The 71083-nt window shown below is 41.4% G+C and overlaps 2 protein-coding genes across 3 annotated transcripts in view; one reads left to right on the forward strand and one right to left on the reverse strand.

Moving 5' to 3' along the window:
* The first annotated feature begins 13750 nt into the window (after nucleotides 1–13750).
* On the forward strand, nucleotides 13751–30005 carry A/N-INVF (Plant neutral invertase family protein). Its single transcript, XM_010258161.3, has 5 exons — nucleotides 13751–13955; nucleotides 14456–14914; nucleotides 15000–15431; nucleotides 26263–26821; nucleotides 29518–30005. Exons 2-5 carry the CDS (start codon nucleotides 14528–14530, stop codon nucleotides 29811–29813), a joined length of 1674 nt encoding a protein of 557 aa, XP_010256463.1. The 5' UTR covers nucleotides 13751–13955; nucleotides 14456–14527; the 3' UTR covers nucleotides 29814–30005.
* A 28558-nt stretch (nucleotides 30006–58563) lies between these two features.
* The window catches only part of MOS2 (D111/G-patch domain-containing protein), a 13598-nt gene continuing 1078 nt past the window's right edge, over nucleotides 58564–71083 (reverse strand). The window contains exons 1-3 of one of the 2 annotated variants that reach the window (XM_088887659.1): nucleotides 70218–71083; nucleotides 66588–66778; nucleotides 58564–58869 (exon numbers count right to left, since the gene is read on the reverse strand). The exon at nucleotides 70218–71083 is cut by the window's right edge and continues 1078 nt beyond it. In XM_088887659.1, coding sequence (XP_088743785.1) covers nucleotides 70287–71083 — 797 coding nt within the window. In that variant the 3' untranslated portion in view covers nucleotides 58564–58869; nucleotides 66588–66778; nucleotides 70218–70286. The remainder of the gene's footprint in view (nucleotides 58870–66587; nucleotides 66779–70217) is intronic. The other variant, XM_010258163.3, reaches the window with a different exon arrangement.

A 71083-nucleotide genomic window follows, 5' to 3' on the forward strand; every position in this document is an offset into this window, starting at 1 on the left:
AACTAAATGTAAGATGTTTAGTAAGTGGATATGCATATATATAGACTTGGACCTTCCTTAGAACACATATTGGGAAAATTCCCCAAAGCTATAGGATTTGCAGTGCATGAATCAGCTGCTTTGCCATTCTGGTTCAACCATCAAAGAAAGGTTGAAGGACTTCGACAGAACTCCACTGAAGAACCCAGGTAAGCTACTCATCCTCTTCAATATAATCAGCTATTTGTATTTGTATACATTTTGAATTTTGAATTGGTAGCAGAAAAGAGAACACTTTCATACTAATGAATGAATAAGAGTAATCAATTTTATTTATTAGCTTCCAGAACCCAGATAGATTAACAGGAAAGGAATTGAAACTCCCTTGAATCCAAGGCTCAAATACATGGCCATTGAAATGAGGTAGAACTCTTTTGTGGCTTCATGGGTAACAGATGATCTGCTACAGGAGAGTCTGCTGGTTGAAGAGGTTGAGTTTTGTTTGAATTTTTCAAGGAAACTAGGTCTAACCATTGAAGCATTCTTTGTTCATCAGGGTATTGCACAATCTAGCTAGGTTTCCAATTAGACTTTCTAGGGTTACTCCAAGCACTAGAAGAGAGAAACTTTAGATCAGGATAAGGAAGCTTCTCTTCTTTCCATACTAACTTGGATTCTTTTACTTTTCCAAGGTCTAAAGAGAATGCATGAATTGACAAAGAACTTTCTTCATCTTTATATCAATGGATGTAGATTCAGAAATAGATAAGCATGCCTCATGCTATGAGCTTCAAAACCCATGAAAGCCTAATGGCTGACCCATAAAGGGAAAGGAAAAAAGAAAGCATCAAAGTTCAATATAGACAACAAATCAGGAATCTTTTGCAAAGGAAATAAGGATAAGATCAAAGCAAAAAGAAATAAATATCAAATCCACTTTTTCTTTCTATCCAAACAATGGAAAGAAATTTGACTCTTGTTACCACAAATTTGGGGCGTTATTTGGCTGCAAATTGACGGTCTTGACATTAGAAGAGGATGATGTGAAAAGACACGTTAAAAATCTCCTTTTAGGCTTCTAAACTGGATACTACATGTGAAATGTTTTAATATAAAAACTAAAGGAAGCTTTCTCTCTCCAAAATTCAATTTGGTTTTCATGCCAAATGGAATTTTTTTAATAACTTGCTTTCATGTGTAATATCTCTTCCCTAATAAGGCCAAAGATGCATGTCTACTCTGATAATGTTGTTGATACTACAACTGTTTCCTATTTTGACAGGAGTGTTTAGAACATTTTTCCCTCCTTTCTTCACTTTTGTTAACAAGCTTCAAAACTATTTTATCTCCCTTTTTCATCATCTTGTATTGTTATAGCTTGTCGTTTCACCTTGGGCCTGTAGTCTGGGACCCCTATCTGTTGCCACTTGTCAAGTTTTCGTATTTACACACTAAACCTACTTTATGATCACAAATTAATGATTGGCTGTGCTTTTGAAGTTGAATTTTGGACTATGCAAAACAAAATGAACAAACAAATGTTTTGAACCTTTGTTAAAAGTTGCTTCACCAACAATCTATAGACCAAACACTTTCAAGCACAAAAGCATAAAGTTTAAATGTTCATTTGTGAGGGCTTTCTCACGGTGGCTTTTGGCTTTTGGTTTTGTGAGATGAGAAGTGTTTTTAAATCGCCGTTGTCAAATGGTCAGACCGTTTGGCCCAGAAATTATTTAGACAATCGGTTTTATTTTAGGTCAAACTCAGTCCTTAGCCAAAAATTATTGAATTAATCAATGACCTGTTGACCCGTTTAATGACTTTTGATCTTTTTTTATTTTAATTATTTTGTTTTGTCAGAATGAATCACCTCTTTAAACTTCTTTAGTTTAACGAAATCTTAACGTTCACCATTGACTTGAAAATAAGTGGTCAGAACAATTCCAATTCCCGGTACGTTTTTAAAACAGTGATAATGTTTGGTGAAAAACCAACCAAGCCCAATTTTACTATTATTAAGAAATAGATTCCCCTTAAAGCAACTCTACCAAAACTTCAACCCTTCTAAAATAAGATTTCGTATCCGCAACCCACAAGAAAGCTACCCTTACCTACCATCGAGATACTACAGCCGGTGACAACATACAGATACGAGAGATGTTCTCATTGTACGGTTGTTATAGGTAGGTATGGCTAGCAAATCAAGATTATCCTTCTTCACTGTGAAAAAGGGTATATCCAATTTTGGGAAAAAGGGAAAGTGGTTCCGTAACCAATTCTAGTTTTTTATAAGTTGTGAGTCCTTTTTAAATGCTTTTGTCTGAGTTCTCTAAGATAGAGATAAAGCGTAATAGACAAATTTATCCATTCCAGTAATGACTTTATATTATATAACTTATCTAGAAATAAAAAACAAGGGTGATCGAGAAAAAATTCACTTACCCAGACGATAACTTCCTATAAAACAAACAAGGCTTAAATTTATCAGACACTTAAAAACATGGTTTTTAAAATCGATCCGGTGACCAAACTGGTTAGGGGTTCGGTTACCAAACGTTCAGTCCATTCTAATAGAAAAATTAAAAAATATAAAAAAATAAATAAATAACAGTTAAAACCGTTTGAATGGTTACCATCCAGTTCAACGGTTTATTGACTAAAATCAACAGTTTTGGGAGGAAATCCGGTTTTGGGAGAAAACGGTCTGACCGGTTCTCAATTTTTCTGATCCAGTCTGATTTTGAAAACCATGCTTAAAAGTCACTTAGGATCTACTACCCATACGTTGTTCCTACATCCTTATCCCCACCACTGCCATGTATTGGGAACATCTCCCTTACAATACACAGCTGTGATATCTTGTGGTAAAGATTTGAGCCCCTTCAAATAGGGGTGTTCATGAAAAACCGAAAAATGGAAAAAAAAAACCAAACTGAACCACAAAATGTGGTTAGTCGAACCGATTGGTTCGGTTTTGGTTTGGAATTTTTGAAAAACAAAATGATCAATTTGGTTTTTGGTTAATTTACAAAAAAATTCGACAATTAACTGAACTGACCGGTATATATATTTATATGTATATTTTATATATATATTTTTAATATATGTTACATATTTTCTATATATTATATATAAATATATACTTATATTATATTTATAATAATCTATTTATAAATATATTATATATATTACATATTTTTAAAATATTTATAATATATTATATAATATTATAAATATTATACATATATTTATATGTATTTATATAATATTATATACTTATATTATATATATATAAAGTATAATATATGTATAAATATATTATACATATATTTATATAATATATTATAAATATAAAAAATCAAACTAGTCAAAAACCAAAATCGACAGACCGATTAACTAGTAGTACCGATTCGATTTCAATTTAGAGAAATGAAAAAACTAATACCATTAATTCATTTATAAAAATTGTCTATAATTCGATTAACCAAACGGTGAATACCCTACCTTCAAAGGAGGCACGGAGCCGAGTTTTTTCAGCTCAGCCCATGCACGAAAACGCCAAAACGGCCCCTAATACGCGCGGCCAAGAAACTTCATGGAGTCAAAGTGAACATAATCGACCGATATCTTGATCTCAATTGGTGCGTTCTCCACCCGCATGTCGGCCACGTGTGGGATTGCTAGTCAACAAACTATTCTGCTCATCAAGTCTGAAGTGTGAACGTCCCCGTGCGTTCTCGACTCATGAGAACTCACGTGTCGTGGGGTCAGTGCAGAAAAAAAAGCAGGTGCCTGGCTGTTCTGTACGCGTGCGGTCGTACGGTCCGTTAAAGCCGTTCGTCCTGCACCACTGCACGTGCAACTCGTGATATATACAGTACCCTCACTCAGTCTGACCCTCTCTCGGTCTCTCTCTCTCTCTCGCTCTATCGTCTATCTCTGCGGCCCTACCTTGTCTGATTCTCTCTCTCAATCGAGTTTCGAGATGGTTCGGATTCGGATTTCAGAGTATCTTGAGACGTAAGTCATACCAATTCCCCCACGTGACCTGTCACTTTGCATTTCTCGAGGCGATTTGCGTAAACTCTTAGGGGCTTCCCTTAAGGACCAACCTATTACTTTTGGTACCACCGACCAGAATTTCATGATTTTGGTTGGGAAAAATAAAGACCACCTCACCACCTATTAATTACCTACCTTCTTTAATCAAATCAAATCATAATTCAGTTCGGTTAAAATACAAAACCCTCTCTTCAAGTTTCTGACAATCATAAAAAGTTCTCCAATAGTTTTATATTAATAAATATTTCCCTTAAACTTTTAAGAAACTCGATAAAAACCTTCAGATAAAAAACGTTAGATTAAGGCATCAGTTTTTTCTAATACCAGTTCTACCCTTATATATTATTTTACATACAAAATTATTGAAATAATTCTGTTTTAATTCGACAAAAAAGATTGGAATATGACTATTAAAGGAGATTTTCGTCAAGTTAAAACATGGTTATTTCAGTAATTTTGTATGTAAAATAATTTATAAAAGGGTAGAATTGGTATTTGAAAAAAAAACTGGTGCACTAACGTAACATTTTGGGTCTGGAAAGATGATTGTTGGAAATTTGACGGGTGTTTTTTGCATTTTACCCTTTCTTTTTATTCTCATGTGGAATGTGGGGCATGTTCCACAATTTTCATGGGTTTTCATTGATTTTTCTAAATGTTTTTTTTTATTTTTTAAATATATTACAAATTAGAAAATTAAACATAAGGCCATTTAAGGGCCCATTTGGGTTGATTGAGTCCAAGGTGATACATTCCAATATGTAGAAGGGATGTATAGATACTTTGTATTTTGTATGATACCCTTAATACAGGGCATATCATATCTTTTGGGTTTTCAATGTACCTATTTAAAGGTAATATTAAGAAACTGTTTTTAAATGACTAAAAATATAAAAATAAAAAATACCTATTTAAAGGTATTTTGTATACGTATTTTCAATTTTATTCTTATTTTAATAAATTATTTTTTTTATTTTTATAATGTATTCATATTTTCAATGTTATTTTGAATTTAATAAATTATATTTTATAAAATAGTATAAATTGAACTTAAAATTATCAAATAGTCTGTTTTAGAGGTAATATAGTAAAAACCAAAGAATTTCAGATGAAAATTTGATCCAATACAAACAGCCTTCTTTATTTAGAGCTTCTAAAAAATTAAAAAGCATCTATGTCTCTTTTCAAATTTCAAACATTTTTAATATCTATATATACCATTTGGCATCAAATGACACATATCGGTTATTGAGGTTATCGATACACAATATATAAACAACTAAGGACAACTGTCCCTTTAAACAATTTAACACATCAGAGTATTGATGGTTCTAATTAACTGCTTAAGCGTATACATACTTTAAAGGACATTTAACACACCAAAGACAAACACACACAGGGAGTAACATTGGAGACATTCGTGATTCAAGGTATGAGGTCGAATTAGCTTAATTTGGGGGCTGTTTTATGGGCTGTGGGACCAAATTTTCTCTACCCCGGTTAGAAATGGAAATAAGAGATTGAGTGGTGGTTGATGGTTTTTAAAATCGAGGCGAACAGTCTGACCATGTGATCTGAATAGATGGTCAAAAAATGTTGTCCGGGTTAATGGTTCAACAGTTCAACTGCTCGGGTCAACGATTCATTGACCAAATTAATGGTTTTTTGATCAGAAGCAGTTTTGGTGTGAAATGGAATCAATCAGGTTCGGTTTTAAAAATCATGATTGTGGATGATATGCATCATGGTTTTGAAAATCGGGTTGGACTGGACAATCAGACCAGTTCACCCAGGAACCGTCTAGGCAACCGGTTCCGTTTCACCCTAAAATCGTTCCTAGGTCAAAAACCATTGACTTGGTCTATGACCCATTGACCTACGTAGTCAAACCATTGGCCCATCAACCCAGACAACAGTTTAATTTAGCTGTTTTTTATTTTAATTATTTTTTATTTTTTATTTTTTTTTAAATCAAAACGGGCCATTCATTCAAATTGAATGGTCAGACCGTTTGACCTAGGAACTAGTGGCCAAAATGGCTTCTTGGCTGGTCCATTTTTTAAAACCTTCATATGCACTTTATGACAGACGTGGAACAAAATGATTGGTCCCGCCACAACACAGCTATCAAGTTTAGCTAATCCATTCTGCTCTTTGATGGTTCAAAGAACCAATTAAGCATCTAAAAACACTTTTTTTTTTGTTTTTCATTTTCTAGTTCAAAGAACCAATATATTAGGAGGGTTTCTGATAATTAAACCCCGGGACTTTTTATATAGTTAGGGAGTGTTTGACAATGTGGGGGTGTGTTTATAACAAGAATGTTTTTGCTTTCATTTATTTTTTCAGAATTGCCATATCAGCAAAACAATAACAACATGTTCTTGAATTCTATTTTGTTTTGAAAAAGAAAACAAGTTGATTTTGTTTCAAAAGCAATACATGTTTCTACAACAAAAAAAAAAACATTGGTTTTTAAAACATAAATAAATTTTCTAGTATAGAAATTATATGATTTATGGAACATGGTATCAAATAATCAAATGAAATATGTTTTCAAACCTAAATTCAAGAACGTGTTTTTGGTTTCAATTGTAAAAACAAAAAACACATACCAAAAACATGTTTCTTATATAATTGTTTTAAGAAACTATCTATTTTCAAACTAGATAGTTTTGAATTGTTTTTGGAGAACCAGTACCAAGTAAAACAATTCATGTCGTAAAATGCCCCCTTGGTTTTGTTGTTGAACACTCCTTACTTCAACAAAATTGTATTGTTTTTGCTAATGTGATAGTTGTTTCTATTTTTAAAACCGAAACCTGCAACTATTTTATAGAACACCTTGCTGAGTATTTTTTTTTTCAATGACACTAAACTGTATTCTTTTTTGGTATTTGAAAACCAATAAATTTTAATACAATATGATATATTTATAATTTATCCTATATATCACCTATATATGTATTTATATGGGTTGGATTATAATACGGGAAAGATATGATATCGAAAAATCTAATATCAACTAGTATCATAAAAGGGGTGACGAATCAGGTGGTATTCAATGTCTTAAACAGCACAGTGCAATCAAACTTTTCGAAGAATTTTTAATAGGTGTTTGGAAGTGTGGGCATTTTTAGAGATTGATTTTTAAAAAAAAATGCTCAGACTTCCAAGACCCATTTTTTATAAAGAAAAAAGAAACACTTAGTAAAATGATTTTCATCACCATTTTTCATGTATATACTGACAAATAAGCACCACATAGGATATCGGTTCACCTTACCAAACATCCCCTTTATTCGTTGTATTTAATGCGCATGTTACCAGTTGTGTTTTATCAAAGAAAAGATTCTAAGAGAATCTTTCCCTCTTTCTCTTTTGACGGCAAATAAAAAGCCACGTCACAGTGGCATCATTGATTAATTAGCAGTTTTTTCACCGTTGGATGCCCCATTTTCCTCAATTCCCATGACCCACCTTACATTAGTACAAAGTATCATAAAACCATCCAACAATTTGGAAGCATTGCTTGACAGGCCATTTTCTTCTGAGACATCATTGACAAAATACATCCTGTTACAAAGTGTTGTCACAGAGTTTGTCCCAAATAAGCCAAATTTGTAGGTTGGGGTGTCGGATGGACCACTGTAAAGTGAACCCCCAATTGAATGGATAGAGAAAGATATATAGCCAGATTTGGTGGTACAACCATTTCTATGCTATTATATAACTGCAACTTATGATGAAAGTAGTGAAGTACTGGTAGGATATCTAGGTTACTGAAATTTAGGGTTAAGAACTGGGATTGATCAAGAAACTAGGGTTTTGGGCCCTTTTGGTTGGCTTTAATTTAAAAAAAAAAAAATCAATTCATGTCTGCTTCAACCCCGTGATTCCTAAAACTTGCTGATTTGTCTTATTACATTTTTAGGGCGTGTTTGGATACAGGTGTTTGTGGACTCTCAGCTGGTTGCCCATGTTGCATTTTCTTGATTATCAATCAATGGTTAAAGTAACTATACTCTTGATATGCAAAATTAATAATATATTGAGAGTTTATCGATCATTAAGGCTATGTTTGGTTTGAAGGAAAAGATAGGGAAATGAAGGAAATGTAGGGAAACCTTTATAAACCTTGTATAGGTTTCTCTATATTTTCCTTCCTTTCTCTACTTTTTCCTTCAAACCAAAGACAGCCTAATAATTTTTAATTTCTTTTATTTCTCTTTTTTTAACATTTAAATTAAAACATTTAAAATCACCTTATTCTCGAATATGAGTGACCCTGAAACCAATATGCAGTTACATTTTGAATACTTGCTATAAATAAAAAATGGATACCTTACCCATTGATTTTTCAAATTCCAACGCTACTGGTGTGCTTTTCTGGTGGGGATGATACATATATATATTGATTTTGAAAAAAAGAAAAATTTAAAAATAAATAAATAAGGTGTATTGATTAAAGTACTAATACATTTATACTAATACACAATGGTGTATCAATACCTTTAAATATGATTTTGATTTGTTTTTGTATCATATTTAGCTTGTGTTGTTTGTTTTTGGGAAGTCAGATATGTAGTAAAATGAAGTAATCCCCACTTTATATGAAAGAAAATGGAGGGAGGAGAAGGGTTATTAGTGTGGGTTGGGAGTGAGGAATCAAGATAATGTGGTTCTCACTTGATATGGGAGAGAATTGAGGTAGGAGAGGCTGATGTAAAATTTGCACTAGTTTTTGGGTGTAAAATTTGCACTCCTAATAAGTACAAATTTTGTATCAGATAAAAGTGCAAGTCATAGTTAGAAACAAACGGATGCCAAAACTTAACCAGATACAAAATTTGTGTCCAATTCAGATTTGCACTACAAATAAACAAAGCCTAAGTTCTAACTTACTCTTCAACTAAGTATGAGGGGTTCGACTATGATATGGAAAAGATATGATATCTGAAAAACGTTTGACCAATCAATTGGAATAAACATGGTACCCAATCAGGTCTTACTTATCAAAATTCATGGGTGGGTTTTGATTGGTCAAACTCTTTCCATGCCAAGTCTTTCCCGTATCATAGATTTTCCGTTTTTTGAGACTTTAAACTTTCAAATTCTCAAAATTACAATTATTTCTTAATATAGTAAATCAACATTTACAACTATGCAAGGGAAAACCTACCTCCAACTACAATTGCGATCTTCTATACAATAATCACTTGTTAAGTAAAGAAAAAGGGAAAAAGTGAGAAATACTACTAGGGAGGGGGCATTATTGTTATTTCTTTTCTTGATATGCAATCTCATGAAGACTAGGTTAGGGGGCATTAAGAAGTGAGCACAGAGCAGGGTGCACATGAAGTCAAACTGACCTTACCATAGAGAATTTGCAGTTATGCAGATTCACCTCTGTATTTGGAGGGATGACAAGTGATCTACAAAAGATAGTTAATTAGGATTGAAATTTGGGTAGGCTTAGGTTAAGTATTTGTTAAAATTTGGGCAATGCTATGTCACATACCCAACTTGCACTCCTAGCTACTAGTAATTTGAAGCGTGCTATTTTTGAAACCAAAGGCTACGTTTGATTGCAGTGTAATTTTATTTGTACTAGCACAAATATTGCATGGAAGTGTAAATGAAAAAAAATGTAAATTCTTGTTTAATTTTGTTTTAGGTTGTACTTTATTCTGCCTTGTGTCTTAATTTACTTCATTTGCACTACAATTAAATAAAATAAGCTAAATTTTGAAACAAAAGTAAGTCAGAATTTCGTATCATGCAAATTTATTTGCATTGCTACCAAACACAGCCAAAAAATAATAAATTTATTTCTTATAACCTTTGACCCTTTTGGTTATTAATATTATAATAGTTGTCACATTGAGACTTTTTGTTGGCTAAAAGTTAGTTGAGACTAGGGAAGTTATATAAAACCTCCCCCGACAATGTGTACAAGTAGGAGTGCAATTTGGGCAGGCTCCAATAGGAAATTTTGTTAAAATTTGAATGGGTTCAGTCCGAATGCCCGAGGTTCTACAATCTAATATCTTTGCAAAGTAACATATCTGACCTACAAATAATTATTAAATGACAAAAATGACCTTGACCCACTTGACATGGTATAATGAAATCAAAGTCGTTGATCCATTTTTTGATGATCAGTTTATTCAAAGTTATACATTATAATGCATAAAAGAAAGCAATGAATCACATTGATTTATCTGTCCATTGATATCAAAATTTAAACATTGAATGAACCATGCCTTCTTGGCATATACTTATTGCAAAGATTTACATTGGTCAGAACCAACCATTTAGGGCACCAAGACCTAGCATTGATCTGCTGCCCTCATGCCCATAAATTTGTTAGATCAAATAGGTAGCCCCCCCCCCCCCCCCATCTAGAGTTTGGTGGTGTCTAGTCATCTCCCAATCAGCCATTGCTCATGGATAGATATTTTGAGTATATTAAAAAATACATGCATGAAAGGTACATAATAGATGATGGAAAGAGTAATAAATTCTCATTTTCTTTTTCTCCATTTGACCAACTAACTGTTACTAGTATTAAAGATTTTTATGAGAAGTTTCTGACATTACCATTAAATTGAAGGAAGATTTTAGATAACTTTCTTGGTTAACTTATCCAGATTATATTATTTCTTAATACCCTTGATAGTGAAATAGATACAAGGAGAGATCTGAAGAATAAGAAATGTGAACTAGTACAGATCCAACCTTGCTGGATGGCTAGGGTTCCTTTCTGATCTATTTCAGTCCTTATCAATAGACATTACCCACTAATAAGAAAAAAGTAAACGATTAAAACAAATAGCCGGTTCTCCTCTGAAACTATAATCAGACCAGATGGTTGATCTGGAAAACTTGATCATCATCATCATTAAGCCTTTTTTCCAAACATATGGGGTGGGTTATATGAATCTCCTTTCACCATTCTGTTTTGTTTATTACCATGTCCTGATATCTATTGTCAAATTATATGAGCACTTAAATCAGGAGTGCTCAATTTGGCTGTCAATCAATGAGAGCCCGTTTGGGAAGGGCCATAGGCTTTTTGTATATTGATTGAGTGGCTTTCGAGAAGCTACCAAAACTGGCTTCACCAGAAAGTCAATTTTCTAGTGAAACTACAATATTTTTTTTTTGGTTTTTTGAAGTTTTCACCAAATGCAATTTCATGGGTGGATTCGAGCCGAGCCAAGCCGAATATTTGGCTATTCGAGTTGAGTTTGCTGAAATTGTTAGGCTTGAGCTCGAGCTCGAGCTCGAGCTCGATTCGATTCAAAGCTCGCAAATTCGAGTTCAACTGCAAAACAAGTTTTTTTTTCTAAAAAATATAAAGTATATATATAAAAATATATTTTTTTTATTTTACATACAAAAAATTAAAAGTTATAAAAACCATTTATTATTATACATATAAAAATATTTTTATTTTATATACAAAAAAAATAAGAATTATAAAAATTATTTACCATTATACATAAAAAATAAAATATTATTATATAATAAAAATTATTATTATATATATATTTATATATGTATATGTATGTATGTATGTATGTATGTAATAAAAAATTATTTATTTATTATATTAGCCTTGTGAGCCTCATGAGCCAAACTTCATTAGGCTCAAAGCTCGATTTAAACCGAACCAAGCCGAAATCAGATAACTCCTAAAAAATTCGGCTCATGGCCACCCTATTCATGGACCTCATGGCTTTCTGTCTGGGTTTATTTTACAACCTGAAAGCCATTATAAGAAAACGCTCCCAAACAAGTATTAAATTGAAGGGCTGTTCACTTCAAGCTCTTTGAAAGGCTTATCTGAAGTGTTCCAAAGCAGTTAAACCAGCTCAGCCCTCCAAACGGGTTTTGGAGTTTTTTTTTCCCTTTTCTCTTTTATTCTCATTTCTCAAGAACTGCAAATTTAGGCCTTTGGGACTTCTCACCAAACATTATTTATATCATTATATGCTGTTGAGGTGGGACCCATTATAAGCGTAGAGCCTAATATACCTTACTTGTCCCAATCAAATAGTTGAAATTTAATAGCTTTAGACTAGGGACAACCTCAGCTACCCATACAAACTCCTTCACGGCTCTTATCGTAATCAACGCAAAATTGAAGGGCTGACGGCAATTTGCATATGAGATTATTTTCACGACTCTTATCGTACGTAATCAACGGTCAAAAATAAAGGGCTGTCGTGGCAAATTGCGCGCAGATGAGATTATACTCTTATTATGGATGCTATTGCTAACAACTCTCCATGCGTCAATTTTGTACAAAAAGTAGCTTAATTGACGGGTCCAATCCCACGTCTTGCATTCTTTTAGGGCAATATAGAGTTATATGGTTTTGGGTTTTGAAAATGACATGAAAAGATAGAATGGTCCGATCATGTTGTCTCCCTGCTTTGGGATCTTAGTTGGATCATCATCGGGTTAAGCAGTAAACCCGAATCGATCCGATTTATCGGCTTCATTCGGGTTTCAAATCAGTTTTATGTTAAAAATGGCTGATGTCAAGCCAGATCTGTTAATATAGTAGAATTGAATAGTTCACTTTTGCCAGGACAGTGCCGTAATGCAGTGCTAAACCAAACAATCGAGGCCTTCGGTTGGGCCACATCTATTAAATCAAAGGCCTTGATTTTATTGTTTCAGCACAGCCCTAAGACAGTACTAGTTGAAGGCTAATATGATTTATGGTTTTGGTTTTGTAAACCAAACCAAATCATAAAATATAAATTGTAAATCCAAATTATATATATATATATATATAATAAGCTTTTATTTTATAATGCTAATATGAAAATGCATGTACATGAAAAAGTTAAAAAAGTATTTAAAAGGGTAAAGGTGTTATTTAGGCTTTCTAATTGAGTTAAGAATTAAGATCATAGTGTATTAAAAATCCTATCGAACTCTAATAAAAAAGTTTGTTCTGGTTCAGTTTTGTAGTCTAGTAATTTTTTTTGAGAAGATCTTCTGGTAGCTCTAACAATCAAAAGATGCATTGATCTTTTGTATGAAGATCTGAATAGCCCGAAGTTATTTCGGCAGATACATGTCTTTTTCTATATCTTTTCATGTTTTTCTGCATAAAAATAAAATTTGAAAGACACGAAAAACTTCATTTAGAGCATTTTGAAATTCCGATTTTTAGTGACTAAATTTTTCATAAACCAAACGAAACGGAAATAGATCGAAAATTCAATCTGCCCAACTTGTAAAATGATCAAATTCTCCGTAACTATACTGTCCATGGGTTGAATCAGCTTTGGGTTCAGGTCAGAAAAAATATCAAACCGACGCGTTGACAATCCCTACTGGGTCCTACTATTGAGATCATCCTCAGGTTTTGACCGTCAAATTGGATTCTACACAAACAATTAATTCAGTACTTCCTATTGGATAGATACAATAAGAGCTGTTAACAACAACCATGCTTAATTAATCAAATAATGGAATTAAGAAGAGGATAAATTTATTACATTTTTTAAATGGATAAAGTAATTAATCTTAATTAAGAAACTATTAAACACTCTAATCTTGTTTAACAGCCAGCGAAAAGCATTAAGTAATTAACTATCATGTCGTTCCTGTATTTACTTGGGCAACCAGTAATTCCCTCGTGCTTAACCGGCTTTTCCCGGTGACCTTTCTGACAAGGCTCCATAGGGTAATAGAGGAGCTCCCGGCGGAGATGCTTCTCCCCTTCTATATATGTCAGTGCCCGCAACCATGCTCCTTTTTTCTCTTCCTTTTCTTCTTTCTCTCATTGTCTCTCTCCTTCATCTATTCTCCGGCGAGTCCTCGCCGGAGTCCGACCGTTAAATTTTCCGGAGAGGTGACTCGTTTTCCCGCCATTTGAGCTCTCCAAGGTCGGCTCCTTCGTCCAGATCTCTCAACGTTCTCCTTTCCTTTTTGTCCTTCATTTTCGCTGAAGATCTGATTTTCTCGACAAATACTTCGTTGATTTGGTCGGAATGTTTGCCAAAATGCGGAAATTTCAGATTTTTTGCTTCTTTTTGGATTTTGTTTATTCATTGTCAATTGTCATTGAGGTGTAGGGTGTTATTCATTAATCCTTTCGGTGGATCTTGATCTGGAATTCATTAATTTTGTTTTGTTAGCTTGCCCTCTTCCATGTCTGTTTGGATTAGCCTTATTTAATCTGCATTTATTATCTCCTGGTTAGATAATGCGGTCTATCTTGTCAAATTCCGAGTCTCTCTCTGTCTGAAAATGTCTTCTTGAGAAAATCGAAACCTTTTTCTGTTTTGGCAATGGTGTTGATAAATTAGACAGTTATATATTCTGATTTTGATCTCTTGCTATTTTCGTTTGTTCTATTGACATTTGGGTTGTTTCAACTTTTAAGCAATTCGGTTTCTTTAGTTGGAGATCGTTCTGCGGATTATAAGTCTCTGTTGCATCGGAAGAGGAGAGACGAATGGATGGAGCTCGAGATACGGGTCTCAAGAATGTAGCTTCCACCTCCTCGCTTGCGGGGATGGACGACTTTGATTTATCAAAGCTTCTTGATAAACCGAGGCTGAACATCGAGCGACAAAGGTCCTTCGATGAGAGGTCTCTCAGCGAGTTATCGATTGGTTTCGCTGCCCGAGCAAGCGTGGAGAACTTAGAGGCCATGAACTCGCCGGGGGGAAGGTCCTACCTAGATACGCCGGCATCCTCTTCTCGCAATTCATTTGATCCTCATCCAATGGTTGCCGAAGCCTGGGATGCTCTGAGACGGTCGTTAGTGTACTTCCGGGGTCATCCTGTTGGGACTGTTGCCGCTCTCGACCATACGGAGGAAGCTTTGAACTATGATCAGGTTCCTGTGTAATCATTGTGCATTAAGGCAGCTTCTGTTTGAAGAAATTTGAATGTGATTTCATTGTCTTTAATCTCATGTGCAGGTTTTTGTGAGAGATTTTGTGCCCAGTGCTATGGCTTTTCTAATGAATGGCGAGCCTGAAATAGTCAAAAATTTTCTTTTGAAGACTCTCCATCTTCAAGGGTGGGAAAAGAGAATAGACAGATTCAAGCTAGGGGAAGGAGCAATGCCGGCTAGTTTTAAAGTGCTTCATGACCCTGCTCGGAAAACTGATACTTTAATAGCAGATTTTGGTGAGAGTGCAATTGGAAGAGTTGCCCCTGTTGACTCTGGGTTCTGGTGGATTATTTTGCTCCGTGCCTATACGAAGTCTACTGGTGATTTGTCTCTGGCAGAAACGCCCGAGTGTCAAAAGGGGATGAGACTTATACTGGCCCTGTGTCTGTCAGAAGGTTTTGACACGTTTCCTACACTGCTCTGTGCGGATGGCTGTTCAATGATTGATCGAAGAATGGTAAGATTGTTCTTGTATTCTGGCCTTGTTTTCTATTAGAATGACCTGCCATAAGCGGAGATTGGGCTTTCCTAATTATTTCATCTGATTGTTTTGCTTATCTTTTCTTCTGTCTCTTCCCTGTCCAAAATACAGGACAGTACATCTAGAAGATGCTTTCTTGATTGCTATTCTCCTAGACAATATGAAAACTTTCAAATCAATGCTTATTTCTAATTTTCATTGTGCATGGTAGAAGGCATGCTTTCTTGTTAGTTCACTGTTATACACCTAAATAAGGAAAGACTTTCTTTTATACAACTAAGTATGGACAGAGAAGAAATTAAAAAGTTCTGACATCACAAGGCATGCCTATTTGTGTCGCCATCCCACGAGATGCTAAAAGTGAGTAAGGATGTTGGAGTTGAAAATATGAAGTGGATTCATATGCTGGATCCTTTTAATTTAAATAAACAATAATATTTGGTAAAGAAATAGGTGTTTGCAAGAACACCTTAATCAAAGTACAAGATTCGATAAACCCTTGGGCCAATATTAGAAATCCTCTCATCATCATCATCCAAGCCTTGTCCCAACTATATGGAGTTGGCTACATGAATCCTGCTTTGACAATCCATTCTGTTTAATACCATATCCATTGTTAAATTATTGGCACTAAAATCATTTCTTACTACTTTTACCAATGTCCTATTTTGCTCTAACCCTAGCCCTTTAAGTGCCTTCAACTTGCAAAAAATCAATTCTTCTTAATTCTTAAGGGCTGTTGATAGTCTTCTATGCACGTGACCAAACCACTTTAGTCTACTTTCTCTCATTTTGTCACTCATTAGAGCTACTCCTAGGTTCCTTTGGAAGTTCGGATGACTTCATTTCTCATCCTATCCTTTCTAGTTTTTCCCACTTGTCCATCTCAGCATATGTATTTCTACCACACTCATTTTTTTTTGGTCATTTCTTGATTGTCCAACACTATACTCCATGCAGCATAATTGGCCAATACATCTGTTTCATGGAATTTTCCTTTTAATCTAAGTGGTATTTGCCTATCACATTAGAAATCCTCTCTAGGTCCTTTTTTCCTATAAAGTTGCTTCCGTTTCTTTTTATTCACTCTTCAGAAAATCATCTCTCTAGTTGTATGTTTCAGAGATTAAAAAACAAAGTTGACACAAGATGTACGGTTATTTTGCTACATGCATTTGATCAGTAAATGTTATAATTGGATGGAGTATATATTTCTAGAAAAACCTGGCTGTCTTTTTGGTTCTTCAGATTGATTTTCCTTATTCATTTTCAGAGTTGAAGGGAAATTAAACAGGAAGATATGAACATGTTTCTACTATACTATTAAAATATCATATTTTTTCACTAGGAAAAAATGCCCGAATGTTTTTGAATGTCCACATGTTCAATAAAAAATGCATCTATGTTATTTCTCTTCTTGGTGTCCATGGATGAATTTATTTATCCACAAGAAATAATGAAATTTAATATGAAAGAGCCATCCATTCTTTAACTCATTATGTCTTTGTTTAAAAATATACTTCTGTGTTTCTTTTCCTTTTCCTTTGTTTTTTGAGTGATAGTTGCTATTACAATCATTGTTCAGAAATGACATGTTAGCATTTCAGTTCAACCATTTTATTTTATTTTTTGATTGATAACAGTAAAGTTTTATAAAAATTGAATAAAAGAATAATAAATGTGCAAGATGTGCTAAACACCCTTTATATCTCTTAGGCCAGCTTCTGTTACCTAACCCCTTTTTGGCCATTGTTTAAGTTCGACTTTCTAGCCTGAAAGTAATGATGATTGAGATGTAATTAATTACAGTGAAAAATACTCATCCCCTAGAGACAGGGATGAATAGCAAATAAGAGCAGTGTACAGATGACCAGAAATTCATAAGATGAAAAATACTTTGTCATAATTCTATTCCTGGGCCTGAGCCTCCCATATAATCTAGGCATCTTTTATCACACTTTTTTAATCCTATGATTATGTCATTTTCCAGAAATTACATGCTAGCATTTGAGATAATTCTTACCTAATTAAGATTTAGTCATATTTTATCATATGATCATTTACAAGTTGAACTCAAGCTTGAAAACCTGAATTCAGTATTTTTACCTAATTTCCATGAATCTCCCATCTTCCTTTGCTTTTCCCTTGTAATTTTTCCCATGTCAAGTAGACACTACATTGGAGGTTCTTTGGAAATGTCTTGAAACATAACTGGATTGTCAAATCCATCTTATTTCAATGGTTGCCTAGGATGTAGTTATCAAAGGAGAGGGGAAATGGATGTGCCATCTCTAGCAGCTTTCCTGGTAGGTGTTTAATAGTAAGCTTGACCAGAACATGAGACCTCATGTTTGCAATGTAGTGCACCAGTAACTTGTTTCTTTCTGTGCCTAGGAAGGGAAAGATATTGGCATTTTATGAAGGAAGGGGAAACAGTAGTTATATTTTTTATGTAACTAAAATTTCTTCCAGAATTACGCTCTCTAGGGAATCTCTCTTGTTCCAGTTTGCTTGTAATTGACCACTTCCTAAGTTCCTTACAAATAGTCTATATGTTAAAACCTAATGAAAGGATTAGTTCTAAAGCTAAGCAATTCAAGACCAATGACCCAGGCAGTGATTGCAGAGGGAAATAAGCAGTTTAAGCAGGAAGTGGGGAATAAGCAATTTCTGTGATTGCAGAAGGAAAGGGAATATGATCTTGTTGAAAAGACAACCAATGACCCAGGCAGTGATTAGGAGCCCATTTAGTTTGAATTGTAGTTAATTGGCATGGTGATGGCAACACACCCACATTCTTGTCAAGAAAAACTATAGTCCATCCTAAGCACCAAAAGCTAAACTTAACAGTGATTGGGAGCCATATTTTCCTAAAAGTACAAAAGCATTAAGGTCACATCGAATAAATGCTTCATGTACATGGTCTAAGAGATGTCCTTTTGGATGTTTTCAAATCTAGCTTGTCAACATGCCTGCCAGAGCACCATCATTCTACTGCCACCATCTATAATAACTGCATATTATTTCTGAACTCTAGCATGGAAGATGTTGGTATGCTGTCAATCATCCTTTTCCTTTTCTATGGTAACTGCTAAGATTTGTTTTGTTTTTTTTTTGTTTTTGTTTTCTTTTGTTTTTTTTTGTTTTTTTTGTTTTTTTTTTTTTTTGCTTCAGAACTGCTAAGATTTGTTAAAAAAAATAAACAGTTAGTTAATAGTCCAACATGCAGAAACTGCAATTAACAGTAACAAATAATGGAGTTTGATCAAGGAAGTAGTTCTTTTCTTCCTCTTAAGTTCAATGGAGTTTTCCTTTTTTCAAGGAAATACTTCTGAAAGATGTTAACTTGCAAATACAAATAATGCAACTCAATTTCTAATATCCCTAGTTACTGGAAACTAACCTTTACAAGGTTGGTTCCAAAAGTGATATTGTATGGTCTATTGTTCTATGCACAGTTTTTTGGTGCATATAGGAGAGAAATAATTGTATATTTGAAGTAAAGGAAAAAGAATTCCCAAGCTGTTTGCTGGTTCTAGCAGTCTTCTTATGGATTGGACCTTATCTCTAAAAGATAGGATGAATTTTGTTTTTGAATGGTTGCCTGCTTTGGATGTAGGGAATGTATATTGTTAAGAAATATCAAATCATTTGTAAAGGGCCTTTTTATAGATCCTCACACTTTTTATTAATAGAAAATTTTGATTAAGTAGAAATATGGTAGGATGATTTGTTCTCTACATATCAATCTAAAGACTTGGGTCCCTTGGTATAAATTATATAAATTTGGGTTTTGTTGGCCTGGATCAATCTTAGTTCATTGTTCATAACTTGAGCATGCTTATCTCCATTATAATAGCTATCAAATCGGATTGTCATGGTTCCAAAGAAATCCTCAGATTTGGAGTTCTCAAAAGGTGACATCTTCCATCCTATTGCTTAATGCACAATAAGGCTATTAATTCTCTTGATTTGCAGGAGATAGGCATTTGGGATATCTCTGTTATCCTTCCGCATGCTATCCAAATAGTTTTATTCCTCTTTATAAGAGATTTTGAAATTTCAAGGTGGGACTTGGCACCCCCCCTCCTAGAAATGACCTCTAAAAGGGATGAAGGAAAGATACACCCCCTATATGCAGGTGCGTTACTGAAAAAAAAATATAAATAAAACATTGCAGGCCTGAGGCAACCACTTAAACACAAATGGATAAAAAAAGCTAGTTCAGAATAAAACTCCTCCCCATTAATTATCTGTTCCTTGTAGCCTAGTAGGCTATTAATTCTCTTGATTTGCAGGAGATAGGCATTTGGGATATCTCTGTTATCCTTCCGCATGCTATCCAAATAGTTCTATTCCTCTTTATAAGAGATTTTGAAATTTCAAGGTGGGACTTGGCACCCCCCCTCCTAGAAATGATCTCTAAAAGGGATGAAGGAAAGATACACCCCCTATATACAGGTGCATTACTGAAAAAAAAATATAAATAAAACATTGCAGGCCTGAGGCAACCACTTAAACACAAATGGATAAAAAAAGCTAGTTCAGAATAAAACTCCTCCCCATTAATTATCTGTTCCTTGTAGCCTAGTAGGCTATTAATTCTCTTGATTTGCAGGAGATAGGCATTTGGGATATCTCTGTTATCCTTCCGCATGCTATCCAAATAGTTCTATTCCTCTTTATAAGAGATTTTGAAATTTCAAGGTGGGACTTGGCACCCCCCCTCCTAGAAATGATCTCTAAAAGGGATGAAGGAAAGATACACCCCCTATATACAGGTGCATTACTGAAAAAAAAATATAAATAAAACATTGCAGGCCTGAGGCAACCACTTAAAACACAAATGGATAAAAAAAGCTAGTTCAGAATAAAACTCCTCCCCATTAATTATCTGTTCCTTGTAGCCTAGTAGGTTATTCATCAAAGAAAAAGAAGTCCCTTACCTAGATCCCATGCTTTGAAAAGTCAACAATGACACCATTGGCTAATGTATGGACAGAGAAAGTAGGAACCCAATGGAAGGAGCTGTTTGATCACTTGTCTTGTAGAGACTGTAACCAGTCCTACTCTAGATGTGAATTCAGTAAGAAAAAATTCAGAGAATAGAAAAGAAAGAAGAGAGAGAGAAAGACACTTCTTGAGAAGCAACTCTCTCTGATAGGGTTGATCCACTTCAATATGCTTAGTTATGTCATGTTGAACCAGATTATGGGCAATATTAATAGCAGCCTGATTATCACAATATAGCATCAAGGGCTTCTCATAAGCAATGCCCGGTTCCTCAAATAGGGATCTCAACCATAGTACTTTAGGCACACACCATTTGCCATAGATGTATTCAGCTTCAACATTGGAACGAACAACAACATTTTGTTTCTTGTTTCTCCAAGAAACAAAGATTTCCTCCTACAAAAGCACAATGTCTAGAGGTGGATCTCCTGTCATCAACACACCCTACCCAATCAACATTTGTGTGAAATTCTATTTTCATGTGCCCATTATTTTTGAAGAGTATGCCTCTGCTTGGACATCTCTTTAAATAAGCAAGAATCCTCTCAACTGCAAGAAAGTGAGTGGTTTTGGGGGAATGCATATATTGGCTAACAACACTAACTGCATAAGAAATGTTCGGTCATGTGAGGCAAAGATAAAGGAGTTTCCCAACCAATCGTTGAAACATAACCTTGTCTTCAAGGGGCCCTCCAACTTCTGCACTTATCTTATGATTTTGTTCGATAGGTGTGTTAGCAAGTTTAACACCTAGCTTCCTAGTTTCTTTCAAAAGATCGAGAACATACTTCCTTTGGGAGACAAAAATCCCATGTTTAGACCGTGCTACCTCAATTCCCAAGAAATACCATGGTTCTCCCAAATCTTTGATCTCAAATTCTTGGTGAAGCAATTGCTTAAGAGAGTCAATCGGGTATGACTCCCTATCACCACAATATATCATCCACATATATAGCAAGTAGAGTCAAGGAGGAATCCATTCTTTTAGGCTATGTTTGGTTTGAAGGGAAAGGTAGGGAAACCTATACAAGGTTTGTAAAGGTTTCCCTACCTTTTCCTTCCTTTCCCTACTTTTTCCTTCAAACCAAACATAACTTTAATGAAAATGGTGTGATCTGATTGGGCTTGTACATAGCCAAATTTTTCAAGGGCCTGCCTAAATCTATCAAACCATGCTCTTGGAGATTGTTCTAGTCCATATAAGGCTTTATTCAGCCGATAGACCTTCTTCCCCACTTTTGTACTATAGAATCTAGGAAGTAACTCCATATACACCTCCTCTTGTATATCACCATTAAGGAAGGCATTCTTTACATCCATCTGAAACAATGGCCATGAGAAATTTGCTGCAATGGATACTAAAACTTTGATAGTATTCATCTTGGCTACTAGTGCAAAAGTTTCCAAATAGCCTATGCCATATATCTGTGTAAACCCCTTTGCTACTAATCTAGCCTTATATCTTTCAACGGAGCCATCAGCATTATGTTTCACTGTAAACACCCAATCGGTTTCTTCCCTTTAGGCTGATCAACTAGCTCTCATGTATCGTTCTTTAGAAGAGCATCCATCTTTACTTTCATTGCATCCTTCCACTTAGGTACTAACAAGGCTTCCTGCACTGTTCTAGAAATGGAAATAGCATCAATAGATGCCAAAAAAGACTTATAGGATGGAGACAATTGATCATAAGACAAATTAGGAAATACAATGAGCTATAGATGAGGTACAACGACGCTTCCCTTTATAGACTGCAATTGGAAGATTAAGATCATCGAAAGGAGGAGGAGAAGGCTCAACAATGGGATGTATCTCATCTGTAGTGGGAGATAAAGAATTGTGGTACCTAGATATGGAGCCGCAAAGGAAATTGAAGTTGGCCTAGACTACTAATGAGGAGTCCAAACTCGGTTGTCTAGTTTAGAAGGATCTACAAAAACACTATCAAGTGTTTTTAAGAGCAAGGCTACTAGATACCTTTATGTATGTATATATGTATTTATTTAGCAACCAACTTATAAATCTTAGTTTTATTCATTATGTCTTTTGATGAAACTCCTTTTTTGAACTTGTCTTTCATTTTTTCTTTTTATTTTAAATATTCTATATTTACTTGACTTTATTTATACTAATTGAAAGAAATACCTTGTTTAGATGATTAATATGTTTCAATTTATTTTTCAGAAGAAACTAATTTATAAATTCCTTTTGAATAAACAATTCTTCTTAAAATTATTTAATTGTTCCTAATTAGTTAGTAAAGCATTGCTTTTAATATAATAAAAGGCAGCCTAGTGCATGAGGCTCCTGCCAATGGCGGGGTCTGGGGAGGGATAGATGTACGCAGCCTTACCCCTGCACATACAGAGAGGCTGTTTCGATGATTTGAACCCTGGTCACCTAGGTCACAATGGAGCAACCCAACTGTTTCCTAAATAAAATGATATTTTTTATTTAATGTAGATATTTTCTTGTATTTTTTTTCATATAACATAATTTGTAAATGATGAAGAATGCCTTGCTTTAAGGAGGATGAAGAATCAACACCAGAAAATGACCCAAATGTTGTATGAAATTTGTCCATACAATGCCTATATAGGGGTGTTTTGGTTTATTGTAATTGGATTAGGGAATCAAAAGGAAATCCTAGTGATTTTTTCATAGGAAATGGTTACTTTCATTGAATTTGGATAATCTTTGAAGGAAACACAAGTCCAATCCCTTACACTAGGGTTTCTGACCCCCAAAGGATATACTATTACAATTCAACTCAGAATAATTCACCCTTGTTTGGCTAGATGATCAGCCAGACTATTCGCTGACCTTGTAACCCAGCTAAACAGCATATCAATCTCTCTTGAAAGGCTTGTAATTTCCCTCAAGCTTTGCCTGGGAGTCTAAATCCCCATAGTACCTGTTTGCAGCCACCCTATCACCAATTTTGAGTCCCCTTCCACTTGAATCTATTGAAGAGCCAATTGCTTTACCAATCTCAGCCTTTGACAGAGAGCTAATACTTCAGCCCTTGGGGAGTCACCCACTCCTATTGGCCTAGAATACAATGCCACAATTGTTCCTTCTCCATCTCTTATCGCACCACCTATGCCCAAAGGACCAAGATTTCCAGAGGAGATTTCATCAAATTTAGTTTAAATCTTTGGTTTACTGGAGGAAACAAACTTTCCTAAATCACAGACTTTGAGGATGAAGGATTCGTAACTGCAAACTAATTCCTTATAATATCACCAAAGGAGAATTCACACAAATCCAAAGTCTTTACCTAGTGAGCAACCTTGAAAGTAATGCTGTCAATTAAATTCTACCAAGATTTAAGATGTTCTTGGAAGATTCTATTGTTCATTTCCTCCCAAAACACCCAGACTGTTGCTGCTCTTGTAGCTTTCCACATTACTCTTCCCCTTTTCTTTGGTTGTCTCAAGGAATTTGCATTAAAAAGACTTGCAACACAAGATGGGGGTGTCCAGCTGCAGTTAAGAGGAGAAGAAAACCATTTCCAAATGTGAGAAACAAATGAACAAGAAATTATTAGGTGGTTTGCAATATCATCACTGTCAAGGCAAAGTTAATAGACATGAGGAAAAGGCACCAATTTGGCCTCCTTTTTTGCAACAAACCACGAAAGTTAATCTTCTTGAGAATTTCTTCCCAGCAAAAAGCTCTAATTCTAGGTAGTATTGGACTACACCATACTTTTTTAGCTTGAAAGGACACTACTTCAGTAGAAGAAAGGAGGGAATTAAAGAACGAGGCACATGAGAAGTGACCTGAAGGAGAAGTTGACCACACTTGACTGTCAATAGGAATGGCAATTTCCCCCAAAAAAATGGGGCCCCAATCTGCTCCGCCTTGAATGGGGTTTCCCTGATCTTAAATGGGGACAAGGTGAGGATGGGGAAAACTTTTTTTTGTCCTTGGACTCAATGGAGTGGTAAATTATTAAAATATCCCTAGGTTTAATATTAATTTCTAAAGTACCCCCGAGTATATAAGGTGACTTAGGGTTCCCATAATCTCATTTCCCCAAATTCCCAAAACCCTAGGATCCCATAATCCCATTTCTAAAATGTCTAGGATTGGGGATGGGGATGGGAGTTCCTTGTCTTGCAATCAAGGATCGGGGTGGCGGGGTAGGGGATTTTGGCTAAGGGATGGAGAATGGAGATAGGGAGGGAGTGCCCTATACCATACCCGCCTAGTTTCCATTCCTACTTGTCAGACAAGGATCCAAGAAACAGAGCTCTAAAGGCCAAGCAATTCATCAAGAGCCTCCATTTCACAGTGGACTAAAGAAACCAGTTTTTTGCTTTTGTAAGTAGATGGAATAGATTAGAAGGGAACCTATCCTTAAGAGAGCCCTTTCCTAACCAAATGTCCTTTCAAAAAAGAACTTCACTATCAGAACCAACTAAACAATCCAAGTTTTTTTTTTGAATTTAGGGAGTATTCTAACTAATATATTTTATTTTTTTATTTTTTTCAATTTTGATGCTTCTTATATGAGGTGTATGCCTCATAAAAATTAGGTATTTGCCTCTTGGCCTATTGAAAAGGCACCTGAAGCTAGGTACTTTTTAGAGCTGTAAAGTGAGCCGGGCCACCCGCAGTCCAGCACAGCCTTGTCACTGTAGTAAGTGGGCTGTGCCAGACCTCCTTACTATTTTATTCCAATTTTATTGAAATTTTGTTTTTTCAATTTCATTTTATTGTTTCATATATATGCAATTGTATACATCGAAGTTCAGATGGAGTAAAGTTTTAAGATCTTTTTTTTTTTTTTTCAATTTCTTGTCTATCTTGTTAATTTATTTTAACTTTTCATTTTTTTTTGAATTTTTCTAAAGAAGAATTGTGCCACCGGTGGTCCACTGGGCCCAAGCATCGGGCCATGCTGGGCTTCCCTCTTGAGGGATTCCGGGCCAGGCAGGCACAGCCTGCTTGCTAAGGTCTGCATCCTGGCATGGCACTGCCCACTACAATGTGGCTGCCCGCAAAAGTGGGCCATGCCGGGCCACATGACACCTATAGGTATTTTTATTCCACCCTGGTTGGAATAGGATTCATGCAGCTAATCCCAGATAGTTGGGAAAAGGCTTGGTTGAGTTGAGTTAGTTGAGTTCCTGCTTTCAGTTAGTTCTACCAGTGCTTAGATCTGGACAGAGAGGTGTTTCTGCATTTACATGCTTCCAGGAATCTATGCAAAGGACATCATAAGAACGGAAAGAGGACAGATAAAAATCAGAGACCAAAAGGAAAAAAAATTCTAAGAATTCAATTCATTTTTATTTTCTCTTTGATAGGTAAATTGTTATATTTTCCTTTTCTCATTAGCAGTTACCATTCATGCTCATGGCATGAGGATTCTAATATTTTCATTAGAATGAGATTTTTATGCATCAAGTAATTAGCTACTATATTTACCTTACTATATCCTGTGTCCACATAGTGTTCTCTTCCCACTTTAATTGTACAATTATGCAAACATCAGTTGTTTGGTTATACACAAGTATACCTATGTCTACATGCTACATACTGGACCTCTGTAAATTTCATTTTTTTTTTACATTTTTCTGAATAGTTGGATAAGGATGTTACCACTTGACTGAGTTATAGGTTATCTTTTATTTTTATTTTTACAGGTATTTGTTAGATTTACTCAGAAAATCATGATGGTATATTAGTTCATGCTGTTTCTTTTATGTGGAACATGTAACTAGCAGCTAGGTGCTTACCTTTGAACACTAGAAATTGATAATCTTTCTTTCTTGTTTTACAGGGTGTCTATGGTTATCCTATTGAAATTCAAGCTCTATTCTTTATGGCATTAAGATGTTCTTTAATGATGCTCAAGCATGATGCTGAAGGGAAAGAATTCATTGAGAGAATTGTGAAACGTTTGCACGCCTTAAGCTTTCACATGCGAAATTACTTTTGGCTCGACTTCCAGCAACTTAATGACATATATCGTTATAAAACAGAGGAGTATTCTCATACTGCAGTAAATAAGTTTAATGTTATTCCTGATTCAATTCCAGATTGGATTTTTGATTTTATGCCAACTCGTGGTGGCTACTTCGTTGGAAATGTCAGTCCTGCAAGGATGGACTTTCGATGGTTTGCTTTAGGAAATTGTGTTGCTATTCTATCCTCTCTTGCAACTCCTGAACAGTCCATGGCTATAATGGATCTTATTGAATCTCGCTGGCAAGAGCTGATTGGAGAAATGCCTCTGAAAATAAGCTATCCTACTCTAGAAAGCCATGAATGGCGAATTGTAACCGGTTGTGACCCCAAGAATACGAGATGGAGTTATCACAATGGTGGATCTTGGCCAGGTTAGTCCATCTTGTTTCATAGTGCTTTCCGATAATTATGCTAATAAATCCCATCTTTGTCTAGTGTAAATCAATATTGCTTTTATGCAATAAGCAAAATACTTGTTCTTTTCTTGTGGTAAGCTCTGGATGTTAGTGTTGGTAATCCTGTTTGTGTGATATGGTAGGAAAGAAGTATCCCTCAGTATGATTTCTGAACCATGGCAGCCTGGGAGGTGGCTTGTAGGCTCCATGATTCGGATCTAGTAGGGGTTGCTTTCTACATGTATAGGATCATAAGCATAGTATGAAGGATGAAATGTTTACTTTACATGGATAGATATAAAGGGGTTTCCCCTTAATTCAAAATTCTTGTTTATTAATGAAAGGATCACATGCCAAATGAATATCCCTGAAGATTGTGGAGACACTAGGAAAGAATCATCTTTTTGAGTAGAGATTAGTAGCGCATCATGCATCTAGGTTTTTGTTATGTTTAGTCTTAGATCCTACGACAGAAACTTGCATGATGAATCTTACCATCCCTTGGAAATTAAAATTATTTGATTGCCCTTAATTTTGAGTTTATACAACTTTCTATAACTAGGTTAAATCTACTTAGTGGGAGATCTTTCAAAGCTTTTCAGTGACTGACATAACAAGAGCATGGAATGAAGTTGTACACTCCACTAAAGGGAAAGATAAAAAAGTGATGGACTGGAAGCCTCCAGATGGCAATAAAATCAAGCTGAACTTCAAACGGAGCTCTTTAGGAAACCCGGGACTGGCAGGCATAGGGGGTGTATTTAGAGATTGTTCACGGAAAGTATTGGCAATGTACTCGGGTCCTCTAGAACTAGGAGACTCAATAAAGGCTGAGCTGCTAGCGCTGTTACAAGGTCTAAAACTCGCTAAGCAAGCAAACTTTCAAAATTTGGAGGTAGAAGGGGATTCAAAACGGTTATCTCTCGGACTACTACAAGGTGTAGTGGTCCCTGGATATATAGATACACACTGAGAGAGATAGAAAGTCTGGCAAGGAAACTCAATGCTGCATTCACTTGGATCAGAAGGACTGCAAATGGAATGGCTGATTCATTAGCTAAGCAGGGGGTCCATAGGCAGCAGCAGCTGTTTTGGACACAATTGTAGTTTTTTTTGGCTTTGTTGAAGTGTTGGTTGTATTGTAATTTGGCACCTGTTTTTCACTGATTAATAAAATTAATTCTTCTTTGCTGATAAAAAAAATCTACTTAGTGGGAGCTGTACCCAGAGAGTATTGCTTTTCTGAAACTATTTTAATACCTATGGTTGTGAAGTAATAGCTATGATTATATCACCAGGCAGAACGAACCGGTTATTAATACTAATGGTTGAATTGCATGCATCCCTTGATCATTCATCTAGATCAAGAAGGTGATGCCAATTATATTGCCAGCTGAGTCGGACAAAAACATGCTGTAATAGGGTTAATAAACCAATTTGGGGTCCAGCAATTAACCCAGAAATGGTAGGTCTGCTTAATCCTGTCAGCCTTGCTTTCAAACTGCTTTCTTTCTTTGACTGGGAAAATCTTCTTTGTGGGATCTGGGCCCTCAGGTTAAGCAGGACTGCTGTGTTAATTTTGAAATACCGTTCTGGTCAACAGTTGAGGAGGGTGTCACTCAAAGAATTAGAGCAGGATGGTTAAATGGAGGAGTGCATCTGGACTTTTATATGATAGGTGAACACCACTTATATTAAAAGGAAAATTCTATAAAACAGTTGTAAGGCCAGCTACTTTGTATGGAACAGAGTTTTGGGCAGTCCAAGAAACAACATGTCCAGTAAATGAGTGTGGCAGAAATATGAATGCTAAGATGGATGAGTGGAAAATGAGAGAGTAGACTAAAATGGTTTAGTCACGTGCATAGAAAACCACCAACTTCTCCAGTTAGAAGAAGTGATTTGTTACACATTGAAGGGGCTAGAAAGTCTAGGGGTAGACCAAAAAGGACATGAGTACTAAGTAGTAGGAAATGGATTGATGAAACAGGATTCATGTAGCGGACCCCATATAGTTGGTGTAAGGCATGGATGATGATGATGTTCCTGTCAATAGGGTTGTCATCGGGTTGGGGTTGATATGGGCTTTGCTCAACCTGAGCCCAACCTGAAGCCACTCCACCTGAACAGCTAAACCTTACTTGAGCAGGCTAATTAAAATGGGATACTAAGCCTGACCCACACCCAACTCATGAATAGTAAGTACCCTATACAGCAAAGGCTATATACTATGTCATTGGGTTGGATTTAGTATGGATTAGCCCAACCCAACCTGGGACCCGAGTAAGGCTGCAATCCTGACCTGATAGGGTCAGGTCAAAAAAATTTTACCACGTAACCTGATCTACAGACATTTTTACTCGTCATGTTCAAGTTGTTCATCATGTTTCTTAACTTTACCCATCTTAGGAAGAGGGACAACCCTACTTTCTTGATACCTTAATGAAATTCTTTTAATTATGTATACAATCTTGTTATTGCAAAATGACAAAAGGGTTTTGGATGATTTCTGGTATGATGCTACTTGGGAGCTTATTCCAAAATTTTCCAGTTCGACTGTATGGACTGGTGTCTGGTGATGTATTAAAAATTACCATATCATTGTCTTTTACTAAAAATGCACAATAAAAAATTTAGCATTTTGCATTGTTTTTTCTGTTTTCATGGGACAGTTCTTTTGTGGCTGCTAACGGCTGCATGCATCAAGACGGGACGACCACAAATTGCAAGACGAGCTATTGATCTTGCTGAGAGCCGGTTGCTGAAAGACAACTGGCCAGAATATTATGATGGTAAGCAAGGGAGGTATATTGGTAAGCAGGCAAGAAAGTTCCAAACATGGTCAATTGCTGGGTATCTAGTGGCAAAGATGATGCTGGAAGACCCTTCACACTTGGGAATGATCTCTCTGGAGGAGGATAAGCAGATGAAGCCTTTGATCAAGAGATCAACCTCTTGGACTTGCTGAGAATACAGAAAACAGAAAAGGAAGCATGAAAAGTGTGATACAAGTGCGAAAGGTTCCATTTTTGTTTGTTACAGCGTCATTCTTTGGCAATATTTATCATTGTAGGGTTTGGCTAAAAAGACTGTAATATTCTTGCTGTGGCAGACATCTTTCTTTTCAAATAAAGAGACATTTTTGATGTTCGTGTTTCAACTCCTAAATTCTTAGACTCAATCAGTGTCTCAGATGCTGGCTTAAAGCTATGGTTGTCTGGCTACTCTCTATTAATTAACACTTAATACCGCAATTCGCATGCTATTAACTGCTTTTTGCAGAATGTACCCTAGAACTGCAACTTATTGCAGCAACTGCAGATTGTATGCTTGCTGTGAACTTTTCTGCTCCTTGCTAGGGAATATAATTTCAGTATCTAATTCTCTTATGGATGGAGGATGCATCAAGTGTCATTATGAGTCAAATCTAGCTTTTGAACTTAAATCCTTAATCAAATTTATGCACCAGGAGATTGCAATTTCTATGGTTTCTATAGAACCTATTGAAATATCCTTATTTTTTTGAACCCTCTAATGAAATACCATTTTAAATTTACTCTAGAAATGATTGTAAAATGTTTATATCAAGTATTGGTGTGTAACATTCTCTGGAGATCATCCGATGTTTTCTAAAAATGGAAACCTAAAAAACTCGACCTTTACCACAAAATGAGGGTTTTTCTCCACTCTCTTGAACCAATACAAAGGAACACTGATCCGGAGATTTTTAATCCAAGGAACAAAACCTAAAAATCAATCTCTACCTTTTGACATCTCAAGAGCTTCTGTAAAATGGATTTGGAAAACAAAACTACCACACTGAGAATAAAATAAAGCAATCAAATAATAAGAAATAAAGTAAAAAAACTAGTAATAATAAACGCTAGAAAGCAATTAAATTATGAAACTAAATTACAAGAATGATCACTAGTATGCAAATAAAATCATGATTTAAATAGCAAGAACAAGATGAAAATAATGGAGAGTAATGTTACATAATACCACAAAAAAAAGAGACAGTGATGTAACAAATACTTGTTATTTTTTTTTTCTTCATGGGGCTACACGATGGTCTCCACTATATATATATAATTGATAAGTCTGTTTCTCCACTATATTAATGCCACATGATTAGATTTTACCAAACCATAAATTTCCGCTACAAGGTTCAAAATTTTGATCCGTCAGCTGATATGTATCGTGACGGGGCCTTTCCGATACACCCTACAGGGGATGGGTGTGTTTTGGGTCAGGCAGTGGTTCAGGGGTAGATGGGCCAGGCCTTAAATCAATCCCTCTAAACCAGAATAAAAAAATCTATACTACTAATAAAAGAGTGAATTTCTGGACTTTTCATAAGATATTTTTACCCCTTATCTATACTACTAAAAAAATCTATGCCTTTTACTCTCACTCCAAAAACTGTCCATTTATAACAGTTAAGAAAATGCCCACTTATAGTTGTTCAAAAACTGTCCACTTATAACACTTAAGAAACTATCCACTTATAACTATTCAAAAACTGCCCATAAATTGCAAATAGTTTTGTCTTGGAGATACTGTTACGTGCAAATGCACGTACGTGTTTACTAGTAGAGAAAAAAACATCGATACAAACTGATGAAGGATGATTTGACCCGATCTATGAAATGACGACACGTGGACACTGACTCGACATAGGCGACAGCTCAGCATTGCGGTCCAGTACGACTAAGTAACGGGCCCATAAAGCAGCTCGCTACATCGTAACGCGCAAAAGGAGGAGCTCGCCACGACGCGAGCTCCGGGTTCCCCGAGCTACCTCTAAAGGTATATTCCGAGGCAACCTTAGCTCGCAAGCTAAGGAAACCAGCTCGCCCGAGCTCCCAAGCAGACAAGTCATCCCGAGGATCAATTCTACTAAGGGCACTCTTGAAGTACTCCGAGCTCGCTAAAGGGTAGCTCGCGAATGAGCCACACGAGCATTCCTCAGGAAGCTTCTATCCAACAGGCTGTACCAATCAAACTGCGCCAAGTCCCTTACTGACGGCGCAGCCCCTGCCCTTTCGGCAGTCTGCACCCACGTCTCTCAGTAGGCGGAGGCGTGCCTGTCACTTTGGGGATGTGTCACTTACTCGGGCAAGGAGCACGTCACAACGGCCACCTGCGCAGCCCTGGCAGGTAACGGCTATGGCAGGGGCCCAGTGGCGGTTATGCCCGATCTCACAAAAGCGCCTCTATAAAAGCCCTCAGGGTAGAGAAGAAACTTCTTCTGAAAAAAAAAAAAAAAAAAAACTCTACTCGCTCGAATATAGTGATAAGCGTGACCTCCACTCTTAACCTTCATTTTCTCTTTATTTCCCAGACACAATACTAACTTAAGCATCGGAGTATTCCCACCGGCTAAACCCCTGGGAATCCTTCCTTTCATCTTCTCAGGTGCTGCTCGTTGCCAACAAGGAGCCAGTCAGCAATCAGCTAGGAGTGTCTGGATCACGCTACATCAATTGGCGTCGTCTGTGGGAAACGCTTCAAAAAGCCTTTCTCTCTAAACTCTTTCAGTTCCTTCTTCTTCCTTGAAACAATCCAACGCTCATGGCTTCCTCTAGTAACGTCGGACGAAGCGCGGAAATGGATAACTCCAGGGAACAACCCCAGCTTCCTACTGTTTGTTTCGGATAGTTCACCGTCCCCCTCTCAGCGGACGGAATCCCCAGCTTGAACGTGCCTCTCACAATGGCACCTATCATCGCCCCACTCCCTTCTACAGTCGGAACGACGTTCACCGAACCTTCGGTCGTGCCCCCAGTGGCCAGCTTGAACCAGCTAGAGGACCTGATGCAGTACATGAGAGCCATGTAGGCCCAAATGCAACAGTTCCAACAACTTCAGCTCTATCAACAACATGTGCTGCACTAGGTCTCCTAGTACCAGAATCAGCAACAGTTCCCCCAGCTGCCCCAACCTCAGCTTCAACAACCTCAGTACCTGGCCTCGCAGCAAGCCAAGTCTCGCCTCTAGAGCGAACACTCCAGCCGAGGAGAGGCCCCCCAAAATCTCCCAAAAAACCAAGCCTCCCCCCACGGCAGACGGGAGAGACCGGCTGCCCCGATCTCGCCGCGGGCAGACAGGTCGGGAGGACCCCGGCTCGGCAGGTCAACGTTGCCTCGACAGTCAAAGTTTGGAACCCCGATCCTTGAGAACCGGTTCGAGATCCTAGCAACAGACTCCAAGCAGGCCCCTTCTGTCCGTAGCCATCACCAACAGACCGGGCTACCCCCGGCGCAAACCGTTCTGGATAGCGTGGAGGTGAGCAGCACGAACGCCGAGCCTGTCAAGAAGCAGAGACACCGCCGCCGAGCTCGCCGATCTATCACCCGTGATTTGCCCGAGCTCGTGGGAAAAGAAGAGGTAGGCTCGGCCGAAGCCAAAGCTCCCCTCCTCTCGGTTCCGTCCCCCCTGTCTTCAGAACTCCTGACGGTCCCGATGCCCAAGGATTTCAATCTCCCCCCTCTTGACAAGTATGACGGTTCGTTTGACCCGAATGATCATGTAGATGCCTTTCAGTCACAGATGCACCTGGCGCGAGCCAGTGAGTCGTGCATGTGCGTGGCCTTCTCCACTATGTTCAGGGGAGCAGCCCGCACATGGTACCGGAACTTGGCACCCGGGTTGATAAGAAGTTGGGCGCAGTTCGCACAAGCCTTCACGTCCCATTTTGTCACCAGCAAGCGGTGCCCGTGAAATGAAGAAAGCATCTTCAACGTAGCACAAAGAGAGGGAGAGTCCATCCGAAGCTACATCAAGCGGTTCAACGACGCTTGTATGCAGATACCGCGCCTGGATCCCGCCGTACTCCTTGCAGCGACCAAGAAGGGAGTGAAGCACAAAGAGCTCAAGTGGCACATGGTCGTCAACCAACCCGCGACCATAACCGAGTTTCTGAAACTTGCGGATAAGTTCATAGCAACCGAAGAGGAGATCAACCAGAAGGGTGAGGGTGCACCCGAAAAAAGAAAGAGAGATGGAGAACCTTCCAGTCAAGAGGACACCCGAAGAAAAAAGGAAACAGCTCGGGGTGCAAAGCCGGGTCAGTTGTTCCGAGCTCCAGCACCAAACCGAGCTGATTACACCCCACTGAACGCGAAGCGGGCCGAAATCCTAATGGCGATCAAGGACGCCCCGTACGTGAAGTGGCCACCCCGTCTGAGGGGGAATCCCAATGAAAGAAATAAGAGTTTGTATTGCAGTTTTCACAATGACCACGGTCACAATACCGAGAGTTGTAAAAACCTCCGCGATGAGATAGAGGAAATCATCCATCGCGGATATTTGAGAAACTTTGTACAAAATAATAATAACAATAATAGTAATAGAACAGGTCGGCAAGGGGAGCACGGTAAATACGCCCCCGAGTCCAGCAACAGGCCGGCCGAACAACCGTAGAGGCAGCCTCCGGAGGAGACGCCAGTTCGGGGGACCATCCACATGATAGTGGGAGGTTCAATCGTTGTGGGTTGCACTTCAGCGGCAGCTCGGACATCGGTTCGTGAGGTCACCCGGGAGGAGCAGAACCCCCCGAAGCGGCCGAGAACGGAAGAGCCAATTTTTTTCACAGAAGACGATGCGCGAGGGGTCCATTACCCCCACGACGACACGCTCGTAATAAAGCTGAGAATCAACGACTTCGAGGTTAGGCGCATACTCGTCGACTCAGGCAACTCGGCCGACATACTCTTCAAAGCTGCGTTTGACCAGCTCCAGTTGTAGAGAAGCGACCTGAAGCCCGTGGACACTCCTTTGGTAGGCTTTAACAGAGAAGAAGTCCGACCCCTTGGGAAAATAATAGTACCTGTAGAGATCGGCACATGACCTTGTGTGGTCAGATTCGAACACAACTTCCTGGTGGTAGCGACCCCTTCTCCCTACAATGCCATAGTAGGTCGACCGATCACCCATGTCCTACGAGCGGTGGTCTCCACTTACCACTTGGCTATGAAGTTCCCAACAGACTTCGGTGTGGGAGTAGCGCGGGGTGACTAGCTCGAGTCCCGCAAGTGCTACGTTGCCACCCTAAAGGGGAAAAACAAGGTGGCCGATGACCTTGAACTGGAACGACCCACGGAGCAAGGCGAAGAGCGAGCCGCGCCCACGAAAGAAATAGTCGCGGTCCCGACCTCGACAGCAGACCCAACTCGGACGATTTAGATCGACGCTTCCATCCAGGAGCCCCTACGATCCAAACTGGTAAGTTTTTTACTTCAAAATTTAGATATTTTTGCATGGTCCGTGGCAGAAATGCCCGATATAGACCCCAGACTCATAACTCATAAGCTGAACACCGATCCTGTAGTTAGGCCCGTTAGACAGAAGAAACGCAACCTAGCCCCGGAACGGTGGAAAGCGGTCGACGAGGAAGTCGAGAAGCTCCTCGTAGCGGACTTCATAAGAGAATTCCAATACCCGAGTTGGGTAGCCAACCCCGTCCTGGTAAAGAAGGCCAACGGCAAGTGGCACATGTGCGTCGACTACACCGACCTGAACCCGGCTTGCCCGAAAGACTGCTTCCCGCTCCCCCGAATCGATCGTCTGGTGAACGCGACCTCAAGGCATGAGTTACTAAGTTTCTTGGATGCCTATTCGGGCTATAACCAAATCAAGATGGACCCGGCAGACGAAGAAAATACTGCCTTCATCACGGAGTTCGGCCTATACTGTTACAAGGTTATGCCCTTCGGGTTGAAAAATGCAGGGGCAGCCTTTCAGAGGCTTGTAAATAAATTGTTTGCGCCGTTAATCGGCAGAAAAGTAGAATGCTATGTGGACGACATGGTCGTCAAAACTCAATTCTCACATGAATTAATACAAGACTTGCATTCTGTTTTTGAAATTTTGCGTAAGTTTAATATGAGATTGAATCCAAACAAGTGTGTGTTCGGTGTAACCTCGGGTAAGTTCCTAGGATACATCGTTAACTGGCGCAGATTGAAGCCAACCCGGATAAGGTTAAGGCCATCTTGGACATGAAACCACCCCGGAAGCTGAAGGAAGTTCAGAGGTTGAATGGCCGCATAGCCGCCCTAAGCCGTTTCATGTCTAAATCGGCGGACCGCTGTCTGTCGTTCTTTAAGGCAATAAAGAGCAAAGGGTTTGAATGGACCCAAGATTGCCAGCTCGCGTTCGACGAGCTCAAAGAATACCTTATTAGCGTGCCAACCTTAACCCGACCCGATGAGGGCGATGTTTTAGAACTCTACCTCTCGGCATGCGACGAGGTGGTCAGTTCGGTACTAATAAAGGAAGTAGATCGGGTCCAACAACCCATCTATTATGTTAGTAAAGTATTGTAGGGAGAAGAAACGAGATACCCGGAGATGGAAAAGCTAGCATACGCATTGATAATTGCAGCTCGGAAGCTCCGCCCGTACTTCCAAGCTCATACTGTTATCGTCCTTACCGACAAACCTCTGAGGCAAGTATTGCTTAAGCCCGAGGTCTCCGGTCGGTTGACGAAGTGGGCCATTGAACTCAGCGAGTACGACCTCCAGTACAAGCCGTGAACTGCAATCAAGGCCCAAGCCTTAGCAGATTTCATAGCCGAATGCACATTCAGCTCCGAAGTTCCCAGGCTGGTTGAGCGCGAGGCTCCCACCTCGGGTGAGCCCGAAGCTCCCGGGTCGGTCGAGTCCGAACCCCGTGAACTAGTAGCCAGTGTGGCACCTCTCCTAGCTCGGCCAACCGCGAGCTAGGATGAGGAGCCCTGGATCCTTCACGTAGATGGCTCCTCGAACCAATAGGGCAGCGGTGCCGGAATAGTTTTGCACGGCCCAAGCGGCATGAAACTGGAGTACGCACTACGCTTCAAGTTCGAGGCATCTAACAATGAAGCAGAATACGAGGCGTTGATATCCGAACTACCCTTAGCCAGAGAAGTGAAAGCCAAGCACATCGTTATCTGCAGCGACTCCCAACTCGTGGTCAACCAGGTCACGGGCAAGTATGAAGCTCGTGAGCCGAGGCCGCGGCCGATGCCCTGTCCAAGTTAGAGAGGCCCTACTCAACCTCCAGTCACACTTCATCAGACAGATCCCTAGGTCGGAGAACGCCGAGGCCGATGCCCTGTCCAAGTTAGCCAGCACTGGCGACATCACTGTGAGAACCATGTACATAGAGGACCCGTCTCGGCCTAGCATTCTCGGGGGGGGGGGGGGGGGGCAAAGGAGGTCGCTCCTGTCATTCGAGCAGAGCCAAGCTGGATTGACCCACTCATGAGCATCTTGTTACACGGGACCCTCCCTGCAGATCGCAATGCAGCCAGAAGGGTGCAACGCTAGGCAGCTAAATACGTCATGATAGACGAGCGGCTATACAGGAGATCCTACACGCTCCCCTACCTGCGTTGCTGGCAACCTACCGAAGTCGAGCTCGTACTCTGCGACACTCATGAGGGTCTATGCGGCTGACACTTGGGGGGCAGGGCCCTTGCCCAGAAAGCGCTTCGGCAAGGGTATTATTGGCCAAAATGAAGGCAGACGCCATTGAACTCGTTAGAAAATGTGACAAATGTCAGAGACATGCCAATATTTACCACCAACCCGCTGCCGACCTCAAGTATCTCACCAGCCCGTGGCCCTTTGCGTAGTAGGGCATCGATCTACTCGGGCCATTCCCGCCAGCAACGGGTGGAAAAAAGTTCTTAGTAGTGGCGGTGGACTATTTTACCAAGTGGGTAGAAGCCGAGCCCCTCGTGACGATCACAGCCTGAAATGTCCAAAACTACTTTTGGAAGAACATCGTATGCCACTTTGGATTACCTCGGGTATTGATTTCCGACAACGGAAAACAGTTCGAGGACATCAAATTTCAAGATTGGTGTCGAGACATGGGGATCCAACAGAACTTTACTTCAGTCACGCACCCTCAAGCAAACGGTCAGGTAGAAGTCACGAACAGAGCCATCCTCCGCGGACTAAAGGCACGGCTGGACCGAGCTAAAGGATTGTGGGCAGATAAACTACCCAGTGTCCTATGGGCCTACCGAACCACGGAGAAGACCGCCACGGGAGAAACACCCTTCAATCTCACCTACGGCACCGAAGCAGTGATCCCCGCAGAGATCGAAGTACCTACGTTGCGCCTAGAAGCATACAGTAATCAAACAAACGAAGGCGAGCTACGTACCAACCTCGACCTACTCGACGAAGTAAGGGACCTCGCGTACATTAGGACCGCAGCCTACCAGCAGAGAGTAGCTCGGTACTATAACGCCAGGGTCAAGAGGCGAAACCTCCGTGTTGTCGACCTGGCCCTTCGTAAAGTTATGGTGCCTGAGCCCGGCGCTGGAAAGCTCAGGTCCAACTGGGAAGGTCCTTACCGAGTGAAACGAGTGCTCGGGGAAGGAACATATGAGATCGAGACCCTCGAAGGGAAACAAGTACCTCGAGCATGGAATATTGTCAACCTAAGGCAATATTATCTGTAAAAATCGAGCGGAGTACGGGTCCCTCCCAAAGCCTAAGGGCCAGAATACCGAGCTAACATGACCTCGGCACAAGAAGACCCCAGTTGCCACTTCGGCCGGGGAGAAATCCAGGAGCGAACTATGGGTCCCTCCCAAAGCCTAAGGGCCAGAATACTGAGCTAACATGACCTCGACACAAGAAGACCCCAGTTGCCACTTCGGCCTGGGAGAAATCCAGGAGCGGACTACGGGTCCCTCCCTAAGCCTAAGGGGCCAAAACACCGAGTTAACAAAGACCTCGGCATGAAGAAAGACAGCCACTTTAGTGGCGAAGGCAAGGTATGAAATATCAAAGGCGTAAGCAGCTCGGGTTCAAACCCTACGAAGCATAGGTCGTCTCGATACGTTGGTCGAACTGAGGAATAACCAACCAATGCTTAGTTCGGACATACGTAGTAATCACTTTGCGGTATACCATAGGCATTAAACGTGACAAATCGAGATAACGCCTACCGAAGAGCCCTACTTCGGGTATGTAACTTTAATGGCTCAAATGATGAGGTCGCTTTAGCAAAAATAAAGGGAGTTCATCATACTCAGAAGGAAGAAACTTTCATTGTCAAAAAAAAAAACAATAAAGAAAATAACAAGTGCAGTAACCGAGCTAAACAACTCGGGAAAGGTTTGATCATCATAGGGCACAACCGCCTAACCGAAAACTTGTGAAAGACCGGGTTTACGGCATCCATAAGCCACAGAAGCCCAGAGAAACACCACCTCAAGGATCCACCTCCTCATCCTCTAGAGAGTTAGGCTCCTCTTCATCCGCTTGGTCTGCTGTCTCAGGGGACAGACCCTTCATAGTAATGCCGTCGAGGTTGAACCCGGAGAACTTCTTCCGAACCAGCCACCGGCAGAGCTTAAACCCTGAGCGGTACGAACCCGAACCATACTCCGCCTGGAGGTCATGAAATTCCTGAGAGTCTTTAAAATCCCATACCGCTTTCTCTCGCTTAGCCTCCACCATCTCTCGCTCATCTTCTCAGGTGCCGCTCGTTGCCAACAAGGAGCCAGTCAACAGTCAGCTAGGAGTGTCCGGATCGCGCTACATCACAAACCAATATACCCTACCCTGTATTGATATTTTCCTATGTGGTGCCTAGTGTCACTTATGTGTAATAAAAATCAATAAACAAATTAATATTGCACAAATCATGGTTTTCAAAACCGGACCGGGCCAGAAAAACCGGGAACCGATTGCCTGACCGGTTCCGTTTTTCCCCAAAACCATTGGTTTTGGTCAACAAACCGCTGAACCGGTCGGTTAATCGTTCAAATGGTTTTGACAATTTTTCAAATTTTTATTTTTTATTTTTTGTCAAAACGAGCCAACCATTCAACCCGATAACCGAACCCCTGACTGGTTTAGTCGCCGGGTCAGTTTTAAAAACCATGGCACAAATCAAATATAAATAGATAAGTCAAGTACACATATAAATAAATTTGCCCTACAACACAACACAGCAAAACAAAACACCCATAAAATTAATTCCTAAACAGCATTTTTTAACTTCAATCATGACTGAGCAAAATAAAGCATTCTAATAAAATTCCATTAACTAGAAAGATGATAAATCACAACTATGTTAAAATTCCTAAAATACCAATGCAAATACCATTTTCGTTACCTAACAAAAACCAAATTTAGACGTCTAACACCCTAAAATAACCTATCTAGGATGGCTCTCATGCGTTTGGTCTATATGGAATTAAAACGAGCTATTTACCTCTTGAGAAATGTTCCTTCACTTAGTCATGGTTAACAGATTTTCTCCCCTCGGTTAAAACTGTCTTACTGACACCTCGACATCACATGTGGCACAATCTCATTTGAATGCTCTTCGACAGATCATCTTATGCCGCCTAGAGTAACTCCGACCTCGCTTAAGAGTAAACTGGCAGATCGGCATATAGGACCTTTACAACGAACATCCATTGACTGCTCCGGATACCGACTTACTTCGATTCGACCTAGGCAACCGGTGACCTAAGGTGTCACGCCGACCTATCCGTCCACATCACTTAACGTCCCCTGACAATGCCCCCCACTTGGCAATGGTGAACTCAATTCCTTTTGCTTTGTGAGCAACAGGATAAGGGCTGCTGGTGTACTCCGTAAGTAATAGATGGATGAGCCCTATCGCCTCCGAACGTATCAGGCACACCACAACCGAGCTTCCAAGTCTATATAAGGGTGACCCTTCAACCTCAAAAGGTACACTCACTTTGCACACTTTGCTCTAATTCTCTGCCTACTAACTCTCATCCACTTCATCAGCTCGGTATTGATTTGACTGTCGGAGTCCCTTCGCCCAAGGCATCCCTTCAAGTTCAAGCTCTCTGACATATTTTCATCTTGCAAATATGATCTGCCAACCTTAGTCCACATCGTTCGACCTGTCACTACGAGCAGGGACTCAGTGCAGATTCACCTTCAACACCCATAAATCCTTAAATCTAATGGAAATAAATGGGGAAATTTTGGATAACTTATTTCCAATGGCCGAATTGTAGGATAAAATTCTCATGTCATTGGAAATTGATCAACTTTCAAAGGGTTTAAGAAACCATTTAGGTTGTTAGTTAGGGTTTTATGTTTGAGGTTAGGCCTTTAACGGTCAAGATTTATCATTAAGAAAAAAAAAAAAAAAAAACCTTAAGAGGGTCGACGAGGGTGAGATAGTAGTTTCAGACTTTCAGTTTGGCCTTTTAAAATCCAATTAAGCACGGACTGTGCTTCTGAAAGTCGACTAATGTGAGACAGAATAATACAATACTTCGAACCTTGTATGCAAATGTATTAGAGAGTCAAATCACCAAATTAATTTTCTTTGGTGTTCCCTAGTCTTTTGACATGTTTTCTCTATGATGTTTCTTAATCCAAGGTAGTGCATGAACCGAGGAAGGCGATCAGATAGTTCTTGTTGCCAGGGCGGGGCCAAGCTACAAGGACGAGGCCGTGCTTCAAGATCTGTGATCAAGAAAACAAGTCAGAGGCCCGAGGAGTTATCCCCGGATAAGAACTCCGACGCTCAAGTCAGTAGGAGGTGGTGGGATGGTTGGGTTGAGCTATAAGGATGCTGGTCTGAGCAAAGTAACTATATGGGTCTCAGAAGTCGGATCCCTTACCTCGAGCATGGAGTACCTTTTTATAGCCAAAGATCCGTGTCCTAATTGGAATGGTCTTCTGGGGTTGCCGGGATGAGGTTAGTCGCCGAGGTATTCGGGACAGAGTCCCATTCCCCAGCGAAGTCATCTTCCCTATTCCTCTTCATCCGTGGTTGTGCTCATCCACGTGACGTGTAGTTGATGTGGCTAAAAGGAAAAGACAGGGGGGCCACCACACTAGTGTAACTTGGCCGGGCCCGACCGACGTGGCCGAGATAGGATGACGTGGCAAGGCGATAGTTGGGCGGCCACATATCTTGTAGGGCCAGCTCAGCTATGACCTGATCACCACTTCCCCAGTTATGAAATCGATGAATGAAGTCTCCTAGGTTCATTGCCCGGCTGAGGAACTTCCGAGCATGCGTGTCATTCGTGCTGTGTTGGTCATTGCCGAGGAGTCCTCCGATCGTCGCCTGCAGAACTTAAATAAAAACCAAAATTTCGGTTCTCGAACCACTCCCCCAATTTTGCTGCCGAGGAAGGGGAATGCTCGGTCAGGCCATTGCACAGCCTAGCCGAGGGTTTACGTTGAAGGCTGGACCATTATGGCGAGTCTCTACGTCGAAGGTTGTGCGGTAGCTGAACCAGCGCAATTAATGGGTGCAACCGTTGCCTGCCGAGGATGTCGCTTCGGTTTCTGAGGCTTCCTTATGCACATTATTGGTTGTGTCGGTTGGCCTTCCGAGGGGTGCTTCATCTGTACCGTTGATCTCTCCTCGATCCGCACCCCTGATGGCTGTAAAAGGGAAAAGGGGTCCCTCCCCTTTCCATCCGAACTCCTTTAGATTTTTTCTCAGCCTCATGTCCTATTGTGCGGTCTGCGATATTGATCTGACCCTGGGGATGGTGAGCTTTATGCTCCAACTAAAACACCACAAGCAGGGGTACTACTATTTCTCCACTCGGTGGAACATTCGGTCATTGGTCGGAGCCCCTTCTTCAATAAAGCACTAGAAGGAGTCTTTCTTCTTCGTGTGAATCCCCGGGGGTTTCCCTTTTCTTGTTGAGCTGCGGAGACTGAGGACATCTTTACCGCAACCCCAATGGTCAGCGCTTACTTGGGAGGAGAGGTCAGCCCTGAGCATGATCCATGAAATCGACGTTATAGCGTACACATGCTCGGAGATGCTGATGCTCACTAGGTTGATGGAGGGGGTGGCCGGTCAATTTCCTTTCACTTCTGCTTGCCGATCTGATTTTATCTTGCCAACTTCGTACTTATCTTGGACCTTTTGTGTTACATGTGCGAACATGGCCAGCGAGGAAGACATTGTTCGTCAGATGAGGGCTCTTTGACAAAGGCAGGAACGAGCCGATGTGCCATCGGCAGCTCGCCCCGAGGCGGATGAGTGGCTAGAACCCGAAGATAGGGCAGTCACACTAGAGAGGGAAGTGACTGAGCTGAAGGCGCAACTGCCTGAGTAGGTTGGTCTTGTCAGAGAGTTGAAGCGGGAGATCGCCGAGCTCAAGGTTGAACGAGACAAGCTAAGGCAGGAGGCCGCCGAGGAAGCCATCACTGAGTACAAGGCATCTAAGGAGATGCAACTGCATATGGATGAGTACGTTGAGGCCTCCTTTGCAGTCGGGTTCAACCTTTTCCAACAAAGGATCCTTGTCGTTACCCGGAGTTGGCCGAGGAGTCGCAGGGCTGGGACGCTTTCGACCAAACTTCTCTGCAAGGATCCGCCAAGGGAGCTAAGGATGACGTTGAAACCGCCGTTAACGTTGTTGATTCTACCGTTGAGGACTAATCGTCGGCCTTATGTGTCCATTATTCTTATTTTGGTGTTGTGTTGTTTCTCTCTTTTTTTTTTGTTGGCTCGGTATGCCAGGCTTTTAAACAATTGTAATGGATTGTGATGTAACAGTTTCTGGTCACGTACCATTTTTTGTGATGTATAAATTTTTTTTGGCTAAGTACCTCGTTATTTGACCCGGTGGTGACGTGCCGTGGTGATGAGCTACTTGGTGGCGAACTCCCTGGTGGAGAACTGCCTGGTGGCGAGCTCCCTGGTGGAGAACTGCCTGGTTGCGAGCTCCCTGGTGGAGAGCTACTTGGTGACGAACTGCTTGGTGGTGAACTCTCTGGTGGAGAACTGCCTGGTGGAGAACTGCCTGGTGGCGAACTGCCTGGTGGCAAACTTCCTGGTGGCGAACTGCCAGGTGGCGAGCTCCCTGGTGGCGAACTTCCTGGTGGCGAACTGCCCGGTGGTGAACTGCCTGGTGGCGAGCTGCGTGGTGGTGAACTGCCTGGTGGCGAGCTCCCTGGTGGCGAACTCCCATGTGGACTCGTCATTTGACCTGCTCCTAGGCGAACTACAACTCAGAGGATGGTGGAGCTCCCTGGTGCAGCGCAACCCAACTACCCTCTGCGTGAGGTGATTTCCTCTCCTTAGGCAGCGGAAGCTGAGGGACCTGCGAGAATTGAATCAGAGGACCCGGGGGTATTTTCCCGGCGGGGACTCTCCGATGCCTAAGTTAGCATTCTGATTACAGAGAGCTTGGAGAGAAATGAGAGAGCAGGGGTTACCATCCTTTTTTCCCCATCCCCCTCCCCTTAGGGTGGTGAGGTCTTTATATATCAGAGTCCTCGCGGGTTAGGTGGGTGAAAAGCCTCCAAACGGTAAGACTCGTCACATCCCATCAGAATCGGGGTACGGTGGTGAACTCCTCGAGGTTGTCAGGATGGCGCTTGTGTCAGGCGGCCAGGTCGGCGCATGGGCCAGGTTGTCAGGGCGGCGCCTACGTCAGTCGGCGAGTCGGTGTCTGGGCCAGGTTGCCAGGTCGGCGCCTGTGTTGGTTAGCGGGTCGGTTTCTAGGCCAGGTTGTCAGGTCGACGCCTGTGTCAGTCGGTGTCTAGGCCAGGTTATCAGGGAGGAGATCTTCCTACGATACACCAAACTACTCCTGTACCAAGCTACCCTACAAGTGGCGAGCTGCCCGGGGGGGCTATGCCGAGCTGCTTGTGGCGAGCTCTGCCGAGCTGCCTGGCTCCTTGGCAAGCTCTTTGGTGAGCTACCGAGCTCGTGGGGTATGCATGCCGAGTTTATCGGTGGGCGTCCTATGGGCGGCTTGGTCGGCCAGGTCGGATAATGTGCCAGGCCGATCCAGGTCAGCCGGATCGCGCAGGCCGCGTGCAGGCCGCTTGCAGGCCGCCTGTAGGCCCGTGCAGGTCGCGCCAGGCCGGCCAGACCGGTGCCCGGGTGGGACACCAACTTGGTAAGTTGTTGCCTGGTTGTCACGAGGTGCCACGTGTCACAATTTCACTGGAGGGCCAAATTTGCCCTCATCAATTGGCCCCCACTCCCGAGCTGAGAGTAACTCAGCGAAGGGAGTAGATTTCTTTTGGCCCGTAAGTTGACGAGCTAGTAAGTGCTGATCCAATTCCTTAGGCTTTGGGAGCTGCCTGTATGTGGCGAGCTGCCAGTAAGGCGAGAGGGTCTCCGCGAGTTCAGTAATGTAGCCCTTAGGCTCTAGGTCAACTTATAGTTCACTTTTACAGATTTTGCTCCTGCTGAGGAAGCGACTGGATATTTAGCAATAGTGTGGCCCATAGGCTTTGGGAGTGACTCGTAGTCTACTCTTCTTTGACTTTTGCCCGTGCCGAAGAGGCGACCGGGTCTTAAGCAGTAATGTGGCCCGTAGGCTTTGGGAGTGACACGTAGTCTACTCTTTTTTTACTTTGACCGTGCCGGAGAGGCGACCGAGTCTTAAGCAGTAATGTGGCCCGTAGGCTTTGCCTGTGAGGTGCCGAGCTATGATTGTGTTGCATCAGCTTCGTAATGCCGGTCACCCACTCCTACAAGAAGCTACTAGGAGCTCGACCTTTGGGGGCAGCACTACTAACTTTAGGTCGCCAGCTCACACGGGAGCCTTGGAAGGCTCGGCCGGTAAGGGCGCCTATGTAGTCTGTTGGCCGCCAACTCCCGCGGAAGCCACGAAGAGCTCATCTTTGTAGGGGGGACCTTGCGGAGAGGACTGATGAGGCATTATCTGAATTGAAAGTAAGGTTGGTAGAGCTACTTAGTCTGTTAGCTCCCTACATAGTCTTTGAGTTCATAAAAAATGTAAACTATAAAGCGATAGCTTCAATTTCTAAAAAGTGAGGACTTAGCATTGGTAAGATGAGAACTTAGCTTTAGTAGGATGAGAACTTAGCTTTTTGTAGCGTGTTCCCACAGACGACGCCAATTGATGTAACCGTTTCTGGTCACGACCCATTTTTTGTGATGTATAATTTTTTTTTGGCTAAGTACCTCGTTATTTGACCCGGTGGTGACGTGCCTTGGTGATGAGCTACTTGGTGGCGAACTCCCTGGTGGAGAACTGCCTGGTGGCGAGCTCCTTGGTGGTGAACTGCCTGGTGGCGAACTGCCTGGTGGCGAACTCCCTGGTGGCGAACTGCCCGGTGGTGAACTGCCTGGTGGCGAGCTGCTTGGTGGCAAACTGCCTAGTGGCGAACTGCCTGGTGGCGAGCTCCCTGGTGGTGAGCTCCCTGGTGGCGAACTCCCTTGTGGACTCGTCAATTGACTTGCTCCTAGGCGACCTGCAACTCAGAGGATGGTGGAGCCCCCTGGTGTAGTGCAACCCGACTACCCTCTGCGTGAGGTGATTTCCTCTCCTTTGTAGGCGGTGGGAGCTAAGGGACCTGCGAGAATTGAATCAGAGGACCCGGGGGTATTTTCCCGGCGAGGACTCTCCGATGCCTAAGTTAGCATTCTGATTACAGAGAGCTTAGAGAGAAATGAGAGAGCTAGAGAGCAGGGGTTACCATCCTTTTTTCCCCATCCCCCTCCCCTTTGGATGGTGAGGTCTTTATATATCGGAGTCCTCGCGGGTTAGGTGGGTGAAAAGCCTCCAAACGGTAAGACTCGTCACATCCCGTCAGAACCGGGGTATGGTGGTGAACTCCTCGAGGTCGTCAGGATGGCGCTTGTGTCAGGCGGCCAGGTCGGCGCCTGGACCAGGTTGTTAGGGCGGCGCCTACGTCAATCGGAGGGTCGGTGTCTGGGCCAGGTTTCCAGGTCGACGCCTGTGTCGGTCGGCAGGTTGGTGTCTAGGCCAGGTTGTCAGACAGGAGATCTTCCTGCGATACGCCAAACTACTCCTATATCGAGCTACCCTACAAGTGGCGAGCTGCCCGGGGGGGCTATGCCGAGCTGCTTGTGGCGAGCTCTACCGAGCTGCCTGGCTCCTTGGCAAGCTCTTTGATGAGCTACCGAGCTCGTGGGGTATGCATGCCGAGTTTATCGGTGGGCGTCCTATGGGCGGCTAGGTCGGCCAGGTCGGATCATGTGCCAAGCCGATCCAGGTCGGCCAGGCCAGCCAGGTCGCGCAGGCCGCATTAGGCCACACACAAGCCGCACCAGGCCGCGCCAGGTCGCGCGCAGGCCGCGTGCAGGCCGCATGCAGGTCGCACCAGGCTGGCCAGACCGGTGCTCGGGTGGGACACCAACTTGGTAAGTTGTTGCCTGGGTGATTGCCTGGTTTACACGAGGTGCCACGTGTCGCAATTTCATTGGAGGGTCAAATTTGTCCTCATCAGATTGTTTTCAAGTTAAATTACAACTCTTCTTCCTATGCCTCTTTCTGTTGTTGTTGTATTTGTTCATGTGCCTCTTCTTCTTTTTTTTTTTACCCGCAACATACCTTGTCGGGCTATTATCCGTGTCGAGCCGAGCTACACCACAACCTCTTACTTGTACCATTTTTCTATTGCTAGCCTGGGTGAGGTCAGTTGGGTTGCTGTGCAGGCCGAGCCGGGCTGTTCTTCGTACTTCATGCTTCTAGTTCGTTAGCCGAGGTATAGTCGATTGAGGTATGGCCGATGGAGGAGTAGTAGGCGGCTATGCCTTGGTGTCCCCAGTCTTGTGCTGACCGAGGTTGCCGTTAGCCGAGGTGCATCTCGGCCGAGCTATGCTTTGGTGTCATTGTCCGAGATCTTTCGGTTCCTGAACCATGACCGAGGTTGTTGTTAACCAAGGTGCAGCCAGCCGGGCTATGCCTCAATGTCCCCAGTCCTATGATGGTCGAGGTGCAGCTCGGTCGGGCTATGCCTTGGTGTTGTCCGAGATCTTTCGGTTTTTGAGCTCTCAGCCATGGGATGCTTAGTTTCTGGTCTTGGGAGCCTTTGGGGCCCTTCTAGGGCTAGCCGTTTCTCAGCTAGCTCAATTGTTAAGTTGGTGGTAGTGCAGAGTTCCTCGACCACCCTCAGGCCTTGGTGGGCGGGGGCGTTCTTCCTCCACGTTTAGGCTCAGTCATTGGCAACTGAGTCGGGTAGCTTGCTTGGTAATGCATTGCTGAGCTGGGAGTAATAGGCTCAGCCGTTTCGAGGATCGGAAGAGTCAGCTCGGCTAGTAGTGTGACTTAGCATGTGTTTGTAGTGTGCGAGGTTGGCCGTGGGTGTGCCTCTGGATCAAAGAAGTAACATAAAAGAAGACTTGCATTGCTTATGGGTCTACTGGTAGTACATCCTGAGGTTTTCTGAGTTCCAACTCCTCGGAATTGGTCGGCCTTCGAGGTCTTTAAGTCTATAAGTGCTCGGTCCGAGGACCCTGGTGACCTTATACAGTCCTTCCCAGTTTGGTCCGAGCTTCCCTTCTCCTGGCATGGGTACGATGACTTTACGTAGAACGAAGTCACCTATCTTGAATTTGCGTCTTCTCACCTTAGAGTCATATTGACGTGCCATCTTTTATTGTTGTGCCACCATCTTCACATGTGATCGGTCTCGAGCTTCTTCTACTAGGTCTAACTCCATGCGTAGATCTTCATCATTTTATCCCTCATCAAAGAACTCGGTCCGAAGAGTCAGGGATGATGGCTTCGGCTCCGTAGGCCAGACTAAAAGGGGTCTCTCCAGTGGCAGCCCGTGGGGTCGTCCTGTAAGCCCAGAGAATGCTCGGCAACTCTTCAACCCATCTTCCCTTGGCCTGATCCAGGCGTGTTTTCAGGCCATGTAGCAGGATGCGGTTGGTTACCTCGGTCTGCCCATTGCTCTGAGGTCGGTGTACCGCGGTGGTCCGGTGGTCGATCCTTAGGTCAGCACATAAGGCCTCGAACTTCTTGTCGGCGAACTGGGTTCCATTGTTTGTGATGAGCACACGCGGGATGCCGAAGCGCCAGATGATTCCCTACTAAAGGAAATTCTGGGCATTGTGGGTGGTGATGCACGCCAGGGCTTCGGCTTCTACCCACTTCGTGAAGTAGTCCACTGCTACAAGGAGGAACTTTTGTGCAACTACGGTGGGGAAGGGGCCGAGGATGTTCATTCCCCATTGGGCAAACGGCCATGGGTTGGCGATCGGTCTCAAAGGGGACGCAGGCTGGTGATGTAGGTTAGAGTGATGTTGGCAACTATCGCACCTCCGGACTAGCTAGGCAGCATCCTGCTTTATCGTCATCCAGAAATACCCCTGTCAGAGTGCCTTATGGGCCAGTGTGTGTGCGCCGAGGTGATCTCCACAGATGCCCTCATGTATTTCCCTAAGGACGTAGCTTGCCTCGGTTGGGGAAAGGAACTTTAAGTAGGGAAGTGTGTGGGAACGGCAATACAGCTGACCCTGTATCAAATAATACTTGGTTGCTCCATGTTGGAGTCTCCTCGCTTATGTTGATCTTCCAGGGAGGTGCCCTCTTGAAGATACTCGATTATGGTTCCATCCAGGATGAGTCATGTTGCACTAGAAGGATGAGGACAGCTGATGGCGCGATGCTCGGTTGGGCCAGCGTGTCTAGCCAGACGGTTGAATCAAGGTCGGACTGTGGCGAGCTTGCGAGCTTTGGAAGGGCGTCGGCTCGAGCGTTCTCGGCCCGAGGGATCTATTGGATGTCAAAGTACTCGAGCCACTGAATGAGATCATGTACCTTCTGTAAGTAGCTCACCATAGAGGGAGTCCAAGCTTCGAACTGGCTGTGGATTTGGTTGAATACGAGCTGAGAGTCGCTGAAGGTCTCAACCCGTCGTGCCTCGAGGTCTAAGGCAAAGTGGAGCCCAGCAATCAGGGCCTCATACTCGGACTCATTGTTAGATGCTTGAACTCGAATCTGAGGGCGTGTTCCAATACTACGTCGTTTGGGCCGAGGAGGATAAGGCCGGCGCCGCTACCTTGCTTGTTCGACTAGCCATCAATGTGGATGGTCCATGCTGGAGGTAGTGGGGCCGGTTCCTCCATGGCAAACGTACATTCCGAGATAAGTCTGCCAAGGCTTGGGCTTTGATCGTCGATCGAAGGGCGTACGTGACATCAAGCTCATTCAGTTCCACGCTCCATTTGACCAAGTGGCCCGACACTTCCGGTCTCTATAGCACTTGCTTAAGAGGCTGGCTAGTGAGTATTCGGACACTGTGGGCCTGAAAGTAGGGTCTGAGTTTCTTGGCCGCGGTGACGAGAGCCAGAGCCAACTTCTCGATATTGGAGTATCGGGTTTCTACGCCATTGAGGACCCTACTGGTGTAATAGATTAACTTCTATACTCGGTCTTTTTCTTTAACTAACACCGAGCTGATGACCTCGTCCCCAATCGAGAGGTAGAGCAATAGCTCATCTCCAGGGCTCAGATTAGTCAGAAGGGGCAGCGAGCTCAGGTACTGCTTTAGTTCCTGGAAAGACTGCTCACATTTCTCCGTCCACTGGAAGTCCTTTGGGCGTTTGAGTGCTTTGAAAAGGGGAGGCACCGGTTTGCGGATTTGGACATAAACCTGCCGAGGGTGTCTATTCTCCCGGTGAGCTGCTGTACTTCTTTGTGGGTCCGAGGGGATGGCATGTCAAGGATGGCTTTTATCTTCTCTGGGTTTGCTTCGATTCCTCTCTATGTCACCATGAATCCCAAAAACTTGCCTGAGCCAACCCCAAAGGCGTACTTGGTTGGGTTCAACTTCATCATATACTTCCTAAGTGTGTCGAAGACTTCGCAGTGGTCGGCTAGGTGGTTCTCAGCCTTTTTTCTTTTTACAAGCATATCGTCGACATACACCTCCACTTTCCTACCGAGCTGCTCCTTGAATACCTCGTTCACCAACCGCTGATAGGTAGTGCCGGCATTTTTGAAGCCAAAGGGCATTACCTTATAGCAGTATAGGCCTCAGTCAGTGATGAAGGCCGTTCGCTCTTGGTCGTCTGGGTCCATCCGGATCTGGTTGTAGCCTGAGAAAACACCCATGAAGCTTAGGAGCTCATGCCCTGCTGTTGCGTTGACGAGCTAGTCAATCTGGGGAAGGGGAAAATTGTCTTTGGAATAGGCCTTATTTAGGTCGGCGAAGTCGATTCAGATCCTCCACTTTTCGTTGGCCTTCTTCACCATCACCATGTTGGCCAACCAATCAGGGTATTTGACTTCCCTAATGAAGCCAACATCAAGAAACTTCTGTACTTCCTCGGCGATCACTTGACACCTCTCCGGGGTGAAGTTTCTCTTCTGTTTCATAGGCCGGTAACAAGGGTCGACGTTCAGCCGATGTGTGATAACTTCGGGATCGATTACAGGCATATCCTCTTCCGACCAAGCGAACACGTCGGCATTGTTCCTCACTAATCGAACAAGTTCCTCTCGGAGATGGTCGCCTAGCAGGGAACCAACTTGGACCATCTTTTCAAGGTCTTCCACCACCAAGGGGACCTGGATGAGGTCTTCCACAGGTTGGTCATGCTGTGCCTTTACCTCATCGCGCAGGTCATATGCTTCCGCCATCAATGTCTCGGTCACTGGATGTGGTCCTCGGCAGGACAACTGGTAGTAATGTCGTGTTGTTTTCTAATCCCCATGCGCCACCCCTATGCCGTACATGGTTGGAAATTTCATGGCAAGGTGGTACGTTGAGACTACTGCCTACAGGGCATTGAGAGTCAGCCTGTCGAGGATCACGTTGTAAGAGGGGCAGCATACCACGATGAAATCTACCATGGCCATCACAATTATGTCGCCATCCTCGATCAAGAGGGGAAGAGTTATCCTCCCCCTTGGCTAGAGGGACTCTCCGGAAAATCCCATCAAAGGAGTGTTAACTGGTGCAAGTCGATCTCTGGTGGTGTTGAGCTTTTCAAACGCATCTTCGAACAATATGTCGGCGGAACTCCCTGTGTCAATTAGGATCCGCCGTAGCTCGAAATTGGCCACTTCGGCGGTGATGACGAAGGCTTCATCGTGTGGTGTCTAGACTCCTCGGAGATCATCGTCAGTGAAGGTAATAGATGTGTCGCGCCTCCTCCCACGACTTCGGTCGTCGATCTCACACAGCCAAGCATATCTCTTCCTTCCCGAGCTGTTTTCCCCTCCGGGGGCACTTCTGCCCGATATCACATGGATAACGCCGGTTGGGGGGGCCACGGGGCAAAGGCTGTCGAGCTTTGTCTACTCTTCTTTCCTCTTGGGCTGATTTCTCCGTTCTGTTTATGAAGCCGTTGAGATAACCGCGCCTAATTAGATCTTCAATATGGTTAAGCAGGTCGAAGCAGTTCTCTATATCGTGGATGTGGTCCTTGTGGAACTCGCAATATTTGTCTCGGTTCCTCTTGTTGCTTTGTGTCTTCATCTTTTCGGGCCACCTAACATAGTTGCAGTCACGGATTTGCATCAAGACTTCAGACCATGGAACATTAAGTGGCGTGAAATTTCGATAGGTCGGCGGAGGGGTGCAAGGCCTATGGTTGGCCCGGTGATCTTGCCTCTTGGGATCTCTGTCTACTCTCTCTGACTTCCGCTCATCGTTCTCTCTCCTTTTTTTATCGGGCTTCTCATCCTCGTCTCCGAGCTGCGTCTGGGCCTCTTCAACGTTGATATACTTTTGCGCGTGGCTCATTAGTGTGGCCAATGTTTGAGGAGGGTTCTTGGAGATGGAGAAGTTGAACAAGGAAGCACGGAGTCCGTGTTGTATGGCCATCACCACGACTGATTGATTCAAGTCCCTGACTTCAAGCGCTTCTTTGTTAAATCTCGCCAGGTAGTCCCTAAGGGACTCCACCTTCCTCTATTGGATTTGCATGAGGTTGGCCGAGGTTTTCTAGTGCTTCTGACTTGTTATGAACTGCACCAGAAACTGGGTCTCCAGTTGTACCCAAGACGCTATAGACCTCGGCGGCAGGGAGGATACCATGCCAAGGCCAGACCTTGCAATGTGGTTACAAGGGCTTTGCACATCAGTCCCTCCGACGCACCATGTAGCATCATCTGGGCTTGGAACGTCGCGATGTGGTCGAAAGGGTCAGAATTTCCGTTGTACTTGTCGAGTTGGGGGGCTCGCCATCCAGCAGGGGGTACCTCGTCCACAATGTCCTAGACGAAGGGCGGCTCCTTGGTGATATGCGTGGTGGCCTGCATAGGTTGATCTGTGGCGGGGATTGCACTCTTAGGGGCGGACGTACACTCTAACTCTTCCAGACGTTGCCATAGTTCCTTAATCTCGACGTCTCTGCTACCCGAGGTTGCAGTGCGTACGGCCTCCCTTTTGGGTCGTGTGGGGTGATCATTGACTAAACTTGACTCGGCGACATAGACCATGAAGGGCAACGTCCTTTTACTGAGTCTTTCTTTGGCGGGGGTCCGCACTGACTAGTGTGTCTGTCTATGGCGGTACCGTCCATGGGAACAGGCCATGGCAGTGGGCCTTTGGGTCATGTCCTACCTCATGTGCTCAGACCGTTCTCCCCTTACATCTATCCAGCGCGCTTTGGGGTCCTCGGTCTGAGGGTCATTCTTCATGCGCGTCGGGGCATGAGGGGCAGCCGGGTTGAGCGGTGCAGCAGACCCTAGTGTCTGCATAAATTCCAAAATCCTATCAACCTTTTCCTGCATGGCTCGGAACTGCGCTTGATCTACCGCGGCTAAAGGCTGCGGGACTTCTTGGTGTGGGGAGTGTCAGTCCCCGAGTCAGGGAATAGTCAACTGATCGCTCAGGCTGGATTTTAGGCATCTTGATTACCTCTCGATCGCGCGACGAGGAATGTGATTTTCGGGAAAGGCTTTTTGTGTCATTCCCACTAACGGAGCCAATCTGATGCTGCTCAATCCGAGGTAGTGCACGAATTGAGGAAGGCGATCAGGTAGTCCTTGTTGACAAGGCGGGGCCGAGCTACAAGGACGAGGCCGCGCTTCAAGATTTGTGATTAAGGAAACAAAAGTCAGAGGCTTGAGGAGTTATCCCCGGGTAAGAACTCCGATGCTCAAGTCAGTAGGAGGTGGTGAGATGGTCGGGCCAAGCTATAAGGATGTTGATCCGAGCAAAGTGGCTATATGGGTCTCAGAAGTCAGATCCCTTACCTCGAGCGTGGAGTAGCTTTTTATAGCCAAAGATCCGTGTCCTGGTCGGATTGGGCTTCTGGGGTTGCCGGAATGAGGTTAGCCATCGAGGTATTCGGGATAGAGTCCCATTCCCCGGTGGAGTCGTCTTCCCTATCCTCTTCATCCGTGGTTGTGCTCATCCACATGACGTGTAGTTGATGTGGCTGAAAGGAAAAGACGGGGGGCCACCACACTAGCGTAACTCGGCCGAGCTAGGATGACGTGGCAGGGCGATAGTTGGGCGGCCACATATCTTGTAGGGCCAGCTCAGCTATGACCCGATCAGTTTTCAAAATTGGACCGTTCCAGATGGTTGGACCAGAAAAACTAGGAACCAGTCAGGTGGTTGGTTCCATTTTTCCTCAAAACCAGATTTTCTCCAAATACCATTGATTTTGGTTAGCAAACTATTGATCCGGGTGGTTAACTATTCAAATAGTTTTGACCGTTTTTTATTTTTTTATTTTTTGTTAGAACATACTGACCATTCGGTTTGAATGATCGGATCATTGACCCGGTAACCAAACCCCTGACCAGTTCGGTCTCCGGGTCGGTTTTAAAAACCATGCTTTCTCTCATGTCTGCACAAGATCTCTATTTGTTTCTATTGTGTTTCTACGAGTTAAAGAGATTTAGATGGATGATGAAGCTACCCTCCAAGAGCTTTAATTCTCGTTTATTATCGTCTTCCTCGACAGGGCCATTACCAGTCGAACAAACTAGCAATGTAGCATTGTCTGCAAGATTCAAAGTATCAACACGTATCGGCCAATATGTATCATTCTGGCACCCCTTCGATACGCCCCTACAGTGGGTGTATCGGGGGTCTGACAAGTCCAGGGGATGGAGGAGACCTAAACCGATCCCCTTAACCGGTTGCAAAAACATATAAAAAAAGGGTATTGATTCGCCCGATACGCCCATACCGACGTATCGGGTGCATCGATATTTTGAACGTTGCTTATCTGCACAGTATTCACCGATAGAGCAATTAAGGTTGTTGGATTCAAAGACATGTTGGTCAATTCCTAGTATTAGAGCCTCATCTGTAGTTAACCGGTGCCCATCTCTGGTCACTTCCAACCACCGATCGGCCAAGAAGATGATGAAATCCGGTCCATCTAAACCTATTTTCGGTGGACCCGTACCACATACAGGTGGGTCATCACGGCCACGGTACTTGCGTCGGATCGTGTCCACACAAACTAAGCCGATCAGGCTAGTTTAACCCGGTCTATGCGAGTCAAACTGGTCCAGAATACATCAGAATACTTTTTGGGACCAGTTTGACATGTTTTAGGCCGATTCTTTACCAGTTCGAGGCATACTTAGGGGATTAACACCCATTTAAATATATTTTGAACATTTTATTAAACTAAAATCGCATCTTTTCCCTTATTCTTTTAATAAAATACTTGGTTCAACCTATTTTGCATTCTATTTGATAATTAGGAACATTTTATTTCAATTTAATGACATGAAGAGTCATTCTAGGGCTTGAACTTCTATTTCTTACCTAAGATTGGATTCTTTATGGCTTGATATTATAAATTGCCATTTTTTCTCTATGATTAGACAAAGATTAATGAATGTAGAATATAAAAGCTTATATTTAATTATTGATTCTTTACTTCCATTTTTGGCTACATGAAAGGCCAATTTTTGAACCAAAGGCCAAAGCATTTGGGACTCATTGGTATTTTATGCTTTGTAATTTTGCAATTAGTTATCCATTCTATTAAACCTATAAATGACTTACCCAGAGGTAATATCATTTATTGTGATTTAATTAGAAGTGATCAAGGGATCTGCATGTGTACATTTATTATTAATTGTTTGAACCCAAAGGTTTAAGTGATTAATAGGTAAGTACCTGCATGTGTAGCTTTCAATCTCACTTGGTTGATATTGGATCATTCTTGAACTGTAAAGAGTAAAATTGAATATGGTTGATTAATTTCATTTGGTTGATATGGAATCACTTGGATGATATATAAAGAGTAAAACTGTACATTTTGTATTATTTTATATATATTTGTTCCGTACATATTTGCATTTGTACTCATTCCAAATTGAGCCTAAGAGGGAAACCCAAGTATTTAGAAAGGAGATGCGCATTTCACAACCTAGAAGATCAGCCACATGCTCTACCTCCTCGACTACTAGTATCTCACTTTCGGCCAAATTCACTTTTAAGCCAAACACTACCTCAAACCAAAACAACATGAACTTTAAATTGGTCACCTAAACCAAAGGGGCATCACAGAAAAATAGTGTATCATCTACAAATTGAAGAGAAGGAAATTTGTACTCCTAACTTTGAAGCCTTCCACACAAGTTGCTTCAACAGCCCGAGATACCAATATGCTCAGACCCTCCATGACAACAAGAAAGAGCAGCTGAGACAATGGACTGCCTTGTCCTAACCCTCTATAGCTCTTGAAGTTCCCATGAGCAGCACCATCAATTAGGATAGAAAACCTGAGAGTGGTTACACAAACTTCCATCCAATTTCTCCACATGGTGCCAAAGTGCATTCTCTAGAAAAGCCTAGTTGACATAGTCGTAAGCCTTCTCTAGGTTTAGTTTGCTCACCAAACCTTTTTTGCCACTTCTACTACTTAAATCGATTAATTCATTTGCAATTAGTACCCAGTCATGAATGTTTTGTTATGCACGAAAACCCCTTGATACATGGAGATGAGCGCATCCATAACACACCTTAACCCTGATGCCAGAACGTTGTATACACTTCTCTCGAGGGTTACAAAGTTATGAAACTCCTCCAAAACTCTCAACAGGTCATGCTTTAGAACATCCCAAAACTTTTTTATACAAGAGAGTGGTAAAGCCATCAGGTCCTGGAGCTTTGTCCCCCTCCATCTCATCTATTACTCTCTTCACCTCCTTTGAGAAAGGTTTATCCATCTCAACAGCTTGCTGTTCTACTTGTCCATGGAAATCCATTCATGAGATTCTTCTTACTATCTTGATCTTTATCAGGTATAAAGATCAGTTTCCCTTGCTTTACTCTTGCCTTACTGTAAGAGGGAACTTATTTCTATAATTCTGCTTGCAATTTTGGGTTGGACTATGAATTTGGGTCTTGGGTTTTGGGAGAATTGATTAACTGAATTTGATACCCATTTTACCAATCATTTTGTTCTACACCATCCATAAATACAAGTGAGAAATTAAGTGATTGTGGGTCACATGCACTTTATGGCTGACATGGAGCAAAGTTATTGGTCACACAACTTGTAGAACAGCTATTAAATTAAATTAATCTAAATATATAAATATTATAATAACACCCATAATATTTTATATTATATAATTTACAAAATATTGTATGATCTATTTTAAACATAAAAACTATAGGCTCAGTTTGGCCCAGCCCATGATTACCCCTATCTTTGAGGTGCGTCCTAAACCCAAGATTATAGAGATGTCAATTGGACCGGATTTGGTCCAATCCAATATAGGTCCATTCTAGGGCTGTCAAGTGTCAATATTGGTCGACCAAATCCAGTCCAAACCCATATAAGTCGGATTCAATCTGGTCCAATTAAAATGCAAATGGACCGGATTGGGGTCCAAACTAAATGAAACTTTAAAAATTACATGAAATCCCAGAAATTATAAAAAAAATTGCAAAAATATACTAGAATTTTTATAAATATAAGGGTTGTCAATGGGTCGGGTCCAACCCATGGACCGATCGGACCCAGACCGATTATATCAGTTTAGGTTTCAATATTTGTACCGATGATTCAGTTACAGTTCCTAATTTATTGTCCCAATTATTATCGGATCGATACCAGGTCCACACTGTTCCAAATCGATTAGGACCCAACAACCCAAGGTATATATGGTAGATGTCCAAAAATGGTCATTTTGGTGGGGTTTCACTCGAAACCCTACGAAATGACCATTGCATCTCCATCTGTGTCGAAAGGGATAACAAAGTGGATTAAACTCAACACCTCACCGTAAGCGCATAGGAGCTCTCTCTCTCTCTCTCCCTCCATTCAATCACTGAAAAACGAATCGGTTTGTCTGGAAGAGTGAAGACTTTTAGTTCAAATTTCAGTTTAGTAGCGAGAAGCCCAAATCGATTCCGGTTAAATCTGCAGAAAAGTTGGGATTTTTATCTCTACATAGTGTTCTAAGTTATTTATCATTTGATCCTAGAAAGAAGCTAGAAACGTTGTTATGAATTTTTTTATCTATTTTTAAGAATATATATAAACATTTCAGGTAAAAACGAGAATTGAAATTTCAATCCATTTTAAGTTGGAATCATCAATCTTTTTTTTGTTATAAATTTCGTCTATAAGTTCGTTTCAAGTTATTAGCCATTTAGCCTAGATATTGATTTGAGTTTGAGAATTAGACAAGGGAATGGTGGAATGTTTCTAACTTCAGTCTTACCCCTCTGTTTGCACTGTTCTGAATGCTAGGGAGCAAGGGATCTAGCTAAACCATCTCTAACAGAATCGATCGGTTCAGCAGTCTTACCCCTCTATTTGCATTGTTCTAAATACAAGGGAGCAAGGGTTTTTGGCCTGAGCAGGCATATTATAATCGGGTCCATCGGGTTGGACCTGATTGTTCCAAGAACCGATCAGTTCGGTTCTAGGTCCAAAATTACAAACCCTATAGGGTTTGGGTCGGTTCCAAGTCCATGATTTTCTCTTATCGGTTTGGGACCTGGTCTACCAGGTTCCAACCCAGAACTGACCCGTTGACAGCCCTATAAAAATATAAAATATGACTTAAGTTTCTTTTTTTCTATTTCATAATCAAGTGCCTCATACATGATACAGGGAACCTTGGACATTGAACATCTCCACTGGATTAGAGACAAAGTTCAAAGCTTGAACCAAAAAATCCATTAACAAACTGCTTGGTTCCTGAAGGAAAAAGAATGCCAAGAGAGGAGCACAAATTGAATGGAGGCCTTAGCTTCCTAAGAAAAACAAGCCTAACCAGCCTCATAATCATGTCCATGCATCAGAATCACAAGTCATCATGCATTTCCTGTACAAGAATGCCAAGAGACAAAGTCCTGCAGTTTCTGAACAGAATAAAACCTGTAGTTATTTAACTAGAACATAAATCTGTAATTTAACAGATAATAACTGATAATAGATAATATAACAAAAATCACAATACCATCGAAATTTCAAAGAAGCATAAAACATAAGAAGATATGCGTAGAAGAAAGCTAGAAATTAGGTCTCAGTTGTCATACCCTATAAATAACTATTAGAGGTACAAAGATACTGCTCAAACACCTTGCAATTAAATCCCATAAAATTCTACAATAGTTCTTCTCTACAAGGTTTCTTCCAGAGACTGTCAAGCCCTTTTCAGCCACAATATGGTAGATGATAGAATAATTCTTCTACAGACTGCCAAGCATTGTTTAAGTTCACATGGATTCTTATTTGGCCAAGGGAACCAGCTGGTCAGAGTCAGACTTATCTTAAACATAACAGCTGGTCACAGACTCACAGACTCATAGCTGAACCAAATGCAACCCAAATACAAAAGCAAGAAACAAACTGTTCAATACACATTGCTCTTAGTGTCCCACCAAATACAATCCGAATCAAAAGATTTAGCTTCCTGTTCTTAGAAAATATTTACAAAAACAATACTTCAACAAAGTCTATACTGTCCATTCCAATATTTTAAATACATTAAAATTTAAAAATCTATTATGAAGCCACACCTTAATAACATCCATGATAGAATTAACACCAACTAATCCTCAGATTCCTTGGACTGAGAACTGCTGATATGGGCATCCATAACAATTCTAAGAATTATGGCTATTACCCAGCAACTTTGAATAACCTCTATTAACAGGGTGTTACATTCCCAGTAGGACATAACGGCATTAAAAGTCTTCAATTGATGATTCTTAAGGAAACAATTCAAGTATTTACAGACTCAATCTCACACAACCACCCATAACCCATTACACCTAGGGTTGTAATAAGATCGGACTCGGATTGGATTCAGCAAAATCCACATCCAATCCGACTAACTGAAAACCTGCATCCAAATCCAAACGGATTTTAATTGAATCCTAAGGGACTTGGATCCAATTTGAATTTAATCCGACTCCGCTTTAATTTTTTAAAATCCCAGAAAAATTAAAAATGCAATTACTTTTCAGTTTTTATATATAATAAATTAATGTAAATATAACATACTGAATTTATTATATATATAAATCCATATATAATATAATGTATAGAATATATTTTTTATTTAAATCAAATCTGAATCCGAGATAACCAGATCAGATGTCAGATCAGGCCTTGGATTTTAGAGTATCATTGACAGGCCTAATTACACCCATGCACACATATAATATATAGAATATATTATATATACAACTTTTTGAGCAGATATCTAACCTAAAGGTAAACTTCGATAAGAGTTGTGTGGCGGGAGTGAATGTGAACGAAAGAGACCTAAGGGAATTTGCAGGTGAGCTAGGTTGTGCAATTACGGGCTGGCCCCTGACTTATTTGGGCCTCCCTTTAGGAGATAATCCTAAGAGTGTTAGCTTTTGGGCTCCGGTAGTGGAGAGGTTTGAGAAGAGGCTAGCGGCCTGGAAGAGGAATTATCTTTCTTTAGGTGGAAGAGTCTCTCTCATTAGGTCTACCCTAACTAACCTTCTTGTTTACTATCTGTCAGTGTTTAAGATCCCCTCAAAGGTTTCAAATCTTTTGGAAAAATTAATAAGGAACTTTCTCTGGGAGTCTGGAGAGGAGAAGAGAGATCATAGGGTGAGTTGGGAGGTGGTCTCTAGATGTAAAAAACTAGGAGGTCTTGGGATTGGTAATTTCAAGAAAAGGAACATGGCTCTACTGGGGAAATGGTTGTGGAGGTTCTCTTTGGAAAGGGATAAATTGTGGACTAAGATTGTTGCTAGCATTCATGGGCTGGAAGACAATGGCTGGGATCTTGGAATCTTGGCAAGGGCTTCAGCTGCTTCTCCTTGGAAATCCATCCACAATCTGCTTCCAGTTTTCTCCCCTTGGATCAGGTATGGTCTAAACTCTGGTAACCGAATAAATTTCTGGGAACAACTTTGGGTCGGAGATTCTCCTCTGAAATACCAATTTCCTTCCTTGTATGCTCTTTCAGACTTGAAAAATGAACCCATATCTTCTTTCTTGGTCCCTTCAGCCTCCACTTCGGGCTTTGGATGGAACCTTGGCCTGCGTAGGGCAATTAGGGATACAGACTTGGATAGCTTGGTAGCTCTGCTAGCCTCCCTTGAGGATGTCTTCCTAAACCTTGCTAAGGAAGACACCAGATTTTGAACCCTTTCTAGCTCTGGTACCTTTTCTTGTGCTTCATTCTTTGAAACCTTAACTTAGCCTCCTATCCCCTTGGGGTTGTCCTTTCCAGTTAAGGAAATTTGGAGCAGGCCTATTCCTCCTCGGGTTGGTTTTTTTTGTTGGGAAATTTTCCTGGAAAGAATCAACACTTTAGACTTACCTCAGAGAAAGAGACCCAACTATTGTCTACTTCCTAATAGATGTGCTCTTTGTAAAGCTGACGGGGAATTTGGCTACCACCTCATGGTCTCTTGTAAGGTTGCTAAAACTGTTTGGGAGTGGGTTTTCTCCCGTTTTGGGTGTTCTTGGTATCCTCCGAAGACTGTCCAAGGTTTGTTTTCTCCTTTTTTCAGTTGGCCTAAGAAGCGAGGGAAGACTATGTGGAGGTGTATTAGGGCAGCGGTATGCTGGTCTTTGTAGGAAAAAAGAAACTCACGCATTGGAAGATTTGTTAGATCGAATCCTTTTAAGAGTTGCCCACTGGCTAAAATCTTTGGAGTTGTTTTCAGATTTTCCTATGGATGACTTGCTAAGAAACTAGAAAGAGATTGCTTCCACTGCTAGATGCAAGAGGACTCTTTGTCCGTTTTGGTCCCCTCCCCCCTCGGGCTTTATAAAGCTGAATTTTGATGGCAGCAGTGTAAGGAATCCAGGGCCCTCTGGGATTGGAGTCTTCAGGAACGAGGAAGGGATTGTTACTGCTTTATTCTCTGGCCCTATTGGAGAAGGTGACTCTCTTAGGGCTGAGATCATTGCAGTGCTTGAAGGAATTCTAAGAGCAAAAGAATTAAATATTAGCCGCTTAATTCTGGAAGGTGATTTGAAGGTGGTGGTTAATTGGTTGAAGACAGAGGACAGTGGTTTGTGGAACTATAACAATGAAAAAAAAACAGTTCTTACGGCTGGGTAGGGATATTGAGATTCAGTACAGCTGGGTGAAGAGGAGTGCCAACTCATTTGCGGATGGGTTGGCCAAGCAAGGAGTGAATAGGGAGGCTGTTTTTTGGGCCAGTTTTTAATTTTTTCTTTGCATTCCCTGTGTTTTCTGTTTTTGGGGAGCTAAGTTATTTTATCTCCCCCTTTGTATACTTTTCCCTCTCTTCTCTTAATTTAATGAAGATATTGTTATTAATCCAAAAAAAAAGAATATATTTTTTATTTAAATCAAATCTGAATCCGAGATAACCAGGTCGGATGTCAGATCAGGCCTTGGATTTTCGAGTATCATTGACAGGCCTCTCTCTCTCTCTCTCTCTCTCTCATTACTGACTCTAACGACCCACCACTTACACACCACACCATTTCACCTACGTTACACACCTCAGCTCTATCCACTCCATAACTGACTCAAAAACCCATAACAACAAGACAAAGACCCGTTCTTCACTAACTCTACCTATTTATTTACAACAATTGGCCCTACTAATTGCCATGTGGCACCTTATCCTTGTATGACCCAACATGCCTAACATCTCCCTAATTCTTTGACACGTGCCAACTAATGGATACATAACACAGGGAAACCCTACCAATTCCTTACACTAGTAGAACAGACCTTTTTCATTTCAGCATGGTTATTGCATGGTTAGTGGAACATTCAATCATAACAGTGCTTTTAGAAACCTGTATAGCTAAATATAAACTGTATAAGCTTTTTCATTTCAGCATGGTTATTGCATGCTTCTCTGTTTTGTATGTGCAAATGCAGAGAAACCTGCAGAGAATCATATATGTGTCCTACTTATCAGATGGTTAAAGGTGGTCTGATAAGCTAACATTCAGTTTAGACATAATTTTACTTGGGATATTCCAGAGTTTTCAAACAAATATACACCAATAAAGCACATCAGAATTGGTGTGACTTCTTTTAGACACAGTAGGGACTAGGGAGGATTCATATGCCCATGTACTCCACATGGCTCACAAAACAGAGAAGGTGATCTCAGTGACCCCTGGCAGTCCTTAAAACACATGATTTAGTTTTCCAGCCTTCACTCACTCACTCCTCCCAAGTTCAAAATCAAAAGTGTCTCTAGCACTGTGCTTAGTGAGGATGAAGAGAGATTAATGTGCTTCTTGCCCACCCTCTTCAAATCCAAAGTTCCAAACCATTAAATTAGCACTCACAAATCACAATCCACCTTGGCTTTTGTTTTATGACCAGTTTCATCATGGCTGATGGCCCCTCAGTTGCACTTTATGATTTGAAGGTCAACTGGACTTTATGTATCATATATCCTACATCGGGTTGCACTTTATGATTTCAAGCTGAGAAGCTGATCTACAAACTGTTCAAGATAAACCCAATAACCACCAAACTTACACTAGCATGTGCATTTATGTATAAATCAAAATATCAATACATAATCTAGAATCAAACTTCCCAGATGCTATTCCTCTGCATTTTTACTGGCTTGTTTTGACAGCTCACAATATCCAATATTTCTGTATGTTATCTTTTTTATACTGGCCTGCTGGGAATCTCCTTAGGTAGACCATCACTAGTTGTCTTCATAGAATTTAGCTTGTCATCAATGGGAGTCAGACCTCTTTATGTATTTATCATAGGATTATTGTCTCTTCTTTTAAACAATTATGCCTCCTTCAAAAGAGAGTGCTAATGATGTCACAAGTGGAGCTGTTGATGGAGCTAATAAAAGTGATTTCAGCATCTGGTGACACATTGACCCACCACTTTGGCTTGTAGCTTGCTAGACAATACATCAAGTTTCCTTGGCTTTAGGTGACTAAAGGAGACCCACAAGTAACAATTGTTCATACAATGGAAAGGGGTACCATGTTTTACTGATTTAAAACTAGTGAAGGAAATGAATTTTGAGTTTCCAAAGGATGTTGAAAGGGCTATGTTTTAAATCCTTATTTTATACTACCAACCCAAAGAGGGGAATGAACTCTAAAATTATAATGTCTGTGCATGCTTAATAAAAGAGATCCATCAAAAGATTTTAGTAATAAATAAAGACTTGCCACTGGTTTTTAAAATGATTATGGGAGAGACCTTAAATAGGCAGTGATGCTCGACTGGCAGTAACAAGTTAATTATCACCTTTTTTTTATCAATAACAAGAAACTTTATTGAAGATATGAAACTATGTGAAGCTTAGGTACAAAGAGAGGTAAAAAGACTTAACTCCCCACCAAAGAAAACAAAGAAAAAATAAAAAATTAGCCCAAAAAGTCGAATCCCTATTCACCCCTTGCTTTGCTAACCTATCAGCAAAAGAATTAGCAGTCCTCTTCACCCAGTTGTAATGAACCACAATATCCCTACTCAGCCATTTAAATTTATTCTTCTCATTGTTATAACTCCATAAGCCGCTGTCTTCCCCCTTTAGCCACCTAATCACCACCTCCGAGTCACCTTCAAGGACCAAACATCTGATGTTCAACTCCCTTGCTCTTTGGATACCTTCTAAGGCTGCGAGGATCTCAGTCCTAAGAGAGTCTCCTTCCCCAATTGGGCCTGAGAACAAAGCAATAATAGCCCCCACCTCATTCCTAAATACTCACCCAATCCCAGAAGGCCCTGGGTTCCTTACACAGCTGCCATCAAAATTCAGTTTTATGAACCCAGAAGGAGGGGACCACAAAGGACTACAAGTCCTCTTACAGAGGGCAGAGGAAGTTATCTCCTTCCAATTTCTCACCATATCAGCCACAGAATAGTCTTAGAACATTTCCATAGTTTTCAACCAATGTGCCACCCTTAACAAAATTAGATCTAATAAGTTTCCAATGGTTCCTTCCTTATCTGAAAATATTCGTGAGTTTCTTTCTTCCTATAGAGACCAACACATTGCGGCCCTAATGCTTTCTCCACATAGTCTTCCCTCTCTATAGGAAGCTTTGGACACTCCCAGGGGTATCCAAACACACCCAAAAAGGGAAAAGACCCACTCCCAAACTGATTTCGCAACCGAACAATGGGTCTTTATGGTCTGTAAATTGTTTTTCTTGTTTGTTTCCATTTTTAAGGATAAGCTTTGCCTGTTTAGTTCACATAGGTATTTACAGTTAAGCCCAAACCCAGACCACATCAAGAGAAAATAAAATATGAGACTTCATACTTTCTGCCACTGGTGAGCAACTGAACAGAGCTTAACAGTGTTGATGTATCAGCTTTCTTTGTCTAATGCACATCCAACCACTCAAATGACATTCCTAAGCAATTTCTGGCATGAGTATTTCAAGCTTCTTCATAGCTCCACCCTAAACAGGTCTACAAGTTACAACCATAGTTGTCAAGGCGACGAATAGGTGGGCGCCTAGGTGACGCCTAGGCAATAAGGCACCCTTGGAGGCTCGCCTCACCCAATTACCAAGTAGTTTTGTGCATAATGTTATAAAATGCTTTTATATTTTTAATTTTTTGACGTTATAATTATAAAATAGGCATTATTAAACTAAAATACTCATTTTGTGTTTATGTACTAATTTCTTTTTATTATTTCCTTATTCGTTAGGGTTTAATCAACACAAACATTGCTAACTACTGTATTGAACCCATGGTTCAAAGTATCAATACACATCTATGTATCAGCAGAGGTGTATCAGTACTTATAACGATACTCCACCTATTTTTTATTTCTTTGGTTTTCAATTTCATTTATATATATATATATATATATTATTTTAAAAAATGGGTTCCCAAAAACATCTGTAAACATGTGTATTGGGGCGCCAAAGATACAATATAATACACCCGATATGGGGCGTATCGTATCAAAGTTTTGATCCTTGATTGAATCCTCAAAGATTTCAGAACCTGAACCAATAAGCAAGGGAAGAACTTAAAATTTTTGCCGAATCAACACATTTCTTTCTTACAAATCTTCTTCTTCTTCCACATTTTCTTTTCTTCTTTTCTTATAACAAAAGTAGGGGTTCAGCCCCTATATTTTTTGAATTTTCTTTCCTTCGTTCCTTTTCTTCTCATAAAATGTTGATTTTCTAAACTTAAAACATGAAATTTATACTTCTCTTATGAAATTATGGATAATTATTAAGGAAATATGGTTATGGAACAGAAGGAACCAAAGGATCCACCTCAATAACGGCAGTTGACAATCACCTATTAGATAGAGATAACATTCTCAAGGATCTCAAAATAAATTTGACATGGGCTCAACAACAAATGAAGGCCCAATATGATAAATATCACCGTCAGGTTGAATACAACATAGGTGATTTGGTTTGTTTGAAGCTTCTTCCTTATCGGCAAGCTTCACTAGGGCGAAAAAGCTGGCATAAGTTATCTCCAAGATACTATGGACCATTTCCCATCACTGAACGGGTTGGAGCAGTTGCATACAGATTATCTCTACCCCAATACTGTCGTCTCCACCCTGTTTTTCATGAATCAAAATTGAAAAAACATGTGGGTACTTCAACTAGCATTGCCCAACTCTACCAGAATTTGATGAAGATCGACACACCATTTTGCAACCAAAGCATATCCGGGGTTATCGCTAGATCAAACAGCATCAGCAACTGGTACAAGATGCTTTAGTCGAATGGCAAGGACTGCCTCCAGAGGATGCAACACGGGAGGCTGCTCAGTACTAAGGCAACAGCTTCCTCACCTCATCCTCAAGGACGAAGCTGTTTCAGAGGGGGAATGAACTGTTAGAAACCAAGACCAAGCCAGTAAACCAGTTATCAAACAAATGTACTTGAGGAAAAGAGCACATGGGTTAAAACCAGCTGTGCAAGAGACAAGTGGTAATCGTGTTAGGTCTCCTTTTCTGTAGCATGCCACAAGTGTTGTCTTACCAAGGAACACTTCCCAACAAAGAGCTTGTACTTTAGGAGGGACAGGTTTACACCAGATTTCCTTTACAAGGAGAGATTCCCCTCCACACTCCCCAGAATTTGAATGAACTAAAAGGTTAAAGAAGGAAGCACAAGAGAACAAACCATCAGAGGACGGGATCCAAACCCTAGCATCAAGCGTATTTTAGTCTAAGAAGCTAGTCTCTAGAGAAGAAAGCAAAGATATGAATGACTTACATTCATTGTCCTAAGGCCCCTCTCTTGAACCCCAGTTAGAGATGTAACACCAAACTTGGACAGTTGGAAGGGATAAAGTAATGGAAATTGATCACAAAGAAGCTCATCACCTACTCATAGGTCCTCCCAAAACAAAATTTCATTCCCACAACCCACATCCAATGATTTAAAAGGCACGCCTAGGGGCATAGGCGAGGCGCATTTTGGGGTATGCGCCTCGCCCAGGTCCTAGGCGCACCCCTTTCAAAGGCGTGCGCCTGATGTGCCTTGTGCGTCAGTCTAGGCGTGTGCCTTTTTAAATTTTTGCACTTTTTTGCTGTTTTTTGGGTCTGACGGCTGGGTCGGGAGCTCCGCCCCCGGACCCCTAACCACGCCCCTCGAGGCAAGCCCGAACAAGTCTATGTTAGGCAAGCTCCAAGAACCCCCTATTTGCTAATGTTGTTCATTCATTCATTGCAATAAAATATCTTCTTAAAAGGCAGTGAAAGTTATAAAATCATTATTTGTTATCTGAGAAATAAGAATTCCAGACCCTAACATAGACTTGTTTGGGCTTGCCTCGAGGGGCATGGTACAAAAGCGACTCATAAAATCAAGAATGCAATATGTTTTACATCACATTAGCTACTTGAAGCAATGCAATTAAGGAGAAAAAAGAGATTGTGGGTTTTACATGCTTGAAAATGCTTTATATGTTTGCTTTTATTTTTAAATTTTCATTTGAATACGCTTTACATGTTATGTTTATGTATTTTAATTTTAGATAATAGGTTTTTTAAAACATTTATTTTATAATTTAAGTTTATATCTTTTATTAACATTATGTTTAATTTTTTTTGAATTTTTTGCTTTTTTTTGGATTTTCTGACTTTTTTTATTTTTTAGTTTTTTTTTTGTAATTTTGCGCCTTTCTTAAAAAGGTTTGTGCCTCGCCTTGCGCCTCAAGTGCAAATTGGCCCTTGCGCCTTTTTTGTGCCTTGCGCTTTTAAAACACTGCCCATATCAAAATGGACAAAGCACAAGAAGGAAGGTAGTACCTCTATTATTGCTTTCCATGGGGCTTTTGAGTTTTGAAGATGTGTATAGGTCCAACTTTGCATCCTAGCCATTCTCCCCTGGTCCATGTATGCTTTAAATGACCCTATGCCACAGCCTATCTCCTACAAAAGGAAGCCTCCGTAGCCACTTCCCTAACAGAGTTGTATTCCTCTTGATCAAATTCCCAATTGCTACACTTCCCTGACAGAGTTGTATTCCTCTTGATTAAATTCCCAATTCCTAATCCACCCTACTCTTTAGATTTACATATATTTTCCCATTTTATCAAGTGATCTTTTCTTTCATCTCACAATTCCCACAAGAAATTCCTCATAATCTTTTCTAACTATCTAGCTACTTTGAATGGGATCCTAAAGGTAGGCAGGTAGTATATGGGCAGATTTGCTAATGTGGACTTAATTAATGTTATTCTTCCTCCCAACAAATGTAATTCCTTTTCCACATTACCACTTTTTTAAATTAGTGGGAAATTTATCAATGCGAAATTTGCCAGCTCTAGATATGAACATGAAAATATCAAGAAAAAAGAAAAGAGAAAGTAAAGAACTAACCCACCATGACCTTCTCCAAAACCAAACACAACACACACCAAACAACAACCATACCCCCATTAAATTGATCAAGACACAAAGAAACCCTACAAATAATTACGGAAAATATCAAAAACCTCCCACAGATTTATTCAGAAGCTCCTTTCTTCTGCAAAATTTCTTCACCTTCTTAGTAGGAAACATGTCGGAAATGTCATATGGAAATACGATAAATGTTATGATACCCGTCCCTTGTACTCCACACAGCACCAGTAATTTTCATTAAGAAATATGTCGATTCCAGTAATGTTTCATGTTGGTACCAATGGAAATAGAAATATGCCATGGAAATATCAGAAAATATATGGACATTTTAAACCATGGTTTCTGAACCGAAGCCTTTGGGGGTAAATCAGATAGCAAGTCCTTATGAGATAACTCTTTAAGGCATGATCAAATCATGCCAAAATCAAGGTGTTGGAAAGGATGGGAGATAAGATCCATAAAGAAGGAAATCCTATGCATGGCAACTGCAGAAATGGAAGGTTGTCAATTGAGTTGGATTCACATGTTACATCATAGCACATACCACATATATAAGGATGCTTTCATTTCTGCTTTTCTCAGTGTTTTGGTTGTTAGTAGTAGGGGCCCTGATTCTTCTCATTTCTCTTATCCATTTTGTATAATGTTATAACCCTTAACATAATTCTTTTTATCACATAAAGAACAAAACAGATGGATTGTTGGATACTAAAAAATGGAGATTGATAGCAGCATTTTCTTAAACAATAAGCCACATCGAACATAAAATTTTATGACAAGTTATTATAGCTCTACTGTATAGTTTTTAAGATGTTGTTTGTATGCTAGAGTTGAAGAGCCATGACCTTAAGGATTTGGCAAGGGTTTTAATGATGGTTGCCAACCTGACACAGCCTTCCTTCATCCGGGCTTGGGACCAGTGGTGTAACAATCAGACAGAATGTAATGGCAAAATAGGATTCATGTAGACAATTCCATACAGTTGGCAAAGGCTCAAATGAAGACAATGTTTGTAGAATAAGAATTTTTAAGTTTACCAAATAACAGTGATCAGTGTTTTACTTTACATGATAAAACTGTGTTAAATGAAAGCAACATTCTATAATATTTAGCTCCACTGTGACAACCAATATTATACAAAACTCATACCAGATATGTTAGTTCTAAAGATAACGGATTGCAAATATTCAAATCGTCACACTAAATCTTGCAATTAATTCAAAATACATACATTCATAACAATTCCAGGCTGATTAAAACTTTCAGAATCATAAATAGAAAATTTGCATTTAAATGTATTGTAATAAAACACTGGAACGTCACAATCCTTAGGAAGTACCCTTATCTATCCATAGAAAATGCAATTGGAAGTTATACAAGCATGAAAACTAAATTACCTATCACTAAAATGCAGCCCCATTAAACAGGTGTGGTTTCAGAGCTTCAATCCAGTGCTAATAACAGAATCAATACCCAAGGAGACTTGGATCCCCAATGTATTCTGCAATCTGCTCCAGGCGCACATTGAGTAGTGCATGAGTATCAGCATCTCGGATGACACCGGTTTCACTCTCCATGTCTCTCTCCACTAGGTTTCCAAAGACACCCTTGTGTTTCCCATACAGAACCAGAACTGGACCCCCACGCTTTGGAAGTGCGGTCTCCAAAATTTCCTGATCCACACACTGGATAAGTTCCCTGCTCTCATCCATGGATATATCACATGTTGTTGGTCCTACAACATCCACGACCTTCCCCTTTTTCAAGTAGAGCTTCCCACCTTTGAAATCTTTGCTAATTATTCTAACCCGGATATGACTCACCAACCAAGAAACTCGTGCTCCCGTTTCTTCTTCCCTGCGGCTACTTGATCGAGATGTTGTTCCATTGTCAATTTTCATTTCATCACCTCTCCTTCCCTCTTCTCTCTGTCTCTTATCCTTCCTCCTATAGTCCTTACTACCATCCCTCTTTTCTCTGTCATAACCATGGCTACCTGAAGTAGCTCTTCTCTCATCCCTGCTGCTTCTGTCATCCCTGGATTCTTGAATCTTCAACTCCGCCAACTTCTTCAAGCACTTCTTTTCTTCCGCTGAACCCAACTCTGCAACTTCATTAACCTTGATAGTGACCTCCTCTCTTCCATCCAACAGCTTCAAAACTATCTTTGACAAGTCAGAACTTGCAGAACCCAATTTCTCCACGACCTTCCCCTTCAGACCCATATGCCTACCACCGACAACCCTAACAACCATACCGACCG

Source organism: Nelumbo nucifera, chromosome 5, assembly GCF_055504915.1.
Source record: "Nelumbo nucifera cultivar China Antique chromosome 5, China Antique-T2T, whole genome shotgun sequence".
Classification (NCBI taxonomy): domain Eukaryota; kingdom Viridiplantae; phylum Streptophyta; class Magnoliopsida; order Proteales; family Nelumbonaceae; genus Nelumbo; species Nelumbo nucifera.

Coding starts and splice junctions, on each gene's coding strand:
- A/N-INVF (XM_010258161.3), top strand. CDS start 14,528: ATGGATGGAGCTCGAGATACGGGTCTCAAGAATGTAGCTTCCACCTCC. Junction 15,432..26,262: donor CAATGATTGATCGAAGAATG/GTAAGATTGTTC, acceptor CTTGTTTTACAG/GGTGTCTATGGTTATCCTAT. Junction 26,822..29,517: donor CAATGGTGGATCTTGGCCAG/GTTAGTCCATCT, acceptor TTCATGGGACAG/TTCTTTTGTGGCTGCTAACG.